We start from the raw sequence: 70,990 nt of genomic DNA, 5'->3' as shown, positions 1-70,990 counted from the left end.
GCAGTTCCATTTCTAGGTTTTTTTTTAGGAAATCCCATACTGTTTTCTACAGTGGCTGCACCAGCCTGCATTCCCACCAACTGTGCACTAGGCTTCCCTTTTCTCCACATCCTTGCCAGCACTTGTTGTTTGTGGACTTATTAATGATGGCCCTTATGAGAGGTGTGAGCTGACATCTCATTGTGGTTTTAATTTGCATCTCTCTCATGGCTAGTGATGTTGAGCATCTTTTCATATGTCTGTGGACCATCTCTATGTTCTTAAAAAGCTTCTGCATGGCTGAAGAAACAATCATCAGAATGAAAAAGGAACTGACTCTATGGAAGAACATGTTTGCCAATGATACATCGGACAAGCGTTGAATCTCCAAAATATGTGAAGGACTCATATGACTCCACATGAGAAAAACAAACAATCCAATAAAAAAAATGGGCAAGGACCTGAATACATTGTCTTTTTGACCTGACATAACATAACATAACATAACATAACATAACATAACATAACATAACAAACATAACATAACATAACATAAGTTAACATAAATGGACTTTCTATCTCTTTCGCTACTGTGGTTTAGTTTGTTTTCATGTGGGAGCTAACTCATATCTGGAATCCTAAACAGTCCTCCCTCAGGTACAGAGGAGGAAGCCAGAGTCAGGTTAACAGTTTCACTATTTAAGGCTGACTCATTCTTGCTTACTATTTTGAAATTTATCAACACACTTTATACCCATGGTCTTAATCCACTCCTGTGATGAATTCTACTTCTTTGTGGAACTTATCACCATTTTAAAGATTGAAAAATGTGGAGTATGACTTGCCAGGATCCTAGAGTCAGTCTATTTTTAGCTTATTTATTATCTCAGTGTTTTGAGTTTCTTCTTTTTTTCTTTCCGCTCACCTGAAAAATAAGGGGAGCAGGCATTCATTTTTCAATCTGAGCTCCACATATGGCACCATCTAGGCTTCCATCTTTGGTCCAGTTTTCCCTTATTTTCCTCTCTTAAATAATGACATCTGGACCCATATTTTAATCCTCTCATGCATTCTGCTTACCTCCATATCTTTATCTTCAGTCCAGATCTCTCTCCATTTCATAATTTTAATTTTTATCTTCATAGTAGACCTCTCCTCTTCCAATGCTCCTTCAACACTTTAATCTTAATATGCTAAAAAGAACTCTTAGTATTTCCTTCAAGTTTCATCTTACTTTTATATTAAATTTTTAGCTTTATTGAGGTAAAATTGATAAAGAGTGCACAAATTTAATTATACATCTTAATGAATTTGCACATATCATGCACCCATAATGTATCACCACAACCAAGGTATTAAGCATATATATCACCTCCAAAGATCTGCTTGTATACTTTTGGAGTCTTTAAAAAATATTTCAACAAATGCTTTATATGAGGTCTATCCTTTTAACATATTTTACAGTGCACAGTAACATGATATCAGCAATAGGTAATAGGTACTGTATTGAATAGCAGATCTGGAGAAGTTACTCATCTTACAAACAGAAATTTCATATTTTACCTATTATAAATAATTCTAATTTTCCCTTATTTTAGCCCTGACAACCATCATTCTATTCTCTCCTTTTTGAGTCTGATTAATTTAGATACCTCATTGTTGGAATCACGCAATATCTGTCTTCTGTAACTGGGTTGTTTCACTTAACATGATGTCTTCAAACTTCATTCATGTAGTCACAAATATCAAGACTTTTTTTCTGAAGGCTGGATAATATTGCACTTACTGCATGTGCCACATTTTCTTTATTAGTTCACCTATTAATGGACATTTGGGTTGTTTCAGAATCTTGGCTATTGTGAACTTGGGAATGCAGATATCTCTTTGAGATAATGATTTAATTTTGTTTGGTTATGTACTCATCCCAGAATTGGGATTACTGGACTATATGGTAGTTTTGTTTTTATTTTTTGAGGAACCTCCCTATTGTTTCCCATAGTGGCTGCAGCATTCTGCATTCCCATCAACAGTGTGTAAGTGTTTGCTTTCTCCCAATGTTCTCCAACACTCATCTTTAAAAAATAACACCCATCGATCCTGCATGACTGGGTGGCTCAGTTGGTTGAAGCATCATCCCATACACCAAAAGGTTGTGGGTTGGATTCCCTGTCAGGGCGCATACCTAGGTTTCATGTTTAATCCCTGGGTAGAGCATGTATGGGAGGCAGCTGATTGATATTTCTCTCTCTCTCTCAAATCAATAAACATATCCTCAGGTGTGGTTTAAAAAATAAAATGAAATGAAATAATAAAGTAAAATAAAATGAAATGAAATAGCATTCACACATCCTAACAGGTGTAAGGTTGGTTATACATCATTGTGGTTTTGATTTGCGCATCCCTGATAGTTGATAGTGTTTAGCACCTTTTTCATATATATGGGGGTTTTATGTATGTCTTCTTTTGTGAAAAATCTAGTTAAGTACTTTTCTCTTTTTTAAGTCAGATAATTTACTTTTATTATTATTATTTGCTATTGGGTTGCAGGAGAATTTCATATATTTTGAACATTAACTCCTTCTTCTTCAGCTAGAGAGTGTGAAGATATTTTTTACCATTCTGCAGGATGCCTTTTTATTCTATTGATTTTTTTTTTTTTTTGCTGTGCAGAAACTAGTAAGTTTGATGTAGCATCATAAAATACTTAGAAATAAACTAAACTAAGATGTTAAAGACTTGTATTATGAAAACTATCATATATAGCTGAAGAAATTTGAAGCAGACATAAGTAAATGGAATGACATCACATGTTTGTGGGTTGGGAGAATTTATATCATAAAATGACCGCATTCTCAAAGTGATGTATAGATTCACTGCAATCCTTATCAAAACCCAAAATACAGTTTAACAGCAATAGAAAAAAATTCTAAAATTCATGTGGAACCACAAGAGACCCCACAAAACCAAAGGCCTCTTGAGGAAGAAAACAGCCAGAGGCACCACACTTCCTGATTTCCAACTACAGGGAAGGGCAAAAGCAGATTTACTGGTTTTATTAGGTATGGAAGAGAGTACAACAATTAATAAATAATAATAGAAGAATAAACTCTGTGTTTCAAATGCTTCTGTAAACCTCCTTTTATTCACTCTGTATAATACAAAGCTACAGTTAAAAACTGTAAGGTACTGGCATATAGATGGACATATAGACAGTGGAACAGAAGAGAGAACTCAGAAATACATACACATATATGTGATCAACTCATCTTTGACAAGGGTGCCAAGACCATCCAGTGGTGAAAGGAAAGTCTTTTCAACAAATGGTGCCGGGAAAACTGGGTATCTAAGTGAAAAAGAATGAAACTGCTTCCTCCTCTTTCACCATACACAAAAATCAACTCAAAATAGATTAAATACTTAAAGGTAAAACCTGAAACTATAAAACTCTTTGAAGGAAACATAGGGAGGAAACTTTTTTTAATTAAATTTATTGCGGCGATGTTGGTTAAAAAAATATATAGCTTTCAAGTATACAATTCTATGACACAACATCCATATATTGCATTGTGTGCCCAGCATATCGGTAGATGCAGAAAGAACCTTTGACAAAAAACTTAACATTCATTTAATCAATTTGTGATTAAAATCCTTGCCAAACTGGCAACAGAAAGAAACTTCCTCAAGCTGATGGGAGAGCAACTTTTGAAAGACTGGATAGAAAGAATCAAGATGGCGGAGGAGTGGAAGTCACACTGACTTCCTTCCAGGAGCAACCTGGAATTACAACTAAATTGTGGAGAAAGCACCTGGAATAAAAAACTGAAAATAGGGAGAGAGGAGCCTTGTAACCTCAGACAGACAAGAGAATTGGCTTTAGCACAACCTAACTGGTAAGGAGTGCGGTAGACTCAAGAAGGCGGGCAGGGCGTCCACAGGTGGCAGCACCAGAAGGATATTGAAATGGCCAGTTGGATCACCCTGAGAAGAGCCTAAACCAAAAGTGGGGATCTCTAGCCCACCGCACCAGAGCCCAAAAAGTACACAGAAAACAGCCAGCTGCGGAAAGTGGCAGGGTTGCTCTTTGTCAGAGACAGGCGGTTCGAGACACAAAGAACAGTTTAAAGGGCCAACACATAAATTTGTGTTTGCAGCCACTTACCCTGGTCTCTGGAAAAGGCAGGGGCAGAGTGGGCTAGAGACACCTGAAGAGAAACTGGGGAAGGAGGCTTTGGGGAGAGAACCGGGAGAGTGGTTGGCGGGATCTCGGTGCTGACTCATCCCCCAAGCAGCAGCAGTGTATTTGCTCAGGAAGAGACCCCTCCCCCTGAGCAGCAGCAGCATCTGAGGACCCAATAGCCCCACCCCCAGGTGGGATTCCGCTCCGCCCTGTGCTGTCTAAGCTGCCTGCTGAGTGCAGAGTGGCAGCCACAGGCAGTAGATCCCTGGCTAAAGGGGGCACAGACTGGTCTGGAGACACTTGAGGGGAGACTGGGCTTTGGGGAGAGAACAGAGAGAGTAGCCAGCGGTATCCTGGTGCTGACTCCTCCCCCATATGGCAGCAGTGTGAGAGGACCCAATAACCCCGACCCCTGGAGGGACTCCGCCCGGCCCTGAGCTGTCTAAGCCAGACTGCTGAGTGCAGAGTGACTAGATTAACTGCTGAAGGAGACAGCCACAGACAGTAGATCCCTGGAAGTCTTGAACAGACTGCCTAAGGTCACACAGGATCAACATCTGACAGCAGAGGCAGATGCAGAAAGTAAAATCAGCAGTCTCCTACCATAGAAGTTCACATCTCAAAGTCAGGATATCAAGAAAGTCAACTCAAGAAGCAGAAACAGAAAAGAAGAGTCTCACGAATAATGGGAAGACAAAGAAATACCGCCCACTCAAAGGGGAAGCAGGAATCCCCAGAAAGAGAATTAAATGAAATAGAGGCAAGTAAACCATCAGATATTGACTTCCAAACAACAGTTATAGGGAAGCTCAAAGAGCTCAGTGAGCTCAGAGAGAATTACAAAAAACCTACAGGGAAACTATGAGGAACTTACCGCAAACTATATCACCGTGAAAAAAGACATAGAAACTATCAATAAGAGACAAGAGGAAATGAAGAATACGATTTCTGAATTGAAGAACACAGTAGAAGGAATCAAAAGCAGGGTAGATGAAGCAGAGGAATGAATCAGTTCCTGGAGGACAAGGTAGATAAAAGCTCCCAGAAAGAGAAAGAAAATGAAAAAAATACTCAAAAAGAATGAAGAGGCGTTTAGGGAAATGCAGGGCAACCTGAAACATAATAACATCCATAGACTAGTGATCCCAGAAGGAGCAGAAGAGGAGGAAGGGATAGAGAACCTACTTGAAAAAGTAATGATGGAAAACTTCCCTACTTGGAGGAGAGGAAAAGTCACACAAATCCAGGAAGCACAGAGGGTCCCATTCAAGAGGAACCCAACGAAGCCCACTCCAAGACACATCATCATTAAAACGGCAGATTTCAAAGACAAACAGAGAATCCTAAAGGCAGTAAGGGAGAAAGAGCTATTAACATATACGGGAGTCCCAGTACAGCTAGCAGCTGACTTCTCAACAGAAACACTGCAAGACAGTGGGGAATGGCAAGAAATATTCCAAGTCATGAAAAGCAAAGGCCTGCAACCAAGACTGCTCTACCCAGCAAGGCTCTCAATTAAAAAGGAAGGCAAAATAAGGAGTTTCCCAGACAAAAGAAGGCTAAAAGAATACATCTCCATCAAACCAGCACTGCAAAATATGCTAAAGGGACTGCTTGAAGAAAATGAAGGAAAAGAGTCTATGAATGCCCAGTTCCTTTCGGAGTTGCCAGTACTTGATATTACCAATATTTTTTACAATGTATTAATCGGATTGTGACAATGATGTGTTATTTTAACTGTTCCTTTATTACTTGTTGAAACCAAACTTATTTTTGTATATTTCTTGCCTGTTTCTATTATTTTTAAAAAGCTAAAATGACTTTTGTATTCTTTATCCATTTTTTGATTAAATGTTTGTAGAATCTTTTCCCTAAAAAAGAAACCATTAACCCTTTTTTAGATGTGTTGCAAATACTTTCCTACTCTATTACTTGTCCTTTAACTTTTTTCTATGTATCTTACTGTATAGTCTTAAATGTTTAATATAGTCATATTGTCAATATTTTCCTTTGTAGCTTCTGGGTTTGAATATGTTACTTCAGGGTAAGAAACATATTATTTTGTCTTTTCTCCTAAAACTCCTTAGATTATACATATAGATTTTTAACTCACCTGAATATTGTTTGTATAATGTGTGAAATAAGGCCCCATATTTGTTTTATTTCAAATTAACAGTGGTCCTTGCACCTTATTTGTTGAATAAGCTTTATTCTACCCATTGATATGAAACATCAGTTTAATCATATATTACATTGTTAGACAGATATGTACATTTGTTACTATTAGAATGCTCATTTTATTTCATTGATCTACTTGATTATTTCTGTGCTGGTGTCATGTTATTTTAATTGATGAGACTTTATAATGGATTTAAATTTTTTCATATTTTATAATGGATCTTGACATTTAAAAAATAAATAAAATCAATCTACATTTAAAAAGAAAAAAGAAAGAAGGAAGGAACTACCTTTTGCAACAACATGGATGGAACTGGAGAATATTATGCTAAGTGAAATAAGCCAGTTGGTGAAAGACAAATACCATATGATCTCACTTGTAAGTGGAATCTATTCAACAAAATAAACCACAGACATGGAAACATGGAGCAGATTGAAAGTAACCAGAGCAGATGTGAAAGGAGGACAATGGTAGAAAGGAGAAGGGACTCAACAGAGAACATGAATGACTCATGGACATGGACCACAGAGTGGGAATTGACTGTGGGAAAGGAGGGTGGGGTGAGATGGGTAGAGGAGGGCAAAGGGGGGAAAACTGAGACAACTATAATAGAATAAACATGATTTAAAAATTAAAAATTTAATTAAAAAAAGATGGTCAAGAATCTGTTCAAAGTGATCCACATTCTAGAAAGCCTGCAACAAGTAGAACACCTGACAATGTTGAACGTACAGGCTTCAATCAACAAAGGTCGGTGACTGACAGTGCAAGAACTAGAAGCTGATCGGGGGATTCCAAAAACTACCATGTCCAAGATTTTGATGCAGGATCTTGTCATGAAACGTGTTATGGCAAAATTTGTTCCATGGCTTCTGCTACCAGAGCAGGAAGAACACCATGCTGCAGTTGCTAATGACTTGATTCAAACAACTACCAATAAACCAGATTTCCTCAAGAAGGTCATAAACAGAGATGAAACTTGGATCTATGACTATGATCCAGAAATGAAGGCACAGTTGTTCCCATGGAAGTCTCATGGTTCTCCACACCCAAAGAAGGCGTGGCAAAGTCACAGCAAGATCAAGACCATGTTAACTGTGTTTTTCAATTGGGAAGGTGTTGTCCGTCACGAGTATACCCATCCAGGCCAAACAATTAATAAGGAGTACTACCTCAATATTCTTTGTTGTTTGAGAGATGCAATATGACAAAAACAGCCACAGCTAAGGGCAACTGGTGATTGGCAGCTTCATCATGACGACATGCCTGCTCATGCATCACGTCTCATGCAGAGTGTTTTGGCAAAACATCAAATCACCCAGGTGGCTCAGTCCCTCTACAGCCCAGATTTAGCACCTTGTGTGACTTCTAGCTTTTCCCAAAACTAAAATCACCTTTGAAAGGGAAGAGATTTCAGACCATTGATGAGATTCAGGAAAATACAATGGGGCAGCTGATGGCGATTCCTTCCAAGGATTTTGCAGAATGTATTGAACAGTAGAACAGATACTGGGAGAACTGTGTGAGATCCCAAAGCACCTGCTTTAAAGGAGACTCAGGCATCATTGTCCCATGTACAGTGTTTCTTCTATCTTGTATCTTCTTCAGTAAATGTCTTTATTTTTCATAATACATGGCTGGATACTTTATGGACAGACCACATAGACTTTAAAACAAAGACAGCAAAAAGAGATAAAGAAAGGTCATCAGATTTTTAGTTTTTTGAGGAAATTCTATGTTATTTTCCATAGTGGCTGCACCAGTCTGTGTTCCCACCAACAGTGTACTAGGGTTCCCTTTTCTTCACAACCTTGCCAGCACTTGTTTCTTGATTTGTTTATAATGACCATTCTGACCCATGTGAAGTGGTATCTCACTGCTGGGACTATACCCTAGTGAACATTGAGGACTATGCACCTCAATGTTCATAGCAGCACAATTTACAATAGCCAAGTGCTGGAAGCAACCTAAGTACCCATCAGTAAATGAGTGGATCAAAAAACTATGGTACATTTACACAATGGAATATTATGCAGCAGAAAGAAAGAAGAAGCTACTACCCTTTACGAGAGCATGGGTGGTCCTGGAGACCATTATGCTAAGTGAAATAAGCCAGATGATGAAAGACAATTACCATATCATCTCACCTATAAGTGGAACCTAATCAACAAAACAAACAAGCAAGCAAAAATATAACCAAAGGCATTGAAATAAAGAACAAACTGTCAGTAATCAGAGGTGAGGGGGATAATGGGGGAAAGAAGGGGAAGGGTCATCAAGGAACATGTATTAAGGACCCATGGACAAAGCCAAAGTGGGGAAGGATTGAGGGTGGGAGGTGGGGATGGGTGGGGTGGGGGAGACTGGGGGGGGGGGGGGAAATGGAGACAAAAACAACAATAAAAAAAAGGCACCATAAAATGATAAAGGGATCAATCTAAGAAGAAAATATAACAATCATAAATATCTATGCACCCAACACAGGAGCACCTAAATTCATAAAGCAAACGTTAACAGACATAAAGGGAGAGATGACAGTACTACAATAATAACAGAATAGAAAATTCAATAAGGAAACAATAGCCTTAAACATCACATTAGACCAGATAGACTTAACAAATTTACAGAACATTTCATCCAAAAACTGCTTAATACATACTCTTTTCAAGTGTACATAGCCATTCATATATTTACGTACTTTGAAGGAAACAATTTAAATATCTAAAACTAGAAAAGTGTTTAAATAAGTTACAATATATCTGTACAGTAGAGTAATATGGGAAAATTCTCAAAGAAAAAAGTAAAATACAAAATTAATTTTACCTAATTTTTATAAAAATTACACACAGAGAGAATATAAACCTAGAAAGTTAAAAAAAAAAAAAAAAAGAACATTCTCCAGGATAGATCACATATTGGGCCACAAACGAAGTCTCAATAAATTCAAGAAGATTGAATTCATATCAAGCATCTTGTCTGACCACAATGGTATGAAACTAGAAATCAACTACAATAAGTAAACTGGAAATAATACAAACAACATGGAAAATAAACAACATAACACTAAATAACAAATAGATCACAGAGGAAATCAGACAGAAAATTAAAAACTACCTTTAAACAAATGAAAATGCAAACAGATGTTTCCAAAATCTATGGAATACAGCCAAAGTGGTTCTAAGAGAGAAGTATAGAGCTATACAGGCCTACCTCAAGAAACAAGAAAATTCTCAAATAAACAAACTAACTTTGTACCTAAAGCAACTAGAAAAATAATAACAAACAAAACCCAAAGAAAGCAGAGGGAAGAAAATAAAAAAGATCAGAGAAGACATAAACAAAATAGAGACTAAGAAACAATAGAAAATATCAATGAAACTAAGAACTGGTTCTTTGAAGCAATAAGCAAAATCAACAGACCTTAAACAAGACTCACTGTAAAAAATAAAATAAATAAATAAATAAATAAATAAATAAATAAAAGGGGGAAAAAAAGACTCACTGTAAAAAAGAAAGAGCCCAAATAAATAAAACCAGAAAAGAGAGAGAAGTTACAGCTGACATCACAAAAAAACAAAGGATCATAAAAGACTTCTATGAATGATTATATGCTAACAAATTGGACAACCTGGGAGAAACATAAATTTCTAGAGACATACAATCTTCCAAGACTGATCCAAGAAGAAAGAGAAAATCTGAATAGAAGAGCAATGAAATTTATGGAGTAATCAAAAATTTCCAAAAAAACAAAATTCCAGGACCAGAAGGCTTCACATGTGAATTCTACCAAACATTTAAATAAGAACTAATACCTATCATTCTCAAACTACTCCAAAAATAATTTGAAAAAGGCAGGAACACTTCAAATTCGTTCTACAAGGCAACCATTATCTTGGTACATAAACCATACAAAGACACTACAAAAGAATAATATTACAGGACAAAATCCCTGATTAACATACATGTAAAAATTCTCAACAAAATATCAGCAAACAAAACTTAATAATACATTAAAAGAATTATCCACCATGATCAAAGTGGAATTTATTCCCAGGATACAGGGATGGTTCAACATCCATAAATCAAGCAATGTAATACATCATATCAACAAAACCAAGGATAAAAATCATATTTCATCTTACTAGATGCAGAAAAAGAATTTGACAAAATAATTCAATGTCTATATATGATAAAAACTCTCAACAAAGTGGCTATAGGGGAAACATGCCTTAACATAATAAAGAAACAAACTAAATCCAAAGTGACAATAAGGAAAAAAAGAACCAAGATCAGAAAAGAAATTAATGAACAGAGCCAGAAAACAACAGAAAAGACTAATGTGACTGAGAGTTAGTTTTTCAAAAAGATAAACAAAATTGCTAATTTAAATTAGATTAACTAAGATGAAAAAATAAAGATTCAATAAATAAAATCTGAAATGAATGAGAAAGTACAACTGATGTCACAGAAATACAAAGAATCTTGAGACTACTAAAATAATTATATGCCAACAAATTGGATAACCTAAGAGAAATGGATGGATTCTTACAAACATACAACCTACTACGAATGACTCATGAAGAAATAGAATATCTAAACAAAGAAGAAGGGGGTTGAATCATCAATCAAACACTCCCCAACAAAGAAAGGACCAGGATCAGATGGATTCACTAGTGGATTCTACCAAACACTTAAAGAACAATTAATGCCAACACTTTTCAAACTCTTCCAAAAAATTGAAGAGGAGGAAGCACTCCCAAATTCATTTGACTAGACCAGCATTATCCTGAGCCCAAAATCAGATAAGTATACTGCAAGAAATAAAACTTTAGGTCAATATGCCTGACGAATATAGGTGCAAAATTCTCACAAAATATTTTTAGTATGTTATTTTATTTCATTTTTAAAAAATATTTTTATTGATTTTTATTTTCTTTTTCATTTTCTTTTATTTTTTATTGTTGTTCAGTTACAGTTGTTCCCATTTCCCCCCATTACTCTCCCCTGCCCTACCCACCACAACCTCCCACATTCAACCCCCCACCCCCTACTGTTGTCATTGTCCATGGGCCCCTTATACATATTCCTTGATGACCCTTCCCCTTCTCAACAAAATATTAACAAACAAAATTCAACAGCACATTAAAAAGATCATAGAATATGATCAAGGAGGAATAATAACTACATCAAACTAAAGCTTCTGTGCAGCAAAAGGATACAAGCATGAAAAGGCATATTTCACAATGGGAGAAAATAATTTCTAGCCATCATCCTCTAAAGAAGTTAATATCCAAAATATATAAGAACCTTCTGGAACTCAAAAAATTTTTAAATAAGCCAATTTTAAAATGGGCAAACTAATTGAAAGGACATTTCTCCAAAAAAGACATACTAGTGCACCCCCAGAAATATAAAAAAGGTGCTCAATATCACTAATCATCAAGGAAATGCCAATGAAAATCACAATGAGATATCACCTCATACCTGTTAGGATGAATATTATCAAAAAGAAAAAAAAAGTAAGTGTTGGAGAGGATGTGGAGAAATTAGAACTATTCTATACTGCTGGTTATACATCCAAAAAACATGAAATCACATCTTAAAGAGATATCTACAACCCTATGTTCATTGAAGCATTACTCACAATAGCCAAGACATGGAAACTTTCATCAATACTTTCATCAATAGAATGAACGTTTCTATTCTAAATGTTCATTTAATAGATAAAGTGTGGTATATACAAGCAATGAAATATTCAAACTTAAAAAAAAAGAAGGTAATCCTGCCATTTGATATGATATGGATGGATGAGGGAATATTATGTGAAATGAAATAGACCAGTTACACAAGAATGGATACTGTGTAATTCTGCTTGTATGAGGTATCTAAAACAGTTGAATTTATAGAGAGAATAGAATGGTACTTGTCAGGAGTGGAGTGGGGATGGGTAAAAGAAAAATAAGAGTTTCTTTCAATGGGTATAAAGTTTCTGTTATATAAAATGAGTAAGATCTAAAGATTCTCTGTACAACATAGTACCTATAGTTAATAATATGGAACTGTGAACTTTAAAATATGTTGAGGATAGACCTCATGTTGTATTCTTACCAACAACAGAAAAGAAAGACCATAAAAACACTAGGAAATCCTTGGAGGTAATAGTTAAGCTTAATACCTTGGTTGTGGTAATATATCATATGTGTATGTGTATATCCAAATTCATCAAGATATAAAACATTAAATGTGTGCAATTTGCATAAATTGTGCTTCAACAAAGTTAAAAACAAGTGGAACATAAAACATAGAGCAAACTTCAATGTTTGCATGTTAAGACTGAAGTGTTCATAGGGCATATGTGGAGATGTCTACTACGAAGATAAAATGAAAATTAAAAACTAGGGAAAGTTCTAGACCACAGATAGAAATGTGGAGTTAAGCAAAATACGTGAGAAGGTTAAAATTATGGATTTAGATGCCATCACTTAGAAGGGAGAAAAAACAAAATATGAACCCAAGTTAGAACCTAGACAGTGCCATATGTGGAGCTCAGATTGAAAAATAAATGCTTGCTCCCTTATTTCGCATGTCGGGGGAAGTGAGAAGGAAAAAAAAACCTTAGATACACTGAGTTATTAAGCAAGCTCAATATTGATCCACAGTGGGACCCTGGCAAGTCATCAAATTTCACATTTTTCAACCTTTACTGCCACTACTTTAAAATGAAGATAAGATTCCACAAAGAAGTAGAATTCATCACAAGAGTAGGTTAAGATCATAGCTATAAAATTTGTTGATAAATTCCAAAATACAAAGCAGGAAAGAGAAACCCTGAAAAAGTGAAGCTGTTGCCCTGGCTGGTGCAGCTCAGTGGATTGAGCACTGGCCTGAGATCCAAAGGGTCACCAATTGGATTCCCAGTCAGGACACATGCCTGGATTGTTGGGCCAGGTCCCCAGTTGGGGGCATATGAAGGCAATCATATATTGATGTTTCTCTCCCTCTCTTTTTTCCTCCCTTCCCCTCTAAAAATAAATAAAGTCTTTTTAAAGAAACATTATTTAAAAAAAATAAGCTGTTAACCAGACTTTGGCTTCCTTCTCCATACCCAAGGGAGGAACATCTAGAGCAAGTTAGCTCCCAGGTAAAGACAAATACCATATGATCTCACCTATAAGTGGAACCTAAATAACAATACAAAGATGCAAGGAAAATAAGACCAGCAACACTGAAAAGAAAAGAAACCAACAGAGACAAGAGGGAAGGGGGGGCGGGGGAAAAGGAAGGGAAGGGGGAAAGTCAAGGAATATATACCAAGGACTCATGGACAAAACCAAAGGGGAAGAGTTGAGGGAGTGTGGGAGGGAGGGAGGGGGCAAGGGAAAGTGGTGGGGGGAAGGCAGAGACAAATGTATTTGAAAAAATAAATAAATTTTTTAAAAAAGACAAAATAAACTATTGTAGTAAAGAGGATAGAAAGTATACTTCAGGTTCAGTTCAAATCAAGGAACATGTACAAAGGACCCATGGACAAAGACAATGGGGTGGGGATTGTCTTTGAGAGCAAGGGTTGGATGGGGCAGGGCAGAGCAACAGGGGGAAAAACGGGGACAATTGTAACTGAACAATAAAAGCATTTTTTTAAAGACAATGTAGATATGAAAATAAACCAAAGGAGAAAATGTTGAGAGAGAATGTTGTGAACACTTGTTCAGGAAAAGAGAAGTTAAGGAACATGTATGAACAACCCATGGACGTGGACAACAAGGTGGGGAATGACTGTGGGAGCGGGAGGTGTGCTGGGCTGGAAGAGGACAGAGGGGGGAAATTGGGACAACTGTAATAGGATAACAATAAAATATTTAATAATAAAAAAGGAAGTGAAAGTAAAAATGTGCTTAATGAGCCGATGTGGAAATTCTATTCCAGAGGGTCAAACCCCTCCAAATACGAACACCTCCAGTTCCCCGTTGCCTCCAGTTTGTCATTTCTAGGCTTAGAAGAAATAAAACTTTTCTTTCCAGAAAAGAAAGAATTTGTATTCAACAATAAATAGTACAGTTTAGCAGAAGTATTCAATAGAGATGTTTGATTTTTAGTCAATATTAACTGAGGAGGACACTATTTTTTTAAAGCAGAGGTTTTTAAAAATATATTTTTTATTTATTTTTAGAGAAAGAAAAGGGAGGGAGAAAGAGAGGGAGAAAAACATCAGCATGTGTTTGCTCTCACACTCATCTTACTGGGGACCTGGCCCGCCACCCAGGCCTGTGCCCTGACTGGGAATTGAACCAGTGCTCTTTTGGTTCACAGGCCGGCACTCAGTCTCCTGAGCCACGCCAGCCAAGGCTTAAAGCAAAGTTTTAATTACGTGAAATAACACAATAAATTAGTGGCTTTCACAACTGAAGACAGAAAGATCAGTTAAAAGTTTGAAATGATGCTTTCCAGGGTCACTGGGGAATAGTACAGAGGAAGGCTTTGCTAGCAGATCACTGAGATCCCCTTTCTGAGTTCAACAATGTACCTCACCACTTCATTTCTTTTACTTATTGTATAATTGTTTAGTATGCAACTTTTAAAAAGGTCAATATTAAGAAATGAAGTGTTAATATCCCAATACTAATATTAATATATCTACTGTATAAAATTATGCAAAAATTCCACTTAAAAAAGTTTTTTTTTTTTAATTCCAGGGAGAGAGAGAAATACTGATGTGAGAGAAACACCAATCAGTTGCCTCATGCATGCACTCAGACCAGGACCAAATCTGCAACCTAGGTGTGTGCCTGATTGGGAATTGAACCCACAACCTTTCAGTTTACAGGATAATGCTTTAACAAACTGAGCCACACAGGCAAAGGCCAAAAATTCCATCTTATGTCTCACATATGAGTGAAAACATATGGTTCTTGACTTTTTCTTTCTGACTTATTTCACTTAGCATGATATCCTAGGGCCCATATATGTTATTACAAATGGCAATATTTAATCTTATGTATCATAGAAATGTACACCTGAAACCTATAAAATCTAATTAACTAATGTCACCCCAATAAATTTCATAAATAGCACTGATCTGTGGCCCAGTTGGTTGGAGTGTTGTCCCATACACCAAAAGTCTGCAGGTTTAATCCCTGTCAGGGCACATACCTAGGTTGCGGGTTTGATCCCATCAGGGAGTATATGGGAGGCAATCTATTGATGTTTCTCTCTCAAATTGATGTTTCCCTTTATCTCTCCCCTCCCCACCCCACCCTTCTCCCCCTCTCTAGAATCAATAAACATATCCTCAGATGAGGATTAAAAAATTGAATTAAAAAATCCAAGCTTTACCATCACACAGGGAAGGCAATTTTGGGTTTTTTTTACAAAAGACTCTTCGCAGGGCTCCCTTCATGTCTCTGTTCCTCAGGCTGTAGATGAAGGGGTTTAGCATGGGCGTCACCACAGTGTACATTGCAGCCATGACTGTCTCCTTAACAGTAGAGTTATCAGCTGATGGGCATAAATAGAGACCAATAACTGTCCCATAGAACAGAGACACTACAGACAGGTGGGAGCCACAGGTGGAGAAGGCCTTGCGGATGCCTCTGGCAGAAGGGACCTTGAGGATGGAGGACACAATCCGAGCGTAGGACATGATGATGAGCAGAAATGGGAGGACGAGAATAAGTCCTCCTGTGATAAATATCACCAACTCATTAACTCGAGTGTCAGAGCAGGACAGCTTCAGCAGGGCAGAGATGTCACAGAAAAAGTGGGGGATCTTATTGTCAGCACAGAAACACAGTCTAGCCATGAGGAGGGTGTGTAACAGGGCATGCAGTGTGGTCAGCACCCAAGACAACGCCACCAGGGAAACACACAGCTTGGGACTCATGATGGTGGTGTAGTGCAGGGGGAAGCAGATGGCCACGTAGCGGTCATAGGCCATGGCCACGAGGAGGAAGCTCTCCAGGTCTCCAAAAAATAGGAAGAAGTACATTTGAGCCAAGCAGCCTGCATAAGGGATGGATGGAACTTGACTCTGCATGTTCTTCAGCAACTTGGGCATCGTGACCGAGGATAAGCAGAGGTCAGAGAAAGACAAATTGCTGAGAAAGAAGTACATGGGTGTTTGGAGGTGAGAGTCCAGGCGAATGAGCACGATGATGAGGAGGTTCCCCAGGACGGTGGTAAGGTACATGGCCAGGAACAGGGCATAGAACAGGTTTTGCTGCTCTGGCTCAATCGGCAGGCCCTGGAGGAAGAAGTATGAGATGATAGTTTGATTTCTTCCTGTCATGTTCTGTGTCCAGTATCTTTAGGGAAAAATAATAATGTCCATTAAAAATCTGAATAAAAATGAACACATGATACATGGTCTGTTAGTTGTTCTTCAATAATTGATTTTACTCTCAGTATTTGTAATAGCACTTTCTGTCACCACCAATATGTCACTTAATCCAAGCCACTTTTCAGACTTATTTCCCCATTGTTCATTAATTAGTTTGTAATGATACTGACTCTTCCCTCCCCTCTAAAACTCTCATCTCTTATCTTCAGTGTGAGCCCACTGTTTCTCCTTATGCTTCTCTGGGCATTTGTTCTCAGTAACTGTGACTCATTTCTCTGTAACTGTATCATGTGTCAGTGTTTCTTTGGGCTTTTTCTTAAACATTATTTTCTTATCATTTTCTGCGTACAGGCCTAAAGAGCCTACATGGTCCCATGGCATCGATTACCATATAAATCTCATGGGTAAAACTCTACCACTAACAGAACTCTATCATCTATTGCTTAGTGATTATCTCCCCATGAAATATCATAAGCATCTTCTGCTCAACAGATTCCCAAATGAAACTCATAATCTCACCCTACCTCTCTCCCAATCCACTCCTCCAAGTCTCTCACATCTCAGTAAAAGAAATCCAGGCTCAAGTCATAAACCTTCTCTCTGTCCCCAGACCAGGTGAGAACCCACTGCTACATTTCCACAGCATCCTCTGCTTGTCCCCACAGCACTTAGTCCCATTGGGATTATTTGTTCATTGCTGTCTTCCCTACTGGATTGTAAACGCTATGCAAAAAAGGCCATGGCTGCGGCAGGGCCAGCCCCTGGCACAGCACCTTGATGTAGCTGATATTTCAAATATAGCTGATGTAAACCATGTATTTATTGGTTGTTCTTCAGGCTGAGACTGCATTCTTCCACCTTAAGGACAGAAAACTCCTGTTAAGTTAGAATATCTACATCTACTAAATCTTACCAGAACAAGATCTGACTAGCTTTTGACACTTTAGTTTGAGGACGTAACCTCAGACTTCTAGAAAATATTAGTCTGCCTCAACCACACTACTCTTTATCGTAAACAGACAACCCAGTATATATATCCCCACTGTTGCTCTCCGCTTGTGTTGATATCCACAGGATATGATGATACTGCTGTGTAACATAAACCTGATGAGGAGGCTTGGAGATGAGGGGAGAAAAAGGAAGGAATAAAGATAAATTCTACTCAAGACTTCTAGTTGTTCTCCATGTATCCACACCTCAGAGCACCTCGGAGCTGACAAAGAAAGCTAAGGAAGAGCATGAAGGGGTGTGGGAAGTTCCTTCCCTAAGAAAACATAACTGAGTCTAACCACTGGAGTTTCCATCCTGCTGATGCTGTTCAGTTGAGCCACATTAATAATTTTTTCACATGTGGACATAATGGCTTGGTTTTGCAGTAGAGAGAAGCATCAAATGAGGTTTCACATATCTGATTTCTCAGGATTTTTCTCCCATGGCATACAAGTGGGACCTATCTCCGGTGTCATGAGTCTCACTAGGAATCACAAACCAGAGAGCCAGCACTTGCAGCTGCTGCCGCTGATCAGGCTATGGGCTTCAGCTGCTCAGTTATGGCTGCTTTATCTTAACTTGGTAAGTCAATAATTGCCAGTCTGACAATTACTGCACATAAGAATCACAACAGGCAGTGCTTCTAAAAATTTGATTCACATGCAAACTACCAAGGGACCCTGTTGAATGGTCCCTGTTGAATGACTTTGATTTAGTGGGTCTGTGATTGTATCTAAAATTCTACATATCATAAGCACAAATTTTACATTAGGTATTCCCAGCTCTGCTGGTCTATGGACAACACTTTGAGCAGGAAGAACATGCAACACACTTTAAAATACACATTACTGCACACCCTCCCCCAATAAATGTAATCAGACTCTCTGGAGTGGGAGAGCCCATACAAAATATTTTAAAGCTCCTAATGTAATTTGAATATATAGTCAAGGGTTAAGAACTTCTTTATTGAATGCCTGCCTCATACAGAAGTCTTCTGTTGAAATGATACAATCTTGAGACATTCATTACGTTGTAATACTTATGAATGCTATCATGAAAACTGGTGAACATCAGTCAGAATATTTCTAGAATGTGAAGAAATCTTGGGAGGCTGAGAGGGGGAGAAGAGTATTATTATACCTGAAGAACTATGCTGTAAAACAGCACGTGAGACCCTTTGATTGGAAGGACCCTAAGAGACCAGCTCATTCATCCTCTGCCCAACTTACCCAGTCTGTCGAAAGGTGATTCAGGACCCTGGCCTGAGGTCCTGTTCCCCTTCATTCACTAAGGTGTGTGAAGTAACAGCCTCTGTAATCATCACCTGTGGCTGCAACATCCCTTCTCGCGTCTCCCATTCTACATATCTGTGGGCCTGAGAGGCCCTGGGTCCCAGAGGAGGCCAGATCCCGAAGGAACTCCTGAAAGACAAAGTAATTACCCGGGATCTCTCAGGACAGATGCTCTCAGAGTCCTTGAGAGGTGATTTCTTACAGTCACAGACCACATCTGACTATACTTTGGGGGGAAGGTGGGGTTGGAGAGGAGCTCGGGTACAGATGCTTGAACACTACCTGCTTCATGGACAGTAGTCCTGTGGGACTTGAGCCTACGTTGTGGGAAGTGAAACAGGATGGTTGGAGAATCCATAAAAACAAGCATGGGCAAAACTGTGAATGTCCTACAATAATTTCAAGTGTAGGAGTTTAGGCTTTATCCTCTGGGCAACAAGAAGCCATCAAGGTACTACCATGAAAGACACATGTTGGAAAGATTCCCAGGGTGTCAGAATCTCTCACTACAACTCAATTCCCCATAAACACACCCCTGGCGGGATAAACTTGCAGCTAACAAGGATTTGACTTTGATGACCTAACCATAAGCAGACATATGGAAAGGACAAGAATAAAAGATACACTCTCCCAGATCAGGTTCAATCTTCTTCAGGCCAAGATAGAAAAGAAATCCAGATTTGCATTTTATTAAAGTACATCTGTCTTCTTACCTCTCTAAGAAAACCATAACATCCCACTGCCACCACCATTATTTCTACAACTGTACTGATGTGTCAGACTAACTGCTACTTTCTAGCTCCTCCTTACCCTGCAATTGATCACAAGGCCATAGGTAACATTACAACTTTCTTCCATACATAGCCCACGTTCCCTTTTCATCACTTCAGCTGGATGGGGTTATTTACATTCAACCTTCATTCTTTGGAAGTCGGAATCCTCAGTGTTATTGCCTTTATTGGGTTGTTATACTTTTAACAGACCAATAACTGTTATAACTTTTTTGTTAACTTTTACTAAGTGGTACCCCAAAGAACCTCCTAGATATGCAACATGGTCTTTCCTCATTGTGTAGAGAATCCCAGTTTTCTATGGTAACTCCTTTATTTGCCTGTTGGTTCAGTGACCCAAAATGGCCAAGTTGTTGCCTCAGCTTCCAGCAGAACAGAACCAATGAAGCAATCCATAGAAGTAGTCCTCCTTTGGGAACTGCATCAGACACTCCTTGTGCACCACTTCAGATTCTCTCAAACATCATTTTTATTCCAGACAGTTCTGCACAGACTTCAAAAGCTTCGCATAGATACAATCTTACTGCCTTACCTCAGCCCTGCTCCACCTGCTTCCTGTGTCCTGACATTCCTGCCATAGGGCTTCTCTGATTTCTTGGAGTAGGTACAATGTGAAGCCAGCTTAACGCTCATACACACACAACGTGAAAGTGCAGGGGAGTTAATGACCCATGGTCTGACTCTTAAATAACAGATGTTGGGAGCTGATGGGTATATGCTTCCCCTGTTTTCACTGAGGTGGATGGTCCTATGATGCATTTCATCAACAGTATTCATTCCTTGTGGTGGCCAACTCAATAAGCCACTCCACTGCTAGTTCTCCTTTCTTCCTGATTTACCCATTCTGTCACTTCTCCCCATGAGATAATATTCCCAAATAAGCTACTAACAAATAAGACTTTGTCTCAGTCTCTGTTTTTCAGAATGCAGGCTATGAAAGAATGTAAGATCTCTTAAACCAGGAGAACCCAAAATTGTAAGGGTGGGAAGCAAAAATTCTGTGAGTATATTGTTGGGTTGGCCAAAAAGTTCATTTTTTCCATATGATGGCTCTAGTTGTGCTTAGTTGTTTTAACTTCATTCAAAACAATTTTGTTAGATTATATTGTGACAGCTGTAATATCAGCATGCATTTAAAAAAAAAAAAAAAAAAAAAAAAACCTTATGGACTTCTGGCCAAGATGGAGGCATAGGGAGATACACTTTGCCTCCTCGTGCAACCAAAAAAAAGGACAACAAATTTTAAAACAAAAAATAACCAGAACTGCCAGAAAATTTAACTGTATGGAAATCTGACAACCAAGGAGTTAAAGAAACATTCATCTAGACTGGGAGAAGGGGCAGAGACAAGCAGCCAGGGTGGAGAGGACACAGGGCAAGGTGGCAGCTAGAGAACTGGGGGGCCGGGGGGCAGCTGGTGGGCTCTCCCGCTCCAGAGAGTCTGATTACATTTATTGGGGGAGGGTGCAGTAATGTGTATCTTAAAGTATAGTCCCATATGTGCATGAAGATAAACTGGGAGGAACAGCTGGGGAGCAAGACAGACCACATATTCCAGGGTTCCAGTGCGGGAAGAGAAAGCCTCTGGGCCTCTCGCTGTAAAAACCTGTGGGAAATGTGGCAGTGGGAGAAACTCCCAGCCTCACAGGAAAGTTCACTGGAGAGACCCACACGGCCCTAGAATGTACACAAACCCACCCACCCAGGAATCAGCACCATAAAGTCCCAATTTGCTTGTATGTAGTGGGGAAGGTGACTGAAAGCCAGCAGAGAGCCAAGCAAGCAGCATTGTTCTCTCTTGGACCCCTCTCCCACATACAACATCACAACGCAGTGACCTGGGTTGCCCCACTCTGGTGAATACCTAAGAGTCTGCTCCCTTCCAATGTAACAGGTGTGCCGAGGCAAAGAAATATGGCCCAAATGAAAGAACAGATCAAAACTCCAAAAATAGAACTAAGTGATGAACAGATAGCCAGCTTATCAGATGCACAGTTCAAAACACTAGTAATCAGGATGTTCACAGACACGGTTGAATATGGTTGCAAAATGGAGGAAAAAGTGAAGGCTATGCAAAGTGAAATAAAGAAAGATATACAGGAAACCAATAGTGAAGGGAAGGAAACCGGCACTCAAATCAATGACTTGGAGCAGAAGGAAGTGGTAAACATTCAACCAGAACAAAATGAAGAAACAAGATTTCAAAAAAATGAGGAGAGGTTTAGGAACCTCTGGGACAACTTTAAATGTCCCAACATCAGAATCATAGGGGTGCCAGAAGGAGAAGAGGAAGAACAAGATGTTGAAAACTTCTTTGAAAAAATAATGAAGGAGAACTTCCCCAATCTGGCCAAGGAAATAGACTTCCAGGATATCCAGGAAGCCCAGAGAGTCTCAAAGAAGTTGGACCCAAGGAAGCACACACCAAGGCACATCATAATTAAATTATCCAAGATTAAAGATAAGGAGAGAATCTTAAAAGCAGCAAGAGAAAAGGAGACAGTTACCTACAAGGAGTTCCCATAAGACAATCAGCTGATTTATCAAAAGAAACCTTGCAGGCAAGAAGGGGTTAGCAAGAGGTATTCAAAGTCATGAAAGACAAGGATCTATATCCAAGATTACTCTATCCAGAAGAGCTCTCATTACAATGGAAGGGCAGATAAAGTGCTTCCCAGACAAGGTAAAGCCATCATCACCAAGCCCTTATTACATGAAATGTTAAAGGGACTTATATAAGAAAAAGAAGAAGACCAAAAATTATGAACAGTAAAATGACAACAAACTCACAACTATTAACAACTTAACCTAAAAAAAAACCACGACAATAAAAACAAACTAGGCAAACAACTAAAACAGGAACAGAATCACAGAAATGGAGATCAGAGGGGAGTGTGAGGGTGGAAAATGGGGGAAAAGGTACAGGGAATAGGAAGCATAAAAGGTAGGTGCAAAATAGACATGGGGAGGCAAAGAATAGTATAGGAAATGGAGAAGCCAAAGATCTTATATGCATGACTCATGGACATGAACTAAGGGGTGTGGGAAGCTGGTGGGAGGGAGGGGTGCAGGGTGGAGGGGAATAAAAGGGAGAAAAAAGTGGGACAACTGTAATAGCATAATCAACAAAATAAATAAAAGTAAAAACCATCAAAATTAGTGCATCTTTGTGCAGCCATTTTAATGCTGAAGATGGAAGAGATGGAAGAAGATATGCAATATTTTCAACATATTATGCTTTATTATTTCAAGAAAGGTAAAAACACAACTGAAACCTAAAAGATTTGTGCAGTGTATGGAGAAGGTGTTGTGACTGATTGAATGCACCAAAAGTGGTTTGCAAAGTTTCTTGGTACTGTTGACACTATGGTCAAATAATTCTTCGCTGTGAGGCTGTCTTATGCTTTGGAAGATGTGTATCAGCACCTTTAGCTTCTACCCACTAGAAGCCAATAGTAGGAGAGAGCTGACATACTCAAAATATCCAAATCAATAAAGTTATTGGTGAAAATTAAAAATGTGTCTTTTACAGAAAAAACTAAACAGACTTTTTGACCAACCCAACATTCGGTCTGATTATGACAAAAGTTGGTCCTGCTACCACATCCCTTAATTCCCAGACTTGTAAATCGTTGCTATGGGGGAAAGAGCACCATACATGGGTTCATGATCCCAAGTATATACCATATTCTATAGGATTTCACACCAATCTTTCTGGATGTAACCTCCTGACTGGCACCAAAATTGAATCTTTGTTACAGTTAGTAACTGCAAAGCTAGAAAAGACAAATACCATATGATCTCACCTATAAGAGGAATCTAATGAACAAAATAAACTAAAGAACACAATAGAACCGCAGGCATGGAAACGTGGACCAGACTGACAGTGACCAGAAGGGAGAGGGAAGGGGGATAATGATGGAAAGGGGAAGGGACTAGTCAAAGATGTATGAATGATCCATGGACATAGACAACAGTGTGAGAATAGACTGTGAGAGCCAGGGGTAGGATGGGTGGAAGAGGACAAAGGGGGAAAAATTGGGACAACTGTAATAGAATAACAATTTAAAAAAAAGAACTTGCTGTCATCCTCAGCATCTCCCTTTCATGGGATCCCTCCACCCTGATTGTTTTTGGACCTGGGGACTATAACCCTTCTCCTCTCAATTCATAGATTGGTGAACAATAGAGATGTAATGAATTGAGGGCAGGAGGAGAATGCACAGAGGAAAGGCCAGAGTGCAGATGTGTTTCAGAAAGCTAATAAAGAGAAAATAAAGAGAATTAAATGGCAATTATACATAAAACAAGAAATGTTTAAGATTCTAATGAACAAATTTATAAAACTTTACTAAAAGACATAAGAGAAGATCTAAATACATAGAATGATATACTCCTTAATGGGAAGATTACTGTTATAAATTTGTCCACTCTCCCTAATTTATAAATTTGATGCAATCCTAAGAAAATCTCCAACAGAATTTTTTAAGTTTTTGTTTCTTTATTTTTTAAATAAACTTATTGGGTGACATTGGTTAATATGATTTTATGTTTGACAGTACAGTTCTATGATACATCATCTATATATTGCGTTATGTGCCCACCACCCAAAGTCAAATCTTTCATCATTGGATAAAGACAATGTGGGACATACGTATAATGGAACACTACTCAGTCATAAGAAAATGAACTATTGCCATTTTGGGGTTTGTCTGGGGTTTTTTTTTTCCGATTTTATTTCTTTAATTTTAGACAGAGGGGAAGGGAAGGAGAAAGGGGGAGAGAAACATCAATGTGTGGTTGCCTCCCGCACACCCCTTACTGGGGACTTGGTCCACAACCCAGGCATGTGCCCTGACTGGGAATGGAACCAGTGATCCCTCGGATCGCAGACCAGCGCTCAATTCACTAAGCCACACCAGCCAAGGCTGAAATATTGCCATTTTGAACAACATGAATGGATCTTGAGAATATCATGCTACACAAAATAAGTCAGAAATAGGATTTCACTCATATGTGGGATATAAAACTGAAAGTAACAAATGAATAAGACAAACAAACACTCATAGACACAGACAACAGTATGGTGGCTACCAGAGGGAAGGAGGGGTGGGAGGCAATAAAGGGTAAAGTGGTCAAATATATGGTGTCCAACAGGATTTTTTTTCCTTTTTATATTTTTTAATTTGATATTTTTAACTTTATTTTTATTGTTGACACTGTTACAGATGTCCCCATCCCCCCACCTTTGCCCACCTCCACCCCACCCCCCTTCCCTTTGGCCATCACCACACTGCTGTCTGTGTCTATGTGTCATGCATGTATGTTCTTGGGCTAATCCCCTCACCTTCTTTCATCCAGGCTCCCCTCCCCTCTCCTCTCTGATAACTGTCAGTCTGTTCCATGTATTCATGCCTCTGTCGTACATTTGATTTTATAATAAACACAGTATTTCAAATCAATATGAAAATGATGTACTATTCAAAAGATGGTGTTGAAATAATTAACCACTTATCTGAGAAATAAAAATAAAGTTAAACCTCTATGTCTTGCAACCTACATAAAGGTAACTCCTAAATGGATCAAAAAGCTAAATATATAGCATTACAAAATACAAAAAATATATTAAAAACCTTAGCATGTATGTTCTTTGTCTAGTCCCTTCCCCTTCTTCCCATTTCCTCCTCCCCTCTGGTCGTTGTCAGTTTGTTCCGTGTTTCGATGCCTGTGGTTCTATTTTGTTCATTAGATTCCTCTTATCGGTGAGATCGTATGGTTATTTGTCTTTCACTGACTGGCTTATCCACAGACATGGACAACAGTGCGGGAATTGACTGTGGGAGTGGGTGGTGGGATGGACAGAGGAGGGCGAAGGGGGGAAAAGGCTGATATGACTATAATAGAATAACAATTAAAAATGATTTTTTAAAAACCTTAGCATTAAAATTAAATTCTAAGTTAATTTTTTTTCCAAATGCTTCCCAGTGGTTCCAGTACCACTTATTGAATAGCTTTTCTTCCCTGCTGATTTCAGATGCTACCTTTATCACGAAGTTCTCTATATACTTGAGTCTATTTTTCTACTTTAAATTGTTCTATGAGCCTGTCTACTCATTAACCAGTACCATATTTTGCATGAATAAATATGTTTTCATAATACATGTTGGTTTTAAAATTTGTCCGCCATCTCTTTGACACGATTTCCTTCAAATGGTGGAGGCTAATCCCCCTCTTCCTAAATGTGGCCCATACATAATGACTCACTGTGGTAGAGTGATGTGACTTCCAAGGCTAGCTTCAGGTGTGAAAGGGTATGTGAGATCCCTGTATTTTCAGCTCAATTTTTCTGTAAACTCAAAATGGCTCTAAATTTAAATAAATCCTATTAATTTTTTTAAAAAAAGATAATTTCCACCTGGATACCTCAGCATTAGATTACTCTGGATACCTCAGTGTTACCTTACTCACCCTAGGGAAAGCCAGCTACCACGTCATGAGGACACTCAGGCAGCGCTTTGTAAAGGCCCACATTGTAAGAAACAGGCCTCCTGTCAACAGAAAGCACCCACTTGGCAGTCATTTGCATGAGCCACCTTGGAAGTGTGTTCTCAGCGAAGTTATTACTGAAATCCTGGCCCACTTTCAGTGTGAGGGATAGTACATCCTTAGTGTTTTAAAGCCACTAATTTGGAGGTGGGTGATAATTGGCTATACAGCAATAGAGAACTAATTTACTTAAAGCTTTATAATATATAATAAAGCTATTGTTTATTGTTCTTTTTTTTAGTTTTCTTGACAATTCTCATTTTTTTTTACATAAGCATTAGTATCAGCTTGGTGTATCTGTATGTGCACACGTATGCATAGAAAGAAAAATTACATGCTACAAATTAGAGAAAAGTAAACATCTTTGTCTTCCTATCCAAGAAAATAATTTGTCCAAGTCTTCTTTTCTGTACTTCATTAGTATTTTAAGGTTTTATTAATATATTTTCCATATTTATCATTTAGCCTTGATTAGTACTGGAGTATTTTTCTACTTTAAATGGTATCTTTATCCATTTTACATTCTAATGGTTGTGGGTCATTTCAATACCATCTATTAATGATTTCTGCATATTGTTTTCTATTCTAGTGCCATACTAAATTATTTCATTTTTGCAGTAATTTCTCAGTTAATTTTCTTAGGTTATCCATGTATACAATTATATCATCTGCCAACAGTAATAATTCTTATGCCCCAAATATTTCTTTTATTTAATCTGTCCCTGGACCCCAGAATATAAATTCCGTAATTTCACAGATTTTTGTCACTTTGTTAAGTGCTTTGTCTCCAGCACCTGAAACACTGCTTGGCACAGAGTCTATGCTCACTATATATTTGAAGTAATTAAATTAACTGTATAGACTAGCAGCTCCAGGGCAGTGCTTAGTAATAGTACTAATAGTGGGCACCTGTCTTCTTGTTCTTTACTTCAGTGGAAACGTCTCTATTTCCCCAATAAGCTTGATACTGGCTTTTGGGGTGACTCAAACGTGTTATTATCTCATGTTAAATAAGGGTCTATTTCCATTATATTGAGGATTTTTATTTGATATGGTTGTTACATTTTAGCAAATGTGCCATTTTTTAAAAGACAGTAAAATTATTTTTCAAAAATTCTTTAAACACTGAAAACAATTTAAATATTTTAATTCAACAAGTGAAATACAGAAAAGCAATAACTATAAAACCATGGAGATGTTAATTTAAACAATAACAGAAAAGTGCTTTAGGTTATACTGTTTAAACTTCTTTTATCACTATTTACATTTCATTCATTACATTGGTAAAATACTTCATCTCAGCATCTACAATTTTGACAAATGCTTGGAAAGTTTTTTGTTCAGAAACAGATGCTGCTCTGACAGAAACACATTTGAAAATATTCTTTTTCTGGTCATAGTTTCCAACACATCTATAAACTCGGCCTCTAATCAGTCTTGGAAGTTCACGATCCTGTTAAAAAAAAAAAATCAACAAAATCATTCATTACTTCATCTAAATTTCAACCTTTGAAACTAATTATATGATCAACTAAATATGAATCACCCCAAAATACTGTAACTCTGCTACCTGATTTAGGGCCCCACTGCTGACAAGACCGTGATAGCTAGGCACACATGGGCGCCCTGTCACAGAGGAAAGACCTTCACTTGGGAAGGGCTTCTTACAAGCTTGCAATCTGCTGCTCCTTAAGAGGTTAACTAATTCTGTAATGGTGCTTCCGTAAGACTACCAGAGTTCTACTTTCAGTAGATGGCAGAAAAGTAGTTCATACCAACTCTCCAACTAAGAACAACTGGAACAGCTGGGTAAAATATTGAAAAATCTTCTCATAGATTTCAGAGCTACTAAGGCAGTGAGGAATTACAGAGACCCCATCTGAGAAAGGGTAGGAATCCAGAATGGGGCCTGATATTTGGGGATGCTTTCCCTTGAAGTATCTGTCAGTTATAGTCAAAGTAGTTGAGCGTCTCAAGAAATTGAGCAGAGTTTTAGACAGGCTCTTAAGAGTTGGGAGAGGAAAGAAGTAGAATCAGAGGCCCCTATGAAAGAGATTCTGGTAACTACCCCCACCCCAGGCTTAGGGTTGGGACCCAAAACAGTTATGCCCTAATGAAACTAGTAAACCAGAAAAAGGTCAGCCAGCATCAAATGCTCTCAATCATGAACAAATTTAAATTATTCTGGGATTGCTTTCATTAAAGGGTCACAAAAAGCATTAACTATAAGGGAAAATATTGATTATTGCTAAAAGTCTATATAAAAGTGAAGAATTTCTGTTCCTTAAGAGCCACCATTAGAACTCAAAAAGAAAATCATGGAGCATGAGAAAATATTTGCAATACATACAATGAACAAGGGACTTGTACCTACAATAGGTTTTTAAAAACCTCCTATAAATCAATAAAAAAACCCCAAATAATTCAACAACAACAACAAAAGAACATATGGCCTGAGAAGACTTTACAAAAGAAGTTATCTAAAAGGCCAGTATGCATATAAGGTGCTCAACCTCATTAGTCACCAGGCAACTGTAGAAAAATGAGATAGCACTAAACACCCAATGGAAGACCTGAAATAAAAAAGACTGACAGTACTAAGTGTTGATGAAGAACGCGAAAAAACTACATTCACCTACACTGATTGTGAATGTGTGAATTGGTACAACTCTTTGGAAAATTCTTTAGCAATAACAACTGTATTAGAATATACACATGCACTATAATGCAGCGATTTTACTTCTAGGTATATACTTAATAGAAATGTATGCATATGCATGAGACATATTCAAAAATGTTCATAGAGCATTATTCATAATAGCAAAATATCTGGAAATAACCCAGATGCCCACCAACAGTAGGATAAAAAACTAAACTGTGGTACAATATATTCAGACAACAGAATATTGTACACAGAAATATAAATAAATGAACTATAGCTACATGCAACAACATAGATGAATCTTACATTGTGTTGAATTAACCAGACAAAAGAAACATACATAAGATAACTATTTGTATAAAGTTTTAAAAGAGGTAGAATTAATTTATGATGTTAAAAGTCAGGATATAGTGGTTACTTTTACATAGGAGACAGGAGGTAGTAAATGGGAGGAGGCACAAGGATGTATGGGGTAATAGCAATGTTCTACTTAACCTTGGTAATATTCATTTTTGATACTTCATAGAATTGTACAGTTATGAGTTATGCACTTTACTGTATAAAGTTTTTTATTTTAAAAGTCTTAAAACTAGAGAAAAATAAGCATTCAACATATTTTAGAAATTAATAACTTGATAATTTCTATTTCTTGGTCATCTACTATGTGTCAGATGTTATACATTCATGTTTTATCATCTAATCTCCAAAACAACCTTTCAAAGTAAGAATCTCCCCGTTTTACAAATTTAAAAAATGAAGCTGAGAAAGTTTAAGCAACTTACTTAAGGTCAAAAAGGTAGTAAATGGTGGAATAAAAACTAGAATCCATGTCTGATTTCAAAAATGACAGTCAATTTTGGAATTAGTGCCAAATTCTTCTACAAAGTATATAAGTCTTATAAGGCCTCCTGACCTCCTTGTGACTTCCAGCCGCGTGTGTCACCCCCAGCCTTTATCACCAAGCCTCTTCCTTATGTCCCAGCCCATTCTTTGCCTTCCCCCAACTTCAGCACCCTTACCCCCAACACTTACTAACTCTATAGTCTGGTAATTGTAAGCTACCTGCAGTTTCCTATACAATCCGGGCTCTCTCTTTGCTTCATGTCTTTAGATATGCTGCTCTCTCAATTCAGCGTGCATTCCTCCTTACCTCTTCCCCTCCCTCCCACACACTTGGGTTTATTAGTCCTTAAATGTCTAAAACAAGATAGGTTACTCCATTCTTCAAATCTTCGCCTGATCTTCCTGTCTACTTCTCTAGCACCCTGCACATACTTCTATTGTACCATTTAGGATACAACAGTGTAACATTTACGAAACTCCCTTTCTACCTGAAATTATAAACTCTGTAAGAGAGCCATGTTTATATTCCAATTTGTATCTGTTGCATATAGCACAGTGCCTGGCACATAGTAAACTCTCCATATTAGTTGGACAAATAACTCTAATATTAGAACTAAAAGCAAACAAAATGTTGAAAGTACTATTAAAGTGTTAAACAGAATTTCTACTACAATAGAAATACAGTCTGCATTTATGTTTTGTTGGCATAGGCTTTGCAAAGAATACTTAAACAAATACTCACTATTTCATAAAATACACAAGGCAGAGTATTTTTCCCATCTCTCATAAGAAAAGCCTTTGAATAATATGGTCCAGGTGTAACAGCTGAATCGAGAACAGCTAAGCAACATTAAAAGAGGGAAAAATTAGTGCTGGTAAAATGCAAATAACATTTAACAAAAATAAGTTAATGTTTAAATAACTATTCCCACACAAACCTCTCTCTGATCATTTTATTTATACATTAATAAAGAAGACAGTTAAAGAGGGAAAGAGCCCTGGCCAGTGTGGCTCAGCTGGTTGGGCATCATCCTACAAACCAGAAGGTCGCCGGTTCAATACCTCACCAGGACACGTGCCTAGGCTGCTGTTCAGTCCCCAGTTGGGGCACATTTAAAAGGCAACAGATCAATGTTTCTCTCTCACATTGATTTCTCTCTCCCTCTCTTCCCCTCTCTCTAAAATCAATAAGCATGTCCCCAAGTGAGGATTTTTAAAAGTATAAAATAAAGTTAAAAATAAAAATAAAATAAAACGGGAAAGATATTTCTGAAGCTGTTTTATACTAAGGGAAACAAAACTTCTGGCCCTCTCCAACTTAGGAACAGGTTACATGCCAAGTTCATACACCTGACAATAGTTGGCCATCTGAACCTTTTTCTTAGAATGTATTCTATAAAGTGGTTAAATGCCTAGACCAGTCTACTACATTATAATAATAAGATACACACATATAACTTATAGGCATCATGGTTTAATGAAAAAAAATAAACACTGAATTAGAATCAGAAGGCATGCATTTGAGTCCTAGTTCTTCAACCTACTAAACTGAGCAAATTGTTTCTCTTTCAAATCTGTCTCATCTATAAAATGCAAATAATTATTCATGTTTATCTCTAGGAATTACTATCAAATGAGAGCACTATTTATTCCTTTAAATACCACCTAATGAGTACTGATAGTAAACATTTATTATTTTGAGGTCAGCCTCCATTTCCCCTAGTAATACCCAAAGTTTCCTTTAGAAAACCTCTCCTATGCCATTCTTAGCCATATGATTTGAATGGAATTTGTATCTCCCCCCACCTCCCAGATGCAGGAATGTCCTGGGATTGACTTAAACCAGTTAATGTATCCCATTCCCCAGCTATAGGGTGCAGGCAGGGTTTGGGTGATGGACTTGTTACCAAGTCAGAAATGATACGCAAGGGGTCATTTGCTAGTCTCTGGAAAACAGTAACCAAAAGAAACCATCAAAGAATGTGACATTGTGGTATAAGGATGGGTGGTATGAAGAACTCTGATAATCATCTTAATACCAAAAGGGAAGAATCAGAAGCTGCTGGGCAAACCACAGTTGGAGTTCCAGGATAAAAACAATATTGTGGCCAGACAGAAAATGGGCAAATCTCAAAAACATAATACTGAATGAAAATGCAAGCTGTGTATTTTAAAACACAAAAAGCCATTAAAAGTCCACATGCACTTATGAAACCAGACATATATAGTAAAATTATAAAAGCATAGACAGGAAAAGCAGCACAGTGATTATCTCTAGAGAAGAAAAATGGATGAGGGTTTCAAAGACACCTGTAACATAGGTATGTGGATATTATACTCTCGATATTTTTCTGTATGTTTAGCATATTTCACAATTTAAATTAAATTATTTTTATTTTACTTAAACTACTGAAAGTAATATGTTTTGAATCTCTACTGTTTCTTATCTCTTCATTTTAGGTAAAATCAAATTCCAGTAACATTCTACAAAACTCTCCCACTTTTAAATATTAATTTAGAAAACAGATTAATTGTAGGGTGCTTGTATCAGTAAACGGTCCTTTACAAATGTTCTTTCAGAGTATTTAAAATATGATTTAATTAATATACAAAATTACTACTGGATTTAGTTGAATATAGTAGGAAAAAAACACTAAATTGAGATTAAGGAACTTATAGTCTATGTCCATTCTTTGCTGCTAACTAGCTTTGTGATTTTAGTCAAGTCTATTTTAATGATTTGCCTCATTTCCTCACATAACTCAAGGGCTGGGTTAAATTGCTTGTAAGAATCTTTCCAGTTTTAACATTACAAATCAGAAGATTACTGCTATAAATAACCAGATACATTTTAAGTCACACAAATCAATGACAGACCCAGGAGTTAACAAAAATTCTAATTAACTATAATCTCCTTTTGCACAATTTTATTTTTCTTTTAAGATCTCCTAGGTATTCCTATTGACATTCAAAACTATTGTCCAAATAGTAGTACATAAGTATTTTTGAAGTATTATACCTACCCAATATTTCAAAAAGGAGTACAGTTTTGGGGGCATGTTTGCGCCAGTACTTCATACTTTCAATAACTGCAGATATAATTCTTAAAGAATTATCTTTTTCCTTAAACTTTAACTGGTACAATGAGGCATTCTTTTGAAAAAAATAAAACAATAGCATTAGAAAAGCCTTTCATATTTTTCATCACACTCTTTCACTTTCTTTGTCAAGATTCTAGGTCCTTATAATAAGCCACAAGTAAATATGTTAAGGAACTATTGAAAATTTTAGTACATTTACTCTCATAAATTAAAGGCACCATTAGTACTTTATAGGAGGAGAAACTAGAATACACTTGGAGACAATCAAGAAGAGAATTATTTATGTGGTCAGTCATTCATTAATTCATCGAATATTTTTTTAAGTACTGTGTGCCAAACCTGTGATAAATATAGGTGAATAAAACAAAATTCCTTTCTTTGATGTGCTCATATTTTAGAAGGGGAATCAGGCACATTCATTCATTCATTCATTCATTCCAAAAGCACTTATTGCCACCTACTATGTGCTACACATTGCTAATGAGGAAATAATCGTGAGGAAAACAGTCAAGATGTACCCTCACAGATTTTGCCATCCAATGGGGGGGGGATTCAGAAAATAAACAAAATATATATAATAGAATGTCAGGAATTGATATATCTTGTGCATTTAAAAAACACAGTAAAAGGATAAAGAGAGACAGGGATAATTATTTTTAATAAGTTGTTGAGTGAGGACTGAGGGAACAGCAAGTGTAAAGGCCCTGAGATGGGAATGAGTTTGGCATTTTTAAAGATCAACTAAAAACACAATGTGTTTAGATACTAATTTTCAGGGGGTACCAGTGGCACTTTCCTTTGTGAGGCAGAACATGTCTAAGAACACTTGATGGGACATTGTTTTCCAACTATAATTACCTGTCCTCCCTCTCCCCCTCCTAACAAAGGTATGAATGCCTCCCATTAAGGACTACTGCCAAAATGAGCCACTGTTATTAAGGTGACTGTGTCATATCATTCTTATGTACAAGGAAACATAAGATCAAGAACCACTGTGAAACATGCTATTTTAGTCAGATTTCTAGGAAAAAAAGAGAATTTACCTCAGATGGCTTACTGAAAAGACTGCTTACAGACATGGGCAGAACAAATATTAAGGCATCTAAGCGCTCAAAAACTAACAATACAAAACTTCTGCCACTCCTAGGCTGAAAGGACAAGAGGAGGAAATAAAACTACCAAACCTGCAAAAGCTGGACTCATGGAGGGGCTATATGCAGGGATACAGCTACTGTCTGTGACATTACACTCAAGCAGGGAAGGAATAGGTAAACCCAACCCCTCTCCCCTCCCACTGGCTGACTCCTAGCAGAAGTCAGCTAAGGGATCCCAAGATGATGCACTATGTAGCATGATTCAGCCTTCCAGAGCACAGAGAAGGGCAAAGGATAAATAAGCTACTGGGCCAGGGGGCAAGGGAGGGAAGATAGTAAACGACCAGCACACATAATATATAAAAGGCATTTACAAAAAAACAATTGCAGTGAGGAATGGAGAGAGGAAGTGAGGCTGAAGAATGAAAGCCAAAGCAGAGTCGTATTAGAGTGCATATTATGTTTACAGAATTGTGAATAATTTGAAAATGGAAAATGCATTGTAGAATTAGTAGACTATGGAACATGAGGCTGGAAAGGTAAACTAAAACCAGACTGTAGAGCAAAGGTCAGCAAGCTGTAGCCTGTGGTCCAAATCTAACCTGCTGTTTTTTGTAAACTTTTATGGGAACATTCACATCCATCCACTTATGTATTGTCTAAGGCTGCTTTTAAGCTACAATGGCAGAGTTGAGCAGTATAGTTGAATAATTAGTTGCAAGAGAGACCACATAGCCCATAAAGCCAAAAATATTTCCTATCTGGCCCTTAACAGAAAAAGTTTGCTGACCCTCGTTACAAAAAAAGACTGACATATGAAGAGCTTGGAGTATTTCTGTAAGCAATGGGTAAATCATCATCATGTCAATTATTAGTAAACAGTGAAATTCAGAACCCAGCAGGCCATTCTAAAGCAACTATTAAAAGCAGCCATTCAAAACCTAGAAGGGAATATTTTGGAAACTAATATTCACCCAGTCCAATGGACTGGGATATTTGTGTTAAGTAATACATGCCATGGGATTGATTTCAAATGTTATCTTTTTGATTTTCTGAATACTTATCTCATTGTTTACATGTAAACAAAAAATGTAAATAATACATATTTAAAAGTTTACCTTGAGAGCGTTTTCTTCTGGGATATCATTTAACTTTTTTTTCTTAAATTGATTTTGTTGCAAAATTGGCTTAAATGTCGGTAATGCACTGCTTTTTTCTAGACTTCCCATTGTAGAGCCAGATATTTTTGATGAATGAGTTTGTCTGAGTACTTCACTTTCTCTTAGGTGAGATAAGTTAGGAGGTTGAGATATTCTTAATTGTTTCTGTTGTTGCACTCCCAAATTCATTGGACGAGAATTTATTCCATCATTTGCCACCAGGTTGGTTCTTTTGCATTGAGGCCTAAAATCATTTCTATCCCAGGTTTTCAAGCTGATATTTTTGTTGCCATCTCTGTAGCTATAATAGTTTTTAAAAAAATTAGTATAAGTTTTTGTTTCTATATACTTTTTCTTAATTAAAAAAATTAATAAGTAAAATTTGCATTTATATGGCAATTTGTGGATTATACTAACTAGTTAGAAATTTTAAATATACCATCACAACAATCCTACAGCATATTATACTTCTCTTTTCAGGTGAGTAAACTGAGCCTTAGGGAGGAAATAACTTGCCCAAAGTCAAATAGAAAGTTAGTGACAATATAGAACCCAGAGAATCCTTGTCTCCCAACTCAGAGTCCAGTGTTATAAAGCTTTTTTAAACCATATAAGCCTTTGCATAACAGTGGTTGTCCATGACAGTAAGATCTTGAGAACTTCTGCTTACTTCTTTACACATTTATTCTCAAATTTTCTATGAAGTAAAATTTTAAGTTAAACTAATTGCTTGTCAGTGATTTTAAATCACAATAAATATAGGCAAGTTAGCTTACTATTTGATTAGAAATTTTGTACTTTAACTACATAGCTTAAAAGCCCCACTTATGAATCTGTTGCAGCATTTTACTATCTACATTAAACTGAGTTGTATCAGCGGATCACAACATAGTATTAATGAGGTCAAAGTCAAAAGTATAATTTCTGAGCTCGTTAGTTAAGAGTACCACAGAGAAAAACTAGTGCAAGTCACAAATTCTTATTTCTGAATGATTTCCCTAAAAGTGTCACAAAAGGGCAAACAATGCAACCCATTCCTTGTTAAAGAAAACAATCAAAAAAATAAAAGATCTAGGTTTCCTAGTGATCAGACACAAATACAAATTGTATGGGGCCTGAAGCTCATATAATTTGGGGAGACTTCTTAAATAAATTAGGTGCAAAATTATGTATAAAAATAATGAGAAAAAATCAAAAATAATTTCAAAATTTTAAAAGTTAATAAAAATCACAATACCCAGAAAAAATATTAGTAGTATTATTAATAATTAAATGCCTGATACACCTCTATACGACATTTTTTTTGTACATTGATCATCTCTTTGTATAACAGCAATTTTTATTTTCAAGAGAAAGAATAGAAATTTTGTTTTCTCTTTCTTATGGCTGTGGAAATTACTTTTATTATTCATAGTTTAGAAAAGTTTCTTCCAGTTTCACAACTCCTTATTGGTAACAGCACATCTGCAACTTCCTCCAACATTTTTTTGCTCAGGAGGTGCTCTTAGGCTGGACAAGCTCTGGGTCATCATGCCCACACACAGTGATTCTTCAGCAGCCAATCCAACTCAGCCAGGTCCTCCATATTCCAACTAGATCATGAGGCCTAAGGTGCAGTGGCCCCTGAGCAGGGCAGGGAGCAGTGTTCCACTCAGATCCTGTCTAGTGCCTATCAGAACGGGCTTCCTCGTAGCACCTGCAGCTGGAACTATGCCTCCAAAAATCATCTTGAAACCATTAATAAGCCTAGTTTCAAGTCCTGGTCCTGAAAAAAGTAACTAACTGGTCCTGAGGAAACCAGCATAAGTAATAAAATCAACTCATTTTTTTTAAATAAAAATATTGTTTTGATGTATTTATTGACCACTTTTAAAAGTTCTCCCTTTTAAAAAATATGGTATCTTTAATGAAAGTTAGGGTAATGTTCACTTCACAGGGTTGTTATTAGGATTATTAAAATAACATATTGAAGCACTAAACAATGACAAATATATGACACATGTTTGGTACTGTTTTTCTAATACTTTGTCCCCAAATTATTTCCTTCAGTAGTTGTCACCCAAGGATACTAAAATCCAACCTAAAAAAGTAATCCATGTCCCTTTTTCTATTAATCTTTTTCATAAAACTTATGGTTTAAACCCAGATCCTTATGGCAATAGCCCAAAAGTACCCTCACCATATTCCTTGATGGTCCTCTTCATTTCTTGAGCTCCTACCACTGCAGATGTATATGTGTTTAATATTTGTTTCCATCTTTCTTTCTTATTCCACTCTATTTACCTTGAAACAGACTATCTTACCATGTAGGGTAAGACTGAGCATTCTATTTGGTCCTCAATTTCTAAATGTATCCAACATTAAGATACAGTTATTCCTGACTCTTTGCCTATTATCAGATCACTAATAATCCACAGCAAAATCATAAATTCATGGTGATAAATATTGGCAGAAATTTCATTAACATGAAGAATTCTTTGGAAATATAATCACTGCTAGATTTAAAGTTCTAACTTCTTTTATTAAATGTAGCTAATATTGATATAGTTGTTACTAAGTATAGAAATTTCCTAAATGTAATCTTGTCTAAGAAAGGAGAAGGAGATGAAGGAGAAGGAAAGGGAAGAGAAAAGAGAGGGAAAGGGGAAGAAGGAGAGAAGGAGAAAGAAATCTTAAGTAGACTCACCTCCAACCACTCCTATTCCTTTCAGTATTTGATTGAGGAGACTTAGACACAGAATCTTGACTTCTCAAAGGATGAGAAACAGAATGTGGTATTTGCCTTTTGAGGAACAATATCTTATTTAGTATTAATAGTTTGTTTCCAAGTTCAGAAATGTAAAATATACACAGAAGATAAAACATCAGTCAGTAACACACACGTTCATTGATGTACATTTTTTCACATACCCTGTATTCATTGTTGTTGTTAAAGGAGGCAACTCTGGATTCATTACTTCACAGGCCCAATCTCAAAAGATGTAAGTAATAGAAAAAAAAAGTAAAATATAGCATTTTTAAAAAATTAATTATTTCATACATATTTAATTTGATAGTTGAAAACTTAAAGAAAAATAATTAAAGAGATGGACTTGTTCTCTAATGCACTTTGTTGTGGAATTTCTCACAGACTGCCTTATTAATTTCATAGATGTCTTTCTTCCCCATTGAGTTTTAAACAAAGGTAATAGTTTCACCCGTATCTTTTCCGCAATCAATCCTAGTATAGTACCTTGTACTCTGTAACATGAATTTAGTGTAACCAGTGTTTCTTAAACTTTTTGATCCCAACCCACAGCAAGAAATGCATCATAACCCAGAACATAGAAATGTTGGGGGGGAGAAAAAATGTAAAATTTCGCCATCAATTCTTATTCTTACTATTGTGTAATATACTCTGATATTTTCTATTCTGTTCTACTCTGCTCCCTTCTATTTCTTTTTTTTTAAAGATTGGTTGTTTCCCAACTTATCTCTCAAAATTTCAAAAAACATTGATCCAGTCCTGTCTTTTACCTGATATAAGAATCTTATATCTCTGACAGTTATCCCAGTCAGAGCCCATAGAACTCAGTAGTTCAGGAGGATGCACTTTTCTTTCTGGAGCAGCTCAAATTATTATTTTTCAAGGTCAGCATTATGCTACTTATGAAAATATTTTAGCTGGTGGAGAAACTTTTAAATGGCAGAGGATGACCAAATGCCCATTTATGCATATCTATATAAATTTTTATCCATAAAAATGGGCATAATATAAAATTTTTAGTTCAAATTCCTCAAGTGTGGAAGAAAACAAAATAATTATAAATTTAGAAGTAGATTAAGGTCTATGATTGCACACTGGATAACATTAACAATACAAGTATTGAGAGAGAAAAAGATTGATTGATTTTAAGACTCTAGTTGCATAAGATCCTATTAAAGAGTTTGTTAGGCGTGCCCAGAATATTGTAAACATATATAACCAGCATGTACCAAGTATATTTCAGAATGTCTTACTGTTCATGCCTCCTTCCAAAGATAAGTAAAAAGTCAGTAAACTTTAAGACCTCCCAGGATCTACCACCACAGCTAATTGTTTCAGAGATGAGAGGCCTAAACATAAAGCCAGTATTTTTCATAACCTCACTTAAAAAGATCAGCTGAATCAGAGTCTCTCCGTCTCTAGAATTTGAATCAAGAGATACAGAGGGCAGTCAATAATGGGCTCTGGAAACTAGAATTAAAAAGTTATGTTAACTCCTATCAAGGACAATTTAGCTCACGTGCTAATTGAAGGTATAAGGAAGCCTACTGTTTAAGAGAGTAAAGGGCCAACAAATAAAGAAAGGTAAAAATGTTAGGAGGGAAAAAAGACTAAGGTCAAACGCTGAAATTCCTGGGCTTCTGGCCTTCCTAAGATCTATTTTTTCCCCCATTTTTCCTGCGCTCCCATGCACACTTATTCCTGAGGCAATCTGAGTTTCTTCATTCTTTAGCACAAAATATCTAAGTCACAATATCCATACGTATCTTGAAAAAGAAAAAAATTCTTTACAATGTAGGTTACCACTTCATCAGAACAAAGGCCCCAGATCTAAGATATTCCATTTAAAATGCTAAGCCAACCTTACAGACAAGGAAACTCAAACTACTGTCCTGGAATGTTCAGAAGGAGCCAAGTAATCTCTATATTTGGATAACGGAAACAAGAAAAACTTTTTATTTCCATTATAATAAAATAGAAATGGTAATTTTTTATAATCCTAGTTCTTATTTTCTGAAACTTTTCATCTTATTTCCTTACCTGTTGGTAGAGGAGGGAAATCATAACTGTCAGAAGCAGTACTGATACCTGGATCATTTTTAAGTGGATTGGAAGTTAATGGCTGTCTAGTCCTCTTCTTCTGATTGAACAATGGCACCGGCAAACAGCCTAAATTGAATGTTCCAATAAATTAGTATATAATAAGAAAATAGATGTAGTTATAGAATATTCTGTCAACTTCTATATGTTAATTTTATATTTATTATACATATATTTCTATATCTTTGGATTGATTCTTACATTCTTTTTAAGATCCTAAATAGCCTCATTTATTTCTTTAATACTCCTTCCTTTTTTAAAAAATTTTATTTTTCATTTACAGTTTACATTCAACACTATTTTGCATTTGTTTCAGGTATACGTGCACAGCATAGTGGTTAGACAATCATACACTTTACACAGTGATCGCCCTGGTATTTCAAGTACCCATCTAGCACAATACATAGTAATTACCTATTACTGACTATATTCCCTATGCTATACTTTACATCTCTGTGACTACTTTGTAACCACCAATTGGTACTTAATCTCTTCACCTTTTTACCCGATCTTCCTAAACCCCCTCCCCTCTGCCAGCCATCAAACTGTTCTTTGTATCTGTAAGTCTGTTTCTATTTTGTAAAAACTCCTTTCTTGTTCTACTTAAACACTGCTCTAATTCCTCTTGTTTGGAAATAATTCCCATCTCCTCCTTCCTCCCCAACCTTCTCCAAATCTACTTTTTGTTTTCCTTATTTCCCACCTATGTTTGCCTATTACCAAATCAACTAGAGGGGACTCTTCATGTACAAGAGTTGAGGGAGAACCAGAGTTTGACCCACGCTTTCCAAAACCCTAACCATTCTTTGGACTACGCTGGCACACCCTTTAGGGCCATGGTTCTCCAACTTCAGTTTGACTAAGATTTAAATGAAATTGTACTTAGCATACCAGTTCCTAGACCCCATTGTCATAAGTTTTATTTCAATTGTTTTGGTTTGGAAGCCAAAACTCTGCAATTTTAACAAGCACTCCAGGTATCTGTAATGCATATTTCCTGTGGATCATTTTGATAATGCTTTAAAGTGATAATATCCAATCCAAATGAGAATAAGTACTACGCCATACACTCTAGGTAAGATACCTGGGATCTCAAGTCAAACCAAAAACCAGAATTTATAAGTGGTAAAACTAGAAGTGATCTCAGGGGAAAAAGGTCCTAAAAGCTCGCACACTGCCACAGTGGAAGAACCTAGGTAGGACCCAAGCTTCTTAAACCTCAGTTCAGATATCTTGCCACTATACCATGCTCTAGCTGGTCCATTAAAACTTTCATGCTACAGGAGAATGTAGATTTTGTGACAGCTGTCTGATGAAATGATGTGGGCTCTGGAGTTAGGCTTCCTGGGTTTGGATCACCACTTCAGAATAAGGTTGAATTACATACAACTTCAAAGTATAAACTTGGGAAATTTCCTTAAACTAGTTGTGCCAGTATGACATATACTGAGAGGCAGGATAGTACAGTAATTAAGAGTATGGACTCTATAGCCAAAGTCCTAGGTTCAAACCCTGTTTCTGTACTTCATAAGTTACTTATTTAATAACCTCTTTGTGCATTAGTTTTTCACCTGGAAAACAAGGATAATAATAATAATGCCTGTCTCAAAGGATTGGTATAAGGATTAAATATATTACTACACATAATTAAATGTCTAGAATATAGTACATCTACCATAAATAACAGTTATCATTATCTTAATTGTCCATTGTCATCATTCCCCTGGTTCTCTTCATTCTTGCCCTCTAACTAATAAATTGGGAAGCAGAAATGGTAGAGGAAGGTGTTAGGGAGACTGAAGTGCTTCTGGAAATACTGTGAGTAAGGCACAAATACAAATAAAAAATAAACTTATTTGTTTTTGAGCCTAAAAGCACAGAACAACTCAAGCACATAGGGTTTGTAGGAAGAACACCCATAAATCCAGGGAAGTTTGGTTTTATTCCCACTTTTGCCACTAAATGTTTTGCCTTAAGTTATTTTACTTCCTCAGATCTAAAAAGTAAAGAGGCTAGACTACATGTTCAAACTTTTAAAAAGTTCCTTCCAAAATGCTCCATCTATAAATTTCATAAGCTTTACATGGTATATACAAAATAGAGAAAAATTTTTAAATAAAGGTTATACAATACCTGCTGTACTTCGAGTTGAATTTTCATTTAGGTTTCTCTTCATTTCCTTGAATATCAAAGTCTATAACTTTTTCTTTAACACTCCAAATTTACAACATGAAGTTATGTGACTAAACTTTCAAAAACAAAGAAATTTGTAACTCACATTGTATCAACAGCGAAATCAAATTCTTAGCCTAGTAATTACTGAAACTAAGGTTTAAAACTATAGTTTCAAATCTGATCATGTTAACGCTCTGCAGAGTCTTTCATTTCTGAATAAGGATGAACACCATAAGCTGTTTTTTCAGCCCTGTCCGAAATAGGTTCAGGCTAGGGCGCCTACAACCTCGCTTCCTGAGCAGGCGGGAGTTGCACGCAGCCTAGGGAATCTACTTCAGCACTAACGAGCCACAGTGAGAACGGTTGGGAACCGGACGCAGACCGAAGGGAACGCGCTGCCAACGGGCCGCCGCACCGGCCCGCGAGGCCCCGGAGGAGCGCGCCCCGCCGAGCCGGCCGCGGGGAGCGCGCGGGCGTCCCTTCCGACCCTGCGCAGAGCGTCCGCGTCGGTCCTCGGCTTGAGATCGTCGACTGTACAATACCAAAGACTATGGCCTCGCTTAATAGCCAGAAAAATAACTGAAATGATGTTTCTACTCGGTGTCCTACCTTCGACAAGTGAAACAAGTGTTTCTGTCTCTTTTCTTTTACAACAGAATTTCTGCTGTAATTTTTTCCATGTTTAGCCTCCTAACATATTTCGGCCCGAATCCAATTCAACAAACTCTTACCTGCCCTGTGGAAAGGGAAAGTACAAACCTAAGCAGTTGCTGCCCCCAAGTTCACTGCCCAGGGAGGCAGACAGCCCCGACCACAGCGAAGCAACGTCGTGCTGAGGTAAATACTAATTTCCAAGTAGCTTTCGTAGAAATACACCTTGGAAAACATAGGGCAGGGGCTGCCTCTGCTTGGTTTCGTATCTCGGGCTTGAAGCCGGATGTAGCAGGCCCTTTAGAAAATGTTCTTAATGCCATTCTAGGAACCCAAACAGAGGCTGAGACTTCTTCTCAACACAGAAATACCAATGCAACGCACACCCTAAACCCAGAGGGTGCTTACAAGGGCTACGAGGTTTCTGAGTATCATGCAAACAGAATGAACAAACAAAAGTGCAACATCTTCCCCCTGGACCCCTGTCCCGGGGCAGGAACTCTGACTTGCCCCTCACCCCTGCTTCTGGACCCGAATGGCATTAATGCGGCTGGTGACGTCCGTCGTCGACAAGCCGAAAGTTTGCTCAAGTTACAGACCCGAGCGCTGACGCGCGCGCGCGCGCGCGCGCGCGCGCGCACACACACACACACACACACACACACACACACACACACACACACACACACAGAACACCCTCAAAGACAACTGCCTCAGATGGAGGCCTACAGTGCCTATTTTGACCACTTTTGGAGAGGTGGGGGGGCTCCAGTCAGGGCTCACATTCCCTGCCAACATTCTCCCCTCACCCAGGAAATGAGGCAGCTTGGTAACTACCGACAACACTAGTTACCGAAGCTAGTTACTAGTGTTTCCCTTCTTGGCTCTCCTATCAACCCCACACACAACTTTTACCCTCAGGTTCCGTCGTGCCAGTGAACGGTCCGCCTCAACCAACGGTCAAAGGACACTACCAGGTCAGCTACGACCGACCTCGTAAAAAGCGCGGGAAATCAAGCTGTGCGCAGGCGCACCTCAGACCACGCAGCCTGCCACCTCCCAGAATTCCCTCCCCACCTCCCGACCTGCGCAGGCGCACCTCGCTGCCCAACCACCTCCCCCATCCCCCGCCTCCATCCGCCTTTCCTGCGCCGAGGCCACCACCTTGTAAAAATGGTCGCAATGACGTCGTTCCTTGTGCTGCTGACAAAAGTACCCATGCCCCCTCTCTGAGGAACCCCAACGTTAACACGCCTCCCCTTGTGTCCTCACATACGAGGTGTAGAGATGGCTCTACCTCTTTAGACCTCTGCCCAGAGAAGGAAGACCCTGTTCTCGTCCCCACTGAGGCGATGACAGATCTGCCCAGCCGGTTTCTTGCCCCAGATTTGTCAGACAAGGATGCCAGGGCTGGTCGACCATCCCCCTGTCCCTACCCCAGCGTCATATCTTAAGTTCTAGACATCAGTCTATAAGATGCTGGTGGCAACCTGAGTGTGCCTAGAAAAGGCCACAGGCCTCACAGACCAGGTCACCGGGTGTGGGTTGGCCTGGCTGAGCTTCTGAGTCACCGCAATCAAGGAATTTGTCACCAGGAGGCTGGTGGGAGCTGAGGCCCGGGTTTAGATGGCAGCCTTGCGAGGTAGAGGGCAGCCTGTGAGGCAGGGCCAGCGCTGCACGAGCGCAGGAGAGGGAGAGAGCACACGCGCCCCACACGCCTGGGACCCAGAAAGGAAGAGCGGGGTGCAGTGACCCTTAACTCTGGTCCGCGCACCACTAGGTCGCTGCTTCCTGGCCCTTTGATCTTGAGCAAGTTTTTTACCCCCTCGAGACCTACTTTCCCTCCTCAGTAAAAGAGCGATACAATATGTATTTCCTTGCCCTAAAAGTATTAAAAGGGAAAATGAACAGTCCTGGCACACAGTAAATGCTCTATAAACGCTAGCCCTTATTAAATAATATCAGCTACCACTTACTGAATACTTACGATAGGCCTGGGTTCCTAGACCATGTGATGTTGTGACCGTGCCTTCCGGGCGTTTGAAGGCGGATAGGTGAAGAGACGCAGAGGGCGCAGAGAGGGAGGGGAGGCTGTTAGGAAAGGCCTAGGACGACGACGCCCTGAGCCATAATAGTAGTTTCTTTGAAGATTAGGTCGAACAAAGGAAAGTGTTAGGAGATAGGATTAGAGGTAGACCGAGAAGAGATAATATGGAACATTGTATACTAAACTTCAGAATAAATTTGAAGAAATATAAGCTGGAGAAGACTTTAAACAAAATGTCTGAAAAAGCTTATTATTCACCATGGTTCCAGGAAGGAGATTTAAAAAAAAAAAAAAAAAAAAAATGAATGAATAGCCCTCGCTGGTGTGGCTCAGTGGATTGAGCACTGGCTTGTGAGCTGAAAGGTCCCTGTTTGATTCCCAGTCAGGGCACGTGCCTGGGTTGGAGGCCAGGTCCCCAGTGGGGGGCGTGTGGGGGGCATGTGAAATGCAACCATTGGATGTATCTCTCGCACACATGTTTCTCTCCCACTCTTTCTCCCTCCCCCCTCCTCTCTCTAAAAGTAAATAAATAAAATCTTTAATAAATAAATAAGCAGAAGCTTCAAGGAAGCCAGTTTCAACCTGGTACATACATACACAACACCCACTTACCCCCCAAAATAAATTTTTCATTACAAAGAAAACTATAAGCTCATTATGAATAATATCCTGTACTACATCGAAAAGGAATATAGACATGAACAATGTGGAATCTTTGCTAGCAGTTTATAAACATTCTATCTTATCCCTGTCTTGTTCTTGTTATCATTTATTTCCACCTAGAAAGTTGGTCAGGATGGTGACAGCAATGGGGACATAGGGAAAGAAGAAAATTAAAAGAGTGAGAATAGTTTGATTACCTGACTCCCAGACCACCACATTATATGAGATGCCTTACATGCGATATCAGAGAGAAGACCCTCCTTTATCAATCATACTATTTTAAAAACAATTCGAATTGAAATTTGTCTCCCATAAAATCTCTGACATTGATCTATTAGACAGCCATGACTATGAAATTTTTACTCTCCCTTTGTTTTAAACTACATAATTTTACCAATAAATCAGGCACCTCCCCCATAAAACATTTGTAGTGCTAGAAGTTATTACACTTATTCTTTTAAGTACTTTAAAACATTAAAATTCAACCTGATAGATTGTGACAACCAGAAAGGGTTCCACTTTGTATAATACTAGTTCTCTGAACTTTCAAAAAATAATTAGACTAATAAAAAATTGTGGAGTTTTTTTGTGGGGTTCAAAAATTTAGTGTGCTTTGGGAAACAGGGAGTTAAAAATCTTTTGGAAGTTAACTTGGTATAAGAGTATGAAAAGCCTCTGTTGCCCTAGTTCTAAGGAAATGCTCTACTTTTTTCTAATAAAGCTTTCCACAGAAGACAAACTCTGTACACAATTAAAAAAAGGTAAGTATGGGACAGATTTACTGGAATTTATTAACTCTCAGAAAAGTTACTTTGCGTGTAAGGGAAAGTTTACTTACAAATGTTAAATGTGCTTCGAAGTGCTGATCTGTTAAAATTCCATAAAACAAGCCTCGAAATACGAGTCATCTGTGCCAGCTATGAGTAAATAACTGAAGCAGCATTTCCAGAAGGACTAGGGCAAAGGACAGGACTAACCACAATCGGCAGAAAACAACAGACAAAATATAATCAAGTGTTAATAATTTACCATAGTTACTGCTCTTAAAACCAAAATAACTAAGTAATATGCCTATCGTCTGTTTGTATTTATGCTCGTTTTCAACATCTCTACACTGAAATGTTCAAGCGTACATTGTGTGGGTAGAAAATCAAAGGCTCCTGGGGCTTTTAGTTAGGACAGTTTTTTTTAATATGTAAATTTAGATTTTATTATACTGCTTTCTCTATCTGTACATTATAATCTTTTAAAGGAAGAACATAGGAATGGGTTTATTAGATGTTGTGAAGTATTCACGTTTTCTATTTCTGTCATGTATTTTGTTTGTATACTTGTGTGTTTCTTGGGCACACTGTTGTGACTGTTTATGTGAATTCCAAAGGAGCAAAATTAGAACTTTGGGGAAGGTGAAAATTAACAGATTGTCCTATTGTTCTCTGAAAAACACTGAACTTAAAGTTGGAAAGCCTGGGTCCCAGGCTGAGTTTTTCTCCTGATAGCCGAGAAACCTTAATCAAGTTACTTAACTTCTCTTTCCTTTACTCTTGTAGTGGGATGTAAATACCTAACATACCCTATCTTATAAAGTGGATATGTGAATAAACTGAGATAACTTGGACAGAAAAACATTATAGATTAAACTCCTCTGATGTTATCATTAGTTACCCTTGTTGTACCACTCTCAAACAATCTTTCATTACTAGTACACACATTGTTTCCAGTACTGGCACTTATTTGACTTTCTGGACAATTGTGCAAGAAATCAAATCAGATTTGATTCAAAATCAGTTCTCCAAAGGAATATAATCATCTTAGTGTTCTGGCTAGTTTCTGCTAATAAGACCCCCTCTTGAGTAACACATTCCAGTGGAGAGTCTGTGCTGCCTACATAAACTCATATAACCTGGTTAGCATATACAGCATGTCCCTAGGCATTTTGAGGCATTACAAAGACTTCAAAATTACTAACAGATGCTTTTTTTAGCATTGAGGCTGAAAGTGAGAAAGATTCTTAAGGAAGTTGACACAAAATTACCAAAAATTTCAAGAGAAAGAAATTATAGGCATGTTTCCAAGTAACTTTTTAAGTCCCATTGATTATTACTTGGGGCTTTTGTGTCTCTGACCACAAAAAAACATTCTGGGCCCTGGTCAGCTAGCCCAGTTGGTTAGAGCATCGTCTCCATACAGCAGGGTTGCAGGTTTGATCCCTGGTCAGGGCACTTACAAGAAGCAACCAATGAATGCACAAATCAGTGGAACAAATAGATGTTTTTCTCTCTCCCTCCTTCTCTCTCTTTCTCCCTCCCTCCTTCTCTCTCTTTCTCTAAAAATCAATTAAAGTAAATTTTTTAATACATTCTAAAAGAAAAGGTGCCAGTTCCAGAGGAGGCCTCTGAGATCTGCCCTTGGCTGTTTATACAGATGGAATTCAAATGCCCTCCAATGAAGAAAAGCACCTGAACTCATTTCAGAGAAGAAATGTTTTTAAATACAAGTGGAAATTATAAATATTGAATAATAATATGTCTTTTATGAGCCACCTTTTTATTTTTGAGGATTAGAAGTGTACAAACTTTTTTATTACTACAAATGATCATGAAAAACCATTAGATGGCATTCTTGCTGAAAAGAAAACACTATTTTCATGTGAGGATGAAATGCTAACTTATTACTGCATTTAGATCTACCAACCATTTGAGGGAGTCAGAAGTTAAAGTAAACAGCTGTAACTCTAGTGAATCCCTGCATATTTTGATCCAAATATGGTAAAGGGCAGGGCTAGAGAAGGGAGTGCCCCTATAATAAACAGGGCTCAGAACTCGTAACAGAAAATTAAAATATACTCCACTCAAGAGAACTCTGCACTTTGCACTTTGGTTAAAGTCTCATTTAGATTTAAATTTCTAAACTTTCCTTAAGATTTTAAGTTCTTTGATCTCCTCTCTTCTGAATTGCAGGAATCAGATAAAATTATTTGACAACAAAATGACTTCTTGTCATGCTGTTCAAGATCCCATTAAAAAAGTTGCTATCTTTGGAGGAACTCATGGCAATGAGCTAACAGGAGTATTTCTAGTTAAGCACTGGCTAGAAAACGGCGCTGAGATTCAGAGGACAGGGCTGGAGGTAAAACCGTTTATCACCAACCCAAGAGCAGTGAAGAAGTGCACCAGATATATTGACTGTGACCTGAACCGAGTTTTTGACCCTGAAAATCTTGGGTAAGACTGTATTTTGTGTTATAGGAGTGTATATGCATGTGTGTGTGTGTGTGTGTGTGAAAAGTGGTATGTGGGGGAGAGAACACGTATATGTATATGCATATGCTATTCATGTCTGTGTATGTAGTTGCTATTGTGAATAAAATCACTTTCACTTTTAATCACACTCCATTATGAATTATTCAGTTCTCTAAACTGGGCATCCACATGCTCTTTTATAAACCTTTTTTAAGCATCAGACTACTCTCCGTGGATTTTCTTCTTAAATGTATTCTATACAGAATGAGATAAATAACAAAGGTATTTATTTTTAAATCTATCTTTAAAGAAACAGATTTAGTAGTCTTTTGCATTTTTAGTATTTGGTCACTATACTTGGGTATGTATGTATTTGTTAGCTTTCTAGGTTATTCACTACTATGTTTTTATGCAACTATGTTTGCGGTACTACATAAAGTTCTAGTTAAGAAAAATGTAATGTCTTGATTAATATTTGTTCAATGAACGTATCCAACTGTAACACTCCAGGTATGTTCTGAATAATTATTTTTGCCTCTGTTTATATCATTATAGCTACTACTGTAGATATGTAGGTCTCTCAGTATTTTCTTTTTACCACTTCTTTCTTTCATCTATAGAAATTTATAGAAAAACATTATTAAATGCCTACTTTTCACAGGGCATTGTGCCAGGTACTGTGGGAATACAAAGCTATGTGCAAAAACGGTTTCTACCCTTAAAAAGTTGACAGACTAGTAGCTAGGATAAAAGACAGGGACAGGAACAACTAACACCACACTGTTGTATGTACTCATTTTCTAATAAAGGCTATTTTGAGTTTAGAGAGTTACTTAAATATGATCTCACCACAGATCAAAAGATGGTTACTACTTTTAGTACAAATATGCCTCACTTTATGAAATAGACTCTTTTTCCAGGGCAATTATACATTAGTCAATGTATGTAATACTATGTGTATTAAATTATATTTTTACTAGCATAAATTTTAATTTCAAAAATGCTGTATCTTCATGACTGAGGTTATGTCAACACAATTAAAATTTATTCACTTAAAATAGCTTTTAACTAACTCATATTATGAGTGAAAATTTGTTGAAGAATAACTCTTATAGATGACATGTTAACTTCCCAAATAACTCTTAAACATATGAGGGTGAGTTTTCTTGTTATGACCACTCGAAAATATGCATTTCAATGATAGCAGTCTTTTAAAGTAAATTTACTTTCTATTGCACTTTTTTACATTCAGACGCCACTCAGAGGCTAGACAATTCTCTCTCAGGGTGGTTGTGGAAACTCATGAGGCAGGTAAATTAATTGCCTTTGCCTGTCCTTCGTCTCCCCAGTTAGTGACTCCTCCTGTGCTCTCCGTCTCAGTGACGTCAGCATCAGCCACCAAATCCTCCATGAAAGTCGTCTTGGAACCTTCCTCACCCCTCATCTCCCCTCATCTAGTAGGTCACTAAGTCTTCCCCAATATTCAAGTATTGAATAATTGCAAATATTCTGCAAATCCAGTCTTCCTCTCTATTTTCACTACATTAGTTCATTTCTTCTGGGGGCACTCAGAGCAGCCTCCTGAAGAATCTTCCTGCTTCCTGCCTTCGTCCAATCCTCCCTGCCACGGAGTCTCTGTGTGGTGGCAGCCATAAGGATCATCTTAACATGCAAATCTTTTTAAAAAAAATTTTATTGTATTTTTTCCATTACCATTTAACTCCTTTATATCCCCTTTCCCTCTGCAATCACCACACTGTTGTCCATGTCCATGAGTCCTTTTTCCTTTTTGCTCAATCCCTCCACCCCCTAAACTCCCCCAACAATAGCTGCCTTCCTGCTCTCTCTGAGTCTGTCTCTATTTTATTTGTTAGTTCAGTTTGTTCATTAGATTTCACATACAATGAAATGATATGGTATTTGTCTTTCTCTGACTGGTTTATTTCACTTAGCATAATGTTCTCCAGGTCCATCCATGCTGTTGCAAAGGGTAAAATTTTCTTCTTTTTTATGGCCAAGTATTATTCCATTGTGTAAATGTCCCATAATTGTTCTATCCAGTCATCTCCTGGTGGACACTTGGGCTGCTTCCATATCTTGGAAAGAACATCGGGGTGCTTATGTTCTTTCATATTAGTGTTTTGGGTTTCTTCAGATATATTTCCAGAAGTGGGATTGTTGGATCATAAGACAGTTCCATTTTTAATTTTTTGAAGTATCTCCATACTGCTTCCCACAGTGGCTGCACCAATCTGTATTCCCACCAACAGTACAAAAGTGTTAGATTTGCATATTAGCTACCTAATATCAAAGTATACTATCACCAAACTATATTATAAGGCCATAGGTAACATGCATGCAAATCTTAACATGCATGTTTCCCCCCTGCTGAAAATTCTTCAAAAATATTTTATCCAGAATAGATTTAAGTAACTTAGTACAGCTGATGCGCCCTTCAGGGTCTTCCTCTGCCCAGTCTTCTAGCTTCATCCGTTGGAACTCTTCCTTAGGACCTGCACTCCAGGTGTGAGAACTCAAAAGTGTCCATTATCTTTTAAGACTTCAAGCCTTGAGTGGGTGGCTAGTGGTGAACTCCTATGTAGGAGAATTAGAAGTGAGTCCGTTGAGAGTGGGAGAACCTAACTGAACTGTTTCATGACTTAACTTTCAAAATGCTTATTCTTGCATATCTATTAAGAACTATGTTTAGTTACAAATAATAGAAACTGGAAGACAGTGGCTTAAACAAATAAGGGTCTCTTTTTCCAAAATAATAAGTCCAGACATGCAGTGGTTCAATGGTATCATCAATACCACAAGTTCCTTTCATCTTCCCACTCCACCGTCCTTCCCATGCAGCTTTTGGCCTCATAGTTTTTGCTTCTTGGTCAAAAACCAGCTCTTCCACCTTCTTGATTAATGCAGCCCAGGCAACAGTTACCCAGGTGCAAAATGTACGTCCCTTGAAGATACTAGCAAAAATAGGAAATAGAAATATGTAGATGGAATTATAGAGAAATGGTTGAATGGCTTAATGAGGAAAATAACCTTAAATTGTCATCATGTATAGAAAGAAAAAAAAAATTATCCTAACCATTGCAGGAAATGGGGAAGGGACAGTTAGAGACTCATTTCAGAATTCAATGAAAACTATTAACCTTTATCTCAGAAAAAAATTGCATATAACTGCAAAAGTTTTGCGTTTTCCCAGGCTTTACAGACTTGTCTGTAAAGGTTATCCTTGGATCCCTAGTGGTTTCTGGACTTCAGTTAAGAATCCTTAATTAGATAATGTGAACATTGCCTAAGTTTAACTATTTTTATGCACTGGAATTAGCCAGAGGGCAAAAAATAATAATTGCATTTGATTGTCTAGCCCCATAGTAACCCAGTGTACATAACTGCTAAGAAACTGGATTAGATCAATGGATAAATTTTGTTCAAGGTTGAAGTCAAATGTTAAATTCTGTTTGAATTGTCCTTCTTTTGACAGACACATAAATGAGACATTATTTGCAAGCATGCCAATGCAACATTGCATGTAATCAAGTGAAGGAAACAAATGTAACTTTTCATTTTTAATGTTTTCAAATAAGTTTCCACTTCCCTCACAGGTTTTTAAAAGTTTGACAACTGGTTCCTTATACACTGTGTTCTTATTGTATATTTGTGTTCTCTTAGCCACAGATATTGTTAATCTTTCTCTTTCTGCTAATGACAGCAAAAACATTTCAGAGGATTTTCCATATGAAGTAAGAAGGGCTCAAGAAATAAATCATTTATTCGGTCCAAAAGACAGTGAAGATTCCTATGACATTATTTTTGACCTTCACAATACTACCTCTAACATGGGGTGCACGCTTATTCTTGAAGATTCCAGGAATGACTTTTTAATTCAGATGTTTCATTATATTAAGGTAATGTCAATGTTATTAATTTATAAGTTACTATAAGACCTGTACTTTGAAGTCAATTATAGACATAAAACAACCAGAAAAGGGGTCAGGAGGGAGGATCTGAGGGAGACGGAGAAGTGAGAAGAGAATAAAGAGAGGAAATGGGTAAAATAATAAATGCAATGAATAAAATAATTAAAAATTTACAGATTCTTATATCTATGAAATCTTTTATCCAGATAGCTACCAAATCATAGGCTATTTGGTAAAATTAATACCAAAAGTTAAAATGGTATGGTTGATGTAGTTCAATTACAGTTTTAAGAAGTTCAAGAAATCGTCATTTAATGTTGACCATAGACCAGAGATAAAAAGACTGACTGTCAATTGACTCTCTTTAGTCCTGACCTTCTCTCCATTTGACTGAGACACCCCAGCAGACATTTGATCTTTCAGTTCTTCATATAGTCGATCATTCTAAGGCTCAGAAGTCTACAAAATGAAAAATTCAGTAATCCAGTGCATATAGCTAGAGAAAAATTGCTAAAAAATAACAGCCCCACAAAAACACAAATAATAATCTGTATGCTTATTATTGTATAATAAATGTCCTTCCTTCCAAGGAGCTAGTATGATTCAGAGGAAAGAGTTTGACCCATGCAGCGAGAAGGACCTGGGTTCAAATCTTGGCTTTCTTATTTATTAATTTTGGATAAGATAACTCCTGAAACCTTGCTTTCCTCATTTTACAAAGTTGACATAATAACAACATTTACTTACAAGGCTGTTAAAAACCTTAAATGAGAAAGTATCTAAAGCATTTAACCTAATACGTAGAAGACAGTAAAGATTGGCTCTTATTTTTGTTTCCTTTGAGTTTTTGACAATAACTAGATAGTTCTGGTAGGAGATCATAATGAAGCTATTCTTTGTTGCTCATTGAAGGAAAGCTGAATGCTTTGGTTGCCAGGCATGGAAGCAGCATGGCTGACATTGCTGTCAAAACTGGGAGGCCTGTCTTGAATTCTCATTCAAATAAGTGGAGGTAGGAGGAGTTACCCACCATCTGCAGAGACCTGGACCACAGGGATAGATACAGAATTCTTTAAGAGCAATACTAAGCTAAATAGTAAGTGTAACCAGTGATGAAAAAAGAGATAAGCAAATCCATTCAGAAGGAAAACTTATTTCATATTCTTTAATAATAGTTCTTCAGAATTTAATGCACATTTTACCCAGAAAGCTCTGTGTACTTGAATTTTATATGTAATTTATGTTTATGTTTTCAAAGCTTCAATAACAGCGTTGGATTTTAGAGTCTGTCTCATAGAACTCTTACTAATTTTAGTTGATATAGTAAAACATATTGAAGGCATTATTGACTCTCTAGCAGAGGAGAGAAAAAAAACATATGGCCTTGACATGATGAGAAAGATGTTTTCAATTCATTTCAGACTGCTGTGGCTCCGTTACCCTGCCATGTTTATCTTATTGAGCATCCTTCCCTCAAATATGCAACCACTCGTTCTATTGCCAAGTATCCTGTTGGTAAGTCATAGTTCCTATTGTCACAACTAAACAAAACGTGTACTGGATGAAATGCCAAGAAAAATTATTTTTTAAGAATACTTATAGTTACCTTGCTCATCACTTTGGCTTATAATTGTCAAGTAGTAAGTAAACTAACTCCAGGGAGGCTCAAAATATATAAAATTTTCTCAATTTCATTGAGCAGCTTCTTTGCACTTGATGAGAGAAACAATAAGCTAAGGAAACTTGAATCTTTTATACTGTGCAATAAACATGCTTACCTTTTCTTTTCCTCCAAAGAAGATACTATTCTTGAAAAATAATTTGGAACCACGGCAGTCAATGGCTTGCTGGGAGGATGTGCAGAAACACAAAAAATTCATAGAAAATCTCCCAATATCCTGCTTAGCCCTTCTTCGCAACAGAGTTTCCCAGAAACTGTTATCCATTCTCTTGCTTGCTCTGTCAGTTATTGGACTGTGAACTCATCTTTACTTTCTGGAACTTCCAACATGCGAGCACACACTCTCACACAGATAGTCTCTTTATATTCTGTTCTCTTTCCTGAGTGACCTATTAGCATAACTGTTGGCAGACTATACTATAATCATTAAAATTGCTGTCACAACTTAAAATCTCTTTTGTTAGATGTCGGATGGTTTCACCAAAACAATTTAATTTAAAAACAAGTTGTCAAACAAGGTAGGCAAATTTAAAATTCTCACTTACTCAATTATTGATACTTTTGGTGCCTAATCAAGGGATCAGTTGGAGCAAGCTAATATCCAAGTCCAGGTGCTTAACAATAAGGTCTGGAGATCCTGTTTCTCTGCGACACCAGATAAAGTACCATGTATGATTTCCAAACTTTGAAAGAGTAGTGTTGGCCAATGCTGCTCTTAGCCAGAATACATATCCACTGATATGTTTGGCAGCCTTTTATGTTGCAGTATGTATTTATCTACTCCATTTACAATATTATAATTTTTAAATTTTTGATAATATTGAATGAACTTCAAAGGAAAAATAAGACCCCAAGCTTTTCAACTCTTAACACAGCTCTTTGATTTTTATCATGTGCTCGCCCAGTCTCCACTCACTGTGCATATAACTTGTACATGTAATTGTTCTGCTTTATATTTGCCCAACAGTATATCTCAAATATTTTTCATGATGCTAAATGGTCTAACTCCTTACAAATTTTTAATGATAGCATTCCAGACTTGATATACTAAAATGCTTAGTTTTATAATATATTCTAATATTTATGTAAATATGACTGTTTCTCATTCTGTACCCAGGTATAGAAGTCGGTCCTCAACCTCAGGGAGTCCTGAGAGCTGATATTTTGGATCAAATGAGAAAAATGATTAAATATGCTCTTGATTTTATACATGATTTCAATGAAGGTAAGTAGTAGGTGAAGGCTGTTATCTTCATTGTTAGCATATGTGTGCGTGTGTGTAAATGTATCAGAAAAGGGAGATGACATGAGCGCTCAACAACTCACCACTGAAATAGCACCTGTAACCCAGGTCAGATTTGCAGGCTCAGGATATTAAATGCTTTTTAAAATTTTCATTCACTTCAGCCATTTCTCAATGACCAGAATAAACACATTAAAAAAAAGAAAAGATGAAGAAGAAGAGGAAGAAAAGTAGCTACTGATTAAAGCTCTCCAAATAAAGTCTTCATTTTCCTATTAATCTTCATGAAAAAGATATACTAAGAAATCAAATGTCTAATAGACATATGAAAAATGTCCAATATCACTAGTAATTACAGAAATGCAAATTAAAATTAGAAACTATTCTATCCCATTAGTATCAGAAAATATTAAAATCTGATAATATTGTGTTGGTAAGAGTGTAGAAAAGGGGATGGTAAAGACATGCTAGAGAATAACTTTACAGTATCCACTTTTGAAAATGCACAAATCTTGTGACCCAGCAATTCCACATCTCAAAGAAACACAAACACAAGTGAAAGGGTGGTTACCACAGCATTGTTTGTGACAACAAACAATAGCACAACCTGAGTATCCCTCAGTTGATAAGCAATTAAACTAACATGGAAAGATCTTCAAAATAAAATCCACTGTTCATTAAAGAAAGCAAGCTGCAGACCAAAATATACAGTATAATAATTTCCTCAAAATAATATTAACAATAATGATAATAATAAACTCTTGCTAGAATACAATGTGTTAATGTACAGGAAGAGTTCTAGAAGAAAACATACCAAACTACTCACAGCAATTATTGGGGAGGGAAGGAAAAAAACAGGTTAAATTTATTTTCATTGCTTTCAAGAAAAATGATCTATTCATGTATTGTGTGTAATTAAGAAATAATTTAAGGGGTAGATATATGAAACTTTATGTATTATCTGCTCATTTATTTGGTAAATGTAAAATTGCAGCAAAAAAATCTATTATTTTAAAAACAAATTTACTTTAAATCCATTCCCTGGTCCCTGGTTTTATAATTATAATGAAAATAAAATTTGAAAAGACACCTATGTAAATAATTATTCCAACAGGCTGAATTCAAATTGTTGTTGAGGAATGGATCATTATAGTGATAAAGCTGGCGAGTAGTTCATTGTCCATGGGGAGGGTGTGACTCCTTAACCCCGCACAGTGCGCCTTACTGCAATCAGAGGAATTTTTTCTGGAAATCCTTTGACTCTCAAGTCACAAACACTGAAAATCAGCTTTTCGCTACCTTTGTCTGAAGACAGGTTCCTTACTGGCTAAAGAGCCTGTTATTGGGAAGGTTGCCACTTATGCACAAGAAGCTCTTCAAATATGTTAAGAAGTGATGCACCTAAGTAGAAGGCCACAAACCTGAGTGGAAAAACGTGGCTTTCAAATCGTAGTCTCTAGGTTTCTCCCACAGGGATGCAGGTCTGGTAGTTGTCCTAGTAGCTCCAGGACAGCCAACCCCCCACCCACATCACCCCCAGTTTTTCTATCTATTGTGTTACTCTTCCGCATAATGTTTCTTTTAAGCAAAGTATTCTGTAATTCAAACATTTTAAACCACTATTAATTTAGACTATCCAGCTTGGTAGATTTTTTAACCTACCATGGAAAGAGCACCATTATCCAAAGAATGCTGATCATAATCACCTGGAAAAAAGTCTCTAGAAATGTGTAGAAGAGCTCCATCCTCAGCTCTGTGCGACTCAAAGTTATTATTATTGACTTGGATGAGGATGGAAGCGACATGGTTTATATAATTGGTAGGTGGCAGGAAAATATCTGGTTCAGAATGTGGATCAAAAAAGTTTGGACAACTTTCAATAATTGTCTAAACCAAATGTTTTAGGTTAAATACATCAGGAACAAAGTTTTGCTTTTTTGTTTTAAAAAAATCCCAGAATGAGGGAGGTGATGGTCTGTTTCCTGCGTTGGATAAACAACACCTGGAGTGCTGTGAATAAATTCTGGGTCCATATTTCAAGAGGGACATCTATAAAGTAACGATTAGCCAAGGAGAGAGCTGAGAGTGTTGAGGAGTTTGAAAACTTTGATAAGAACAATCCCTCAGATGCACATCGTACTTCAGTTTACAAAGTACCTTCACCCTCATAGACAGACAGCAGTATGGTGATGACCAGAGGGAAAGGGGGAGGAGGGGAGGTAGACGAGGGTAAAGGGGCAATAAATGGTGATGGAAGGAAATTTGACTTGGAATGGTGAACACACAACACAATATACAGATGATGTAATTTAGAATTGTACCCCTGAAACCTATATAATCTTATTAACAAATGTCACCCCAATAAATTCAACAAAAATAAGTTTTTTAAAAAGTAAAAAAAAAAAAAGAGTACCTTCACATATATCCTCATAGATGTGCCACACATGAGCAGTGATGAAAAGAACTAAGAATACTTAGACTGGCCAAAAGAAGGTTTAAGGATGATTTTATTGTAGAGTTTCAGATGTGTTATATTGGAAAGCAATTAGGCATGTTTTCTGTGGCTCCAAGTGCAGAAAACATGCCTTGTGGGGTAAAGTTAACTAGAGACAGGAATTTCCAATGAACAAAGCTGACTGGCAATGGAATGGACTGCACTTCGTGAGGCTGCTCGAGCCGAAGTGAGATGGCCACATGGCCAGAAAGACGTGGAGAATACCCAAGCATCCATGATGCCTGGCGTTCGAGGCTCCTTCCAACTCTGAGATTCTAAGTCACAAAAGCAGACTCCTTTCTGTCCTACAGCTCTTTCCTTTCCTCCCAATGGACTTTCTAGTTTAAAAAGATGACATCTGATAAGTTTCCATCTTCACCTTAGAAGGTTTGGTATATTGTAAAAATGGCCACAAATTCTTTCTTTCCCCACATCCACATCCCTGCAATGTGAAGTTTTAAATCCTTCTACCAAGAGATGGAGTCTATTTCTCTACCCCTCTGAATGTGGCGTGGCCGCGTGACTTGCTCTGTGTCATGGAAGAAGCTTGTAAAGGACATACACCTTGAGGATTGTTTTCTTGCTGCCTTGTGAAACTTGTACTGCCATTGCATGAATCAGCCTATGCTATCCTTCTGGATAATGGGAAGCTATGAGGTGGAGGACTTCGACAGCCTAGCCAATAGTTTTGCAGCTCCAGTTGACAGCCTGTCCAATGCCAGGCATGACAGTAAGGCCATCTTAGATCATCTAGCCTCCAGCAGACCTGCCAGCTCACCACAAATGCATGAGCAAGCCAATTAGAAATCAGCCAAGCCAGCTTAAACCAGAGAAACTGCCCAACCAAACTGCCCAGAGAATCTTAAGATACATTAAAAGGTCGTGGTTCTATGCCACTAAGTTCTAGGGTAGTGTGTTTTTCAGTCAAAGCTAACTGACACAGAAATGACCACAGAATATGCACATTCCAACCTAGGTGTACTTTCTGCTCCAAGGGCAAAGGAAGATTTTCTTTGAGTTGCAACCATAGCATACTATGGTCCCTACATTTAATGAAAGTTCATCCTATTTGCTCAGAGATTGCCTGGCATGCATATTATCTACTCCTTTTTCAAGTTTCTGGGCATTGGGTTGTTTAACATTGCTACATTTTTGGAAATTGGACTCCACCGTTGGCAGTATGCCTGCATCCCAAGATCTGTCCAAGTGTTTAATGTACTTAGTGAGGAGAAAGAGCACGATGCTGAAGCCACCAAACCTGCTGGAAAGGCTCCTGAGGATATGCAATCACAGCATGTCAGAGCTGTAAGGGAGCTCCAAGAACAGCTGATTCAACACCTTCGTATGACAGGTAAAGGAAGTGAACCTCTGGAAGTGAAGCTCGGTGCTCAAGATTGCAAGCCGGGTTAGAGCACAGGCCTCCTGACTCCCAGTCCCAGGCTCTTTTCCTCTCACACTGGCTTTTTAAGTTCTGTTTTCTCCCGCTCTCTGTCAGTTACTTGTGAACAGTGTGTTGACAGGGATATCTCTAGAACATCTTTTGGCTTAGTGTTGTTTGTGAACATCCTTCACTGAAATAATGTAGTTTCCCTGTGAGTATCTTCTTCTTCTTCTTTTTTTTCAATTATACTTAACATTCAATCTGCAACTGTATGTCTTTACTTTTTGGTTGTTGTTCTTCCCTTAAAGTATGAACTTCCTTTTTTTGGTTGCTATTTATACTTTTTTTTTTTGCCATAGGAAAAGAATTTCCTCCTTGTACTATTGAAGTCTATAAAATAATGGAGAAAGTTGATTATCCCAGGAATGAAAATGGAGAAATCATTGCTATTATCCACCCTAATCTGCAGGTAACATATATTGTTGCTTTAAAATATTCAAAATAATAAAGTCCCACCTTTGAGTAGAATTTTATAGTTTATAAAGCACTTTACATACATTGGCTCATTTGTTATGTTCTCAGACACACTGCAATGTAGGTAAGGTGTACAGACTTTCACTCAATGAATATTTATTTAGTGTATCCTGTGCTGGCTCTAGAAATACATCATTGAACATGGTCTATATTCTTGTGGGAGTCATAGTCTAGATATATTAAAGTCTAACGTGCAGTTTAAAAATGAAGATACTCAGATGATATAAGAGAATAATGAGGCAGGGTGGGGTGATCAGACAAGGCTCTCAGAGAAGGTAGAATTCCTGCCCAAGGGCAATGGGTAGGAATTATAATATTTATTTTAACATAAGAAAACAGCCCTGACCCGTGTAGTACAGTTGCTTGGGTGTCTTTCCACAAAGCAAGGGGCCACCGGTTTGATTCCCAGTCAGGACACATGCCTGGGTTGCCGGTCCTGGTCCCTGGTCAGGAGGCAACCGGTAGATGTTTCTCTCTCATAGATATTTCTCTCCCTCTCTTTCTCCCTCCCTTCCGCTCTCTTTAAAAATAAATAAATAAATCTTTTTTAAAAAAGTGTTATTTAACATAAGAAAACAGAAGCTTAGAAGTTAAATCTTTCCCACAGCCATTGAGCTACCAATGGCAGACCCAGAGCTAATGTTCTCTGCAGTTCACATTGCTGTCACCTCCCTGTGATCACCACTAAGTTAGAGCAAAACAATCAAAACCTCTTTCTTTGGAATGTTTTTTGCCATCATTTCCTGGCTTTCCTCAGGTTCCCAATATTTGCTTCTTGTCTGGTTTCATCAATAATGGTGTGGTGAAAGAGGGAAAAAAGGCTCTTTGGAGAGTGTAGGAGGTTTGAGTCTGGAAAAGGCAAAGGTAGAAGCAGGAGGAGTATATTCTAAAAAGCTGAACCATCTCTTCCCACTGCCAGTAGCCTGCATACCCTCAGACCTCAGAGATGCACGAGACCTGATGGATTACCTCACCTGGGGCTTCCAGCCCTGGCTGCAATGCCTAGAGAGCCTTTGAAAAAGTAAACAATGTCAGGGCCGCACTGTGAGATGATCTGATCTTTTGGCTTGGGTAATCAGGCTGGAAAACCACTGATCCAGCTCAAACTGCTCTTTAACGACCCTAATAATAGTCACCCAGACTTCAAACTTAATAAAGCAGCCTGCCCAAAAATGCAGACTAGGGAAGCAGATCTGGCTTTGTGCCTTAGTAGATCCAGGTGGCAACCTGAAGGAGGAGCTTTAGGCAATGTTTGAAAAGAAAGAAATATAAGGAAAGCACTACAAGTAACAAAAATCAAAAATAGCAAGAACAATAAACAGAAGCCAAGGGGATGATGTCATAACTGGCTGCGAGGCATAGTTTCTCAAGTTTTATATTCTTCAAGGATCCTTGAGGAGCACAAAACTCATCCTGGGGTGGCAGAGAAGTGAGTACCAAACACGGTTACAAACAAGGTTACAGTATCATTAACAAGGTTAGTAGTAGATCATGAAAGTCAGAAAGGATAGTGTTGATTTGATAGATAATAAAGAATGGCTCAGTATTCCACTGAAGGAATTAATTGGTTAATTATTTCAATAAATAATGGAAATATTTCAGTAAATAATAGAAATATTTCAGGCCCAGCTTGTTCTGGACCCTGAGATTCAAGATAGACAAGGTCCCTTATGGAGCTTCCATACTAACAGAGAGAGAACAGGCCATGAATAAGTAAGTAATACATAAACTAGTTCATTTCCAGCTGTAACGAACACTGCAGAAATGAAACAGAAGAATAGAATGAAGGTTAGCCAAGGTTCCTATTCAATATAGTCATCAGTAAAAGCCCTCTGAGAAACTACAGCACCGAGGCCGGAACCCAGAAGATGAGAAGTCAGCCATGGGGAAACAAGGGCAAAGGCCAGGAGGCTGGAAGGGACTTGCAGCGTCTGCGGAACAGCAAGAAGACGCGTGTCCATGGAGAAAACGGAATGAATAGAAAGGACAGTAGGCCCTGGAGCCAGAGACGCAGGCAGGGGCCTGGTTACAAATTCCGATTTTGTTCTAAGGATGATGGTTCTTAGGGATGTGCACTGGAATTATCTAGGAGATGTTCTCAAACTCAGTCCACAGTAGAATCACCTGAGGATCTTGCAAAAATCCTGATTCCCAGATCCCCAGAGATTCTGATTTAATTCATCAAGATGGAGACAGGAAATCAACAAGGTTTGGAATCTCTGCTGGGGGCAGGGGGTGGGGCTGGCTCGCCACCAGTGTGTAAAAGAAGCCCCTTCAGTAATTCTGGGGTACGTCTCTGACTGAAAACCACTGGTCCAAAGCAGTAGTTCTCAGCCACACTGTCCTGTAGAATCACCTGGGGTTTTAAAAAAGTAAAGAAAAACAGTGAATTATAAATGAGTAGCATGAGGGCATTGGGGGAAGTTTGTGATGGAATTACGTGTCTTGATTGCACAGTTCTGTGGTTTTATGGCTCTAAGCTGTGCACTTGTCAAAGGTCATAGGACCATATACGAGTGAATTTTTCTGTATGTTAATTTTAAAAATGGTGCCTGAGCCCCACTCTTCCCATTGTACTCTATACTTTTAAACATCCCGGGTAATGACGATATGCAGCCAGGGTTGAACCAATCGGTGCAAGACAACATGTCTCAAACTTTAATGCTATGCATGTGACTCTCTGGGGATTTGTTAACATGAAGATCTTGATTTAGTGGGTCTGAGTGGGGAATGAAATTCTGCTTTTCTAATGGACTCAGTGCTGCTGCCGCCGCCGCCGCCTCCGCCGCCGCTGCTACTGCGAAATGTTAGAAATGCAGACTCTCGGCGCCCTACCCCAGACCTGTAGGATCAGAATCTGTGTTTTAACAAAATTCCTACGTGATTCTCAATCACATCAAAGTTTGAGAAGATCGGCTCTAGGCTTCCTGTGGTGTGAGGGCTCAAAATTCCAAATTGCTGGTATAGGACCTTTCAGATAACTCATTTGTCATCATAACGTAGGGACATGCAAGAAAAACCTCCACCTCGTCTCGACCCTTCCCAGCCCGCCCCACCACCTCTCGACAGTCCCCAAAAAGGAGTCTCCTTGTATGCAGGCACAATACTTCTCATTTTTATATTCCCAGAAGTACAATGTCTCATTTTTATATTCCCAGAAGTACAGGCACAATGCTTCTCATTTTTATATTCCCAGAAGTACAATGTCTTGCACAGAGAGGGCTCTTAATAGGTAGTTTCTAAATTTTGCTGAACAGAATTTAACTTCAGCCAGCAAGAGGTAGAAGGTACACACAGGAAGACATGCACTGGGTTTCACCTTTTTAATATTACAAATCTTTTTGGCAACATCCAAGGCAAACTCAGTATTGAAGCAAATTCTAATTACACATGTCAGTTATAAATATTAAAAGAGAAACTCTTAAAACTGTTGCCAAACTACTACTCAATCTAATTTTACTCAGATCACTCATATGCCTCTCAACATATCTATATTAATTATCTATAGCCTCACATAAATTTTTTAAATTAGGAGAAAAACTGAATATAATCTATGTACTTTAATTGTTTCCTGAGAGGATCAAGACTGGAAACCACTGCACCCTGGGGATCCTGTGTTTTTAACTCTTGATGGAAAGACTATTCCATTGGGTGGAGACTCTACTGTGTATCCGGTGTTTGTAAATGAGGCCGCATATTACGAAAAGAAAGAAGCTTTTGCAAAGACAGCTAAAGTAACACTCAATGCAAAAAGTATTTGTTCTTCTTTACATTAGAAATCATTTCCAGTTCACTTGTTATACAGTTATCTTGAGAAACTACTAGTTTGTAAGCCCTCGAAGGGCAGAATTGTGCTTTATTTAATGTGCCTTATTCATATCCATAGTACCTAGTTTAGTGCCTTGCACACCGTGGGCATTTAGGTAAATTTTCTGAATGAAGGAATAAATTAATGAGTATCTTTTAAAGCTATTATATTGTGTACATAGCTTTTTGAAAGACGTGTACTTCTTACTTCTGTATAGCTTTTTATACATTATACTTTGATAGTTTAACATTCTTAAAGTTTTTAAATTCAACTATTTAAATTGAAACAGATACTGTATACAAAAAGTTGTTAACTTGAGAATAGAATTAAATGGATGTTTTCAAATAACGTATAATGCTGCTAGAAACCAATGGTACAAACTTAATATTTTTTAATTTTTCATATTTGAATGAATGATAATGTATTTAGGTATCCAGCCTATGAATTGTAGCAAAAGCTGTGATATCCATAAGAGATTTTTAAATGCTGTTTTGAAGATGAAATGTGAACGAGAAATGTGGGCTGATTGTAAAGGTGACATATGAATAAATCAAAAACCTCTGAATGGTCCTTTGTCCACAGACAGACAGTTGCCCACACAAAGCATTGCCGCTCTGGCCTGGCCACTTGTTCTGCGCTGACCTCAGGGAGCAGAGAGCCTCTTTCAGATGCCTCACACGCCCCTTGAGAGGTTAACCTTCCTTCCCAATTTGGGAAATTTGGAAGAGGAGTATTTCTTACAGCTGTCACTTATCCTTTTGAAAGAATGCACTTGCCCTCATTGGCATGCAACATATGAGGAAGTCTTTGTGTTTCCACAGCATGGACAGTGAAGGTGGAAATAGCAGAGAGCAGTGGGCGCTAGTGGAAACGTGCCCAGACCCATGTCCCTGGTTCACAAATGCATTCTTTGAGAAATTATCCATGTCCTAAATGCCCACATCCCTCACCTCCCATGATCCTTCTCTTCAAAGGTCCTCCAGCTGAAAGGTTTTTTCCCTCCCTCTCCAGCCCCTGCAGGAGTCTCCTCTCTCCTCCCTTAGTCACAGCAGCCAAGTAAAGAGCATTTTTATCCCATGACTTGGACACCAAGGAACCCACATTTATGGTTTCAAATGTATTTACCAAAATCATACAAACATTACATTATAGATGTAAACATTTTCATTCTTCCAGAGCAAATTCCATTAAGCCGATTTCATTCCATATTTAATATTCTATACACCACAAACTGTTTCTAATTTTTCAGCATTTATTTTTGTACTTTAAAAAATCATTTTCATGAAGTAAACTCTCTTTCTTCTGAATTTTTTAGTAAAACTTTAATTTACCCATCAGTTTTGGTACATAAGTTTTACCAAGCTTACTGTGAATGTTCCATTGTGTTTTATGTCTGGATCCAATTTTTATGGGTCGATGTTTCCCAGGTATAAATTTTAGCAAGAATATCTTATTCTTCCATCAAAGTTTAACTACTTACATAACACAAGATTCAATGTAAGTCACTGTAGTTTCAGTTTTTGTATTGATTATTTCTATCAAGTCTAATTTTCTCTAACTCAATGTTTATAGTCTTCAGAGTTTCTACTTGATGTGATTTTAAAAAAAACAAAACTATAACATTGCTATGTGGCTTCAGTTACTTTTAGTTTTACTCTATTTAGATTATTTCTAAACCTACGGACTTTGTTTTCTCATTTATAAATGGGGATGATCATAATATCAATGCCCTTCTCATGGGATCATTGTGAAAAATAAGTGGCCTAATGCATGTAAGCACTAGCACAGAATAATAAACTATTCAAGTTCAAAGTTCGAACACAAAAGGCCCTTTATGATCTGCCCCTCCTTCCCCCACCGTCTCTCTGGATTCATCCCCCTTCCGGTCCTCTCTGTTCCACTCTGCTTTGTGTCATTTATTTCTATATTCCTTTGCACAGACTGGTCCTTCCACCTCGAATTTTCTTCCCCCTCCTTCAACCCCTCGTCTTCTCAGACCTCACTGTAGCTAATTCTAATTTTTCTTTTAAAATGCAATTCTACTCTCATTTCATCCACAAAGACTTCTTGGCTTGCCCCTTTGGCCCGCTCTGCTTCCATCCCATCTCGAGGATATTACCAGTGTCTTCCTCCGTGTGTAATCTAAATAGGCCAAATAAAGTTTAATTGGGTAATTGAGGGTGCTCAAACGTTTCCTCTCTACTGAAAAGCCTTCCAGTTAGGCCAGTGCCTGCCTTCTCTTTGCCTTCTTTTCTTCTTTCCCAGTCACTTCCTGAGTATTCCCATCTCCAAAGTGAAATTCACTCTATTCCACTCTCTCCGGACTGCTACTTCGCCCTAAAGAAAGGCAGGGAGGAAAACACACCCTTTTAAACCTGCAACCACATACAAAAACAGAGAGATATTCACATGAAATAATCCCCCTGCATAAGAACTTTTCGTGGCTTCCCCTACCCCTTGATATGAAATCTCAAACCCTCACCACAGCAGGACAAGTCCTGTCTGTTCTCACCTCTGCCCACCTCCCCAGCCCAATTTCATGTCACTTGCTCACTTGCTCCCAGCAATTTGGCCACAGATTTCTCTATCCTCAAGTGCACTGAGCTAGCTCCCTATGACCTTGGCGGTTTTTGCCCACATTGTTCCCTCTTTTTGAATCCCTATGCCATCACGCACGTCCTTTACCTGGATGACACTTTCTCTTAGATGTGACTCAGGCTGGGCTAGACCACTGTTATACAACCTCACTGACACTGTGAAACTAGCACTCACCAGTAACTTCAGAGAACCGGGACCCCTGACCCAGGAAAAAGCATTGTGACATTTACCTGTCATTTCTTTCTGTCTCCAAGTCTCAATTCCCCTCTTACTAAATGGGGATACGATACTCATTAAACATACAAAACTGTGTTATTAAGGTAACCAGTGTGAATGAAAGAGTTTTATATATTGGTATCATACAATATCAAAGGCTGAAACAATTGCAAAATAGCTTTGGTAATTTTTCACAATATCAAGAGCCATAAAACTGTTCATACACATTGATTTAGGCATCACATTTTTAGAATATATCTTATAACAGGGGTTTCTACTCTTTTTTTATCAGTCCATCCAGAATGTTCCCATAGATGGCACATTCCATTCCTAGATTATAGGCTAAAGCCTATTAGATCTAGAATGTGGATTATGTACAATTCTCATTTCTTGCCACTAAAGAAGACACGTCCCATTGAAAGATGTTATTCTGGGAATCATTTGAAAGTAAATAATTCACCAAATGCAGCATATCACTTATTAATAAATTGTTTGGAAGTTCTGCAGTCTCTCAAGACACAGCAGTGCCTTGGCATTTAAGTTGAGAAATGTCATCCCTGTGAAATAATTCAAAAGAATGAAAAAGTGCATATTCGTATGAGTTGAGTAATAACGATGGTAATAGCATCAGCTCTTTCACATCCATTCCCTCACTGCCTCCTCACAAAGGTCCTGTGAGGTAAGAAGAAGAGATTTATACTGTCTGGTCTCAAGGTGGAGCCATGGTTTTATATCCATGCAAAATAAATTGAGAGCCGGCAGGGCGTGATGAATAGAGCAAGGCTTGGGGGCCATATGACCTGAAACACTAACCTTTTTTTGGCTGTGATTCCTTGGGCATGTCATTCAACTCCCTGAGTCTTCTTTTATTCAAACTCCTTCCAGCGTTGTTGGGTGGTTTCAATGGGGCACTAGAGCTGAGTGCACTTTGAGAAGTAAGCACTGTACAAAGATGACGCGTTTTATTGTGCTGGCTCTGTCCCTGAACTGGAACCAATAGTAATGCTTCAGGTCCAAAAAGTGGCCTTTCCTTTATCCATTCATGTTAAGTAGCACTCCAGGATTTCTAGTAGGTCTCTATTTGGGAACACTTACAACAAGACTGAGCTCTGGCCGGCGTGGCTCAGTTGGTTGGAGCATCGTCCCATAACCAAAAGGCTGTGGGTTTAATCCCCAGTCTGGGTGCACGTGATCCCCAGTCCAGGTGCTTACGAGAAGCAACCAATTGATGTTTCTGTCTCACATCAATGTTTCTCTCCTTTCCCCTTTCTCTAAAAGCCATGAAAAAAAAAGTCCTCGAGTGAGGATAAAAAAGTAACAGCAAAAAATGAAAAACCAAGAATAAAACACAATTATAACAAGGCAAAATAAATATTTATTTGAAATCATAGAAGCATTTCTTCAATGACACTAAAATGTTCTTACTCTATTTATGACTTCTTTCTTGAACATAGAGTTTCTCACACACACAACACTAAGAACAAATATGTAAATTAGAATTTACAAGGATGAGGCACATTCAATGAGCACAAGATGGCAATTCTGCATTTGGAACCAAGATCACAGTAAAAACATATAAATCAATGCAGAAATCAAGTATGGCGTACAGGCCAGGATGATGGCCCATCTGCCTGGGTCCCGCCCAAAGCAACAGGACACAGTTCGCCAGGCCCTGAGGAAGGAAAGGAACGTCAATAATACTGGGCCCTCTCAGGCAGGAGCCTGCTAAGAGCTTAATGACTTCACAGTACAACCTCACACACCTTCTTCCGCATCTCATGGAGGAAGGTAAGCACCATTTTTATTTCAAACAGATATATCACATAATGTCTAGAATAATGGATTCTTCCTGAGGCAGAGTTTAGCTAAAGGAAAAATTCCAGCCAAGACCATTATCTGAGCACAGGAGATTCCATCCCTGGAAAATGCCTTCTCCTCAAATTGCTGAAATGTAAATCATGAAGTTCTAAGATATCCTAATATGCCCATGGATTAGTGTGCACACACACTGTGTGTGTGTGTGTGTGCATGTGTATGAGTGTGGTTTTATGCACATCTGTGTGCATGCTTGAGTTTTAAACCTGTCGTGACATTATAGGCATGATATAGACCATCAATATGAATCATCTGAGCAAAAAGGCATAGCCCCCTTACATATGCCAACCACAAAGGTGGACCCAAATTTACCAATCAACTGCTTTTAAAAGAAAATGGGGCAGGGGGATGTCAGTGGTCCAGGAATCAGAGCACTCCAGCTTCAAAAGCGCTGATGTAAGTTCCTGCATGACTTTGAACAAGTCCACTTTCCTTTCTGAGCTTTAGTCTCTAGGTGTAAAGTAAGGGATCTCATCCTTTTAAACTGACACTCTTTAGCTTACTGCTTCCCTGTGCCTTGGAAACTATCTAGGTTCAGACCATCTAGGCCAAAAACCTTTTGGGGATGAATATCCATTGCAGAAAATGGTCCTGCCAACCCATTCCATCCAGATCCACAGAGCGCAGCTCTCCATACATGTGAGAAGACAAAGATCCCGATATGGATTTCTATTTGTCTAACCTCCCAGTTTTTGTTCAAGCAAGAAATGGAAGTGGTTTTTCCACTCATATAATCAAAGCAATTCTGGAATTCCCAGCTCCATTGTGCAGAGAATGGCACCACGGATCCAAATGGCTGCCCTTCAAACCAAGACATCTGTCCCAGGTATGTGTAAGTAGGTAACTCCTGATACAGGATACCGATCTGCAGGCAAAAAAGACCTTAAAATTCACCTGACTGTGATCTTTAACAGCATCCCTGATAAGTTCTTGACGAGTTTCTGCTTAAACATCTCCAATTTCTAAAGCAGTTGCTGGACTGAATTGAGCCAGAAATCTTTCTCCTGAAATTTCCAACCTTTGGCACTAGTCCTGCCCACCTGGAACACATCTGCTCCTCCTGCCTCCATGACAATACCCCCAGCCCTTCCCTTTTTCCAGAGGACATGCCTAGTCCCTGCTACCCCTTCTCCCACCTGAGCTTGGCCTGACCACTGCCGCTTAGAGCACTGGCTGGCTCCTGAGTCAGCTGGAAGCGCAGACTGCGCATTTCTGGGGCTGCAGCCTCCACCCATCCCACTGCTCCCTGACCCTGCCCTTCAGAGGCACAAAGACCACGCTTCTGCTCACCCATGTAAGCCAGCGCACGGAAAGGCCCATGGCGGAGGAACAGGCCCAGAGTGACTGTGGGTGGGCCCTCCTCAGTTTGCCTCAAGCCAAGCTAACTAGCCAATTGCCAAGCTGTCTAAAGGCCACATTCATGTGTGTGCCATTTTCAATTAAAATTTGTGGTTAATATCTCTATAATTCTGCCTCAAAAATTCCCACATGAATCCTTTTACCAGATAACCAAGGCAGAGTGGTTCTGCTCGTTGTGTAGGCTCCAGTAATCTGGAACATTTCTTCCCTCTTTACTTCGCTTCTGCCCTCACACTGACTCTGTGTAATTTCAGGGGCAGAAAATCAGAGGATGAGGATCTAAAAATAAGCAACTTGTCTTAGCAAATGCTCCTTCCTCACACGCCTTTTCCTCAGCTTCCTAATTCACAGTGAACAAAAATATTAACACCAGAGCACTTCAGGAATTGTGTTACATTGCTCCAATGAGAAATACTGGTGTCTAAGAGTAGCCTCTGAGATTGAAGACCACAGAAATAGCGCAGCTGCCCTCCGTGTTTCAGAGACCGGGATCCCAGCGCAGAGGCACACACTTGCGCTGGGCCAGGACCAGCAACCGAGCCAAGCTCTTTCACCCAGATCACAGGCTCCCAGACAGGCCCTGCGGGGCATGTCTCCTGGTGACTTTTGTGTGTGTAAAGAAAAGCTTTTTTGTTTTTGCTCTGGCCACCGGGAGGCCTAGGACACAACACCTACACCCAGTCCCAAATCCTAAAATCTACTTCTCAACTTATAAAATCATGTTCTTCATCTGAAGTCATTTTCATTTAAAATTGAAATGTCCTTACTCTATTGAAAACAAAAACCTGGTGTCAATTACACTACTAAAAATGTCTCACACTTTGAGACAGTTTGAGCCTTGGGGTGCCAAAGGGCACTCATTCCAAGGGCAGTTTCCTGTGCCCTGAAGGTTCTGGAGGGACATTTCCATGACTCACTGCCCTCCGCCCCCAGGATATCAGATTTAGCTCAGTCTCCTGTATGTGCTGGGATAGAATCAAGAGTCCCTTAATTTCAGAACACCCAGGCACAGTGGGGGCGGCGGTGGAGTGCGTGTGCCAGGGCTGGAGGCCCTGGAGGAGAAGTTGGCGCAGAGAACACTCTGCTCCTCAGGCCCCG

The 70,990-nt window shown here is 38.2% G+C and overlaps 3 protein-coding genes across 4 annotated transcripts; 1 reads left to right on the top strand and 2 right to left on the bottom strand.

Moving 5' to 3' along the window:
* Positions 1–15,648: 15,648 nt before the first annotated feature.
* LOC129072263 (olfactory receptor-like protein DTMT) lies at positions 15,649–16,662 on the bottom strand. The gene has a single exon (XM_054575676.1). The coding sequence runs from the start codon at positions 16,618–16,620 to the stop codon at positions 15,649–15,651; it is 972 nt and encodes a 323-aa protein (XP_054431651.1). The 5' UTR covers positions 16,621–16,662.
* Positions 16,663–27,473: 10,811 nt separating this feature from the next.
* On the bottom strand, positions 27,474–42,230 carry SPATA22 (spermatogenesis associated 22). 2 transcript variants are annotated; one of them, XM_054575650.1, is made up of 8 exons: positions 42,130–42,230; positions 39,937–40,065; positions 38,061–38,121; positions 37,837–37,932; positions 35,109–35,451; positions 32,819–32,948; positions 30,538–30,635; positions 27,474–27,743 (listed from the first exon to the last, which is right to left on the bottom strand). In XM_054575650.1, the coding sequence occupies exons 1-8, from the start codon at positions 42,170–42,172 to the stop codon at positions 27,552–27,554; spliced, it is 1,092 nt and encodes a 363-aa protein (XP_054431625.1). In that variant the 5' UTR covers positions 42,173–42,230; the 3' UTR covers positions 27,474–27,551. The 2 variants fall into 2 exon arrangements, with proteins under 2 accessions (XP_054431625.1, XP_054431626.1); XM_054575651.1 differs by having other exon boundaries at positions 39,985–40,065.
* A 6,137-nt stretch (positions 42,231–48,367) lies between these two features.
* Positions 48,368–64,454, top strand: ASPA (aspartoacylase). The gene is made up of 6 exons (XM_054575885.1): positions 48,368–48,756; positions 52,496–52,691; positions 54,125–54,218; positions 55,502–55,609; positions 59,862–59,971; positions 63,615–64,454. The coding sequence occupies exons 1-6, from the start codon at positions 48,521–48,523 to the stop codon at positions 63,810–63,812; spliced, it is 942 nt and encodes a 313-aa protein (XP_054431860.1). The 5' UTR covers positions 48,368–48,520; the 3' UTR covers positions 63,813–64,454.
* Positions 64,455–70,990: the final 6,536 nt, after the last annotated feature.

The sequence above is a fragment of the Pteronotus mesoamericanus genome, unplaced genomic scaffold (assembly GCF_021234165.1).
Source record: "Pteronotus mesoamericanus isolate MK-2021 breed Mesoamerican mustached bat unplaced genomic scaffold, CSHL_Meso_final contig_317, whole genome shotgun sequence".
Classification (NCBI taxonomy): Eukaryota; Metazoa; Chordata; class Mammalia; order Chiroptera; family Mormoopidae; genus Pteronotus; species Pteronotus mesoamericanus.
Note: the sequence above shows the minus strand (reverse complement) of the source record. Positions and strands in the feature narration are given on the sequence as shown.

Bases quoted from the DNA above. Each gene is read 5' to 3' on its own strand.
- LOC129072263 (XM_054575676.1), bottom strand. From the start codon at position 16,620: ATGACAGGAAGAAATCAAACTATCATCTCATACTTCTTCCTCCAGGGC.
- SPATA22 (XM_054575650.1), bottom strand. From the start codon at position 42,172: ATGAAGAGAAACCTAAATGAAAATTCAACTCGAAGTACAGCAG. The intron at 40,066-42,129 runs GTATTGTATAAC...CATTCAATTTAG, and splicing joins TTCAACTCGAAGTACAGCAG to GCTGTTTGCCGGTGCCATTG. The intron at 35,452-37,836 runs GTGAGTCTACTT...AAACTATTATAG, and splicing joins AGGAATAGGAGTGGTTGGAG to CTACAGAGATGGCAACAAAA.
- ASPA (XM_054575885.1), top strand. From the start codon at position 48,521: ATGACTTCTTGTCATGCTGTTCAAGATCCCATTAAAAAAGTTGCTATC. The intron at 48,757-52,495 runs GTAAGACTGTAT...TGCTAATGACAG, and splicing joins TTTGACCCTGAAAATCTTGG to CAAAAACATTTCAGAGGATT. The intron at 55,610-59,861 runs GTAAGTAGTAGG...TTTTTGCCATAG, and splicing joins TATACATGATTTCAATGAAG to GAAAAGAATTTCCTCCTTGT.